Source organism: Colias eurytheme, chromosome 7 (assembly GCF_061535395.1).
Source record: "Colias eurytheme isolate Ceu_HAF_F1 chromosome 7, ilColEury1 Martin Lab GWU primary, whole genome shotgun sequence".
Taxonomy (NCBI): domain Eukaryota; kingdom Metazoa; phylum Arthropoda; class Insecta; order Lepidoptera; family Pieridae; genus Colias; species Colias eurytheme.
The window spans coordinates 2,533,472-2,600,802 of NC_142986.1; the positions used below are offsets into that span (position 1 = coordinate 2,533,472).

At 33.2% G+C, this 67,331-nt stretch overlaps 2 protein-coding genes across 2 annotated transcripts; one reads left to right on the forward strand and one right to left on the reverse strand.

Annotated features, from left to right (window-relative positions):
• Nucleotides 1–25,133: 25,133 nt before the first annotated feature.
• Nucleotides 25,134–47,720, forward strand: LOC149906912 (uncharacterized). The gene is made up of 3 exons (XM_090103810.1): nucleotides 25,134–25,229; nucleotides 44,577–45,653; nucleotides 46,636–47,720. The coding sequence occupies exons 2-3, from the start codon at nucleotides 44,600–44,602 to the stop codon at nucleotides 47,103–47,105; spliced, it is 1,524 nt and encodes a 507-aa protein (XP_089959936.1). The 5' UTR covers nucleotides 25,134–25,229; nucleotides 44,577–44,599; the 3' UTR covers nucleotides 47,106–47,720.
• Nucleotides 38,341–40,369, reverse strand: LOC149906913 (uncharacterized). Its single transcript, XM_090103955.1, has 2 exons — nucleotides 39,656–40,369; nucleotides 38,341–39,583 (listed from the first exon to the last, which is right to left on the reverse strand). Exons 1-2 carry the CDS (start codon nucleotides 40,250–40,252, stop codon nucleotides 39,422–39,424), a joined length of 759 nt encoding a protein of 252 aa, XP_089960081.1. The 5' UTR covers nucleotides 40,253–40,369; the 3' UTR covers nucleotides 38,341–39,421.
• Nucleotides 47,721–67,331: the final 19,611 nt, after the last annotated feature.

Below are 67,331 nucleotides of genomic sequence, written 5' to 3' on the forward strand. Positions count from 1 at the left end.
AAAAGGGGCTCGCGGGCTGCTTGCAGCCCGCGCACAACGCACCAGCTAGTTATAATATATAAAGCTACACTACCACTGACTGACTGATTGACATCGGGTTTCTCGGAAACTACGGGGAAAGTTGGGGGGATTTCGACGTGGACGTGTAGAGGTGCTCCCAGTGACCACCGGAAAAATATTGACATCTCCAACACCCTGGACAAGAGAGTGGACCCCTGGAGGTGCGCGAAAACGGTGGTACCTGGAGGGGGGGTGTCTGAACAAAAAATGCTCGGAACTGGTGGCGATTACCAGGGGTGGTGGAAAAATGGCGATTTTCGCGAAAACAAGATGGCCGCCGTACTTTGCCAAAATCGCCGTTTATGAATCCTTACGTCTCAAATTTGGCACACGTGCTCTGTTCGAGTCGGCAAATCGATCGGTGCCCCGTTCGAGTGGCTCCGGGCCCCAGTTTCCAACTTCCATACAACGTAAAATTCAACGGCCCGCGGAAACGGTGCGAGTTGGGTGGGGGGTCCCGGAACTAAAAATGATCACCACCCTGGGACGCTACCAGGGAGCCATATTGGGTCGCTCGATTTTGGAATTTTTCCATTTTTGGCGCAAACATAAAAACGTAAATTTAGACGAGGTGGCGCAACGGAGAAACACACCAATGATGCATTCATACTCGCCCAGCTCCCAGGATATCCAGAAAAATCCGAAATTTTGAACTTTCTCACAGCCCGCGGAGACGGTCAACGGCCCGCGCAAACGGTAGCAGCTACATCTGGGGTGCTCAAACTAAATGTGTAGTAGACCTTGAGCAATTACCACAGATAGTGAAAAAAATTCAAAATGGCGGAAAAAATGGCCGCCGCCATACAAATGCTAAAATGGCCATCGCTGGTCCGATCGCGCTGAAACTTGGCACAGGGGCTTTAATCGAGCCGCACATTAAGTTGGCATACTCATAATCGAGTTTCCATCGCTGGTCTCCGAGTTTCATACAACGCGAAATTCGACGGCTCTCCGAAACGGCGCCAGATAGGTGGGGGGTGTAGAACTAAAAAATGATCAGAAACATGGGGCGCTACCAGGGCAATCGAGAAATTTCAAATTGGACGCAATTTTTTTTTCAAAAATGGCCAATTTTTCAAAGCAAGATGGTGGCGCCGGTTACTTTACGATCGGTCTGAAAATTGATTTCTGTGCTCTAATCGGCCAGATTTACAAAACTGCATACTCAGAATTTCTCTCCGACCCTCGGTTTCCATTTTCCATACATCACGAAATTCAACGGCTCTCTGAACCGGTGGCAGATAGGTCGGGGTCGCCAAAGTAAAAAATGCTTCAAAACCTGGTCCGCTTCCAGGAATATAAAAATTTTTGGTAAAAAGCGAAATTTTTTTTTTCGAAAATTTTGTATGGAAATTTCCATAGTAGGAAGGGTAATTGAATAGCAACGGCAAAAGACGGCGCCGCGGGCTGCTTGCTGCCCGCGCACCGCGCAACCTCGAAGGTCGACAGCCTCCCGGAGTAGAAAATATTTATTAACTTTTGAACTACCGCACGAACCAAGCGAGCGAAGCGAGCGAATCACGGCAGCGGCTGGCGTAAATATTCAAATAGGTAGCGAGGAGCGAAGCGACGAGCGAGTTAAGTTAACTTTTGAACTACCGCACTAGCCAAGCGAGCGAAGCGAGAAAGTCACGTCAGCGGCCGGCGTAAATATTCAAAGAAGTAGCGAGGAGCGAAGCGACGAGCGAGTTAGGTTAACTTTTAAACTACTGCACTAGCCAAGCGAGCGAAGCGAGCAAGTCACGTCAGCGGCCTGCGTAAATATTCAAAGAAGTAGCGAGGAGCGAAGCGACGAGCAAGTTAGGTTAACTTTTGAACTACTGCACTAGCCAAGCGAGCGAAGCGAGCAAGTCACGTCAGCGGCCTGCGTAAATATTCAAAGAAGTAGCGAGGAGCGAAGCGACGAGCGAGTTAGGTTACTTTTGAACTAACGCACTAGCCAAGCGAGCGAAGCGAGCAAGTCACGTCAGCGGCCGGCGTAAATATTCAAATAGGTAGCGAGGAGCGAAGCGACGAGCGTGTTAAGTAAACTCTTTAACAGTTTATTATGAAAAATGAAATGTCACTGCCCGCTATCGATTAGATACCTCAAAATGATGAAATTCGGGGATCACGTTTCAAGGATTTAACCAATATTTGAATAAGTAATTTATAAACAGTTTCGACTGACTCTAGAATCGCTGTTAGCAGATGTAACAAATGGACAGGAAATTCAAATGCATTTTCAAATGACTGAAGATTTCTGCCCTGGGATGAGCCGCGAGCTGCTTGCAGCTCGCGCATCACGCACCCTCGAAGGTAGACAGCCCTCCGGAATAGAAAATATTTGAATGGGAAATTTATAAGCACTTCCGATTGACTGTGGAATCGCTGTTAGCAGATATTAACAAATTGACGGGGAATTTTTATGCATTTTCAACTGACTGAAGATTTCTGTCCTGGGATGCTTCGCGGGCTGCTTGCAGCCCGCGCACCACGCACCCTCGAAGGTGGGCAGCCTCTCGAAGTGGAAAATACTTGAATGGAGAATTTATAAGCATTACCGACTGACTGTAGAATCGCTGTTAGCAGATGTAACAAATGGACAGGAAATTCGAATGCATTTTCAAATGACTGCCCTATTGCTTCAACCCAGAGGCAAAAGAGGCTCGCGGGCTGCTTGCAGCCCGCGCACCACGCACCCTCGAAGGTCGACAGCATTTCAAAATAGAAAATATTTGAATTGGGAATTTATAAGCACTTCCGATCGACTGTGGAATCGCTGTTGGCAAATAATAACAAATTGACGGGGCATTTTGATGCATTTTCAAATGACTGCCCTATTGCTTCAACCCAGGGGCAAAAGGGGCTCGCGGGCTGCTTGCAGCCCGCGCACAACGCACCAGCTAGTTATAATATATAAAGCTACACTACCACTCACTCACTGACTGACTGACATCGCTTTTCTCGGAAACTACGCGGAAAGTGGGGGGGATAATTATGTGATTGTGTAGAGGTGCGCTGAGCGACCAGAGGAAAAATATAGCGATCTCGATCATCTTCGAAAACCGAGTGGACCCCTGGAGGTGCGCAAAAACGGTGGTACCTGGAGGGGGGGTGTCTGAACAAAAAATGCTCGGAACTGGTGGCGATTACCAGGGGTGGTGGAAAAATGGCGATTTTCGCGAAAACAAGATGGCCGCCGTACTTTGCCAAAATCGCCGTTTATGAATCCTTACGTCTCAAATTTGGCACACGTGCTCTGTTCGAGCCGGCGAATCGATCGGTGCCCCGTTCGAGTGGCTCCGGGCCCCAGTTTCCGACTTTCATACATTGGAAAATCCAACGGCCCGCGGAAACGGTGCGAGTTGGGTGGGGGGTGTCGGAACTAAAAATGATCACCACCCTGGGACGCTACCAGGGAGCTATAGTGGGTCGCTCGATTTTGGATTTTTTCCATTTTTGGCGCAAACATAAAAACGTAAATTTAGCCAAGGTGGCACGACGGAGAAACACACCAATAACGCATTCATACTCACCCAGCTCCCAGGATATCCAGAAAAATCCGAAATCCTGAACTTTCTCACAGCCCGCGGAGACGGTCAACGGCCCGCGCAAACGGTAGCAGCTACATCTGGGGTGCTCAAACTAAATGTGTAGTAGACCTCAAGCAATTACCACAGATAGTGAAAAAAATTCAAAATGGCGGAAAAAATGGCCGCCGCCATACAAATGCTAAAACGGCCATCGCTGGTCCGATCGCGCTGAAACTTGGCACAGGGGCTTTAATCGAGCCTCACATTACGTTGGCATACTCATCATCGAGTTTCCATCGCTGGTTTCCGAGTTTCATACAACGCGAAATTCGACGGCTCTCCGAAACGGCGCCAGATAGGTGGGGGGTGTAGAACTAAAAAATGATCAGGAAGATGGGGCGCTACCAGGGCAATGGAGAAATTTCAAATTGGACGTAATTTTTTTTTCAAAAATGGCCGATTTTTCGAGGCAAGATGGTGGCGCCGGTTACTTTACGATCGGTCTGAAAATTGACTTCTATGCTCTAATCGGCCAGATTTACAAAACTACATACTCAGAATTTCTTTCCGACCCCCGGTTTCCATTTTCCATACATCACAAAATTCAATGGTTCTCTGAATCGGTGACAGGTAGGTCGGGGTCACCGAAGTAAAAAATACTTCAAAACTTGGTCCGCTTCCAGGCATATAAATTTTTTTGTTAAAAAGCGAAATTTTTTTTTTCGAAAATTTTGTATGGAAATTTTCATAGTAGGAAGGGTAATTGAATAGCAACGGCAAAAGACGGCGCCGCGGGCTGCTTGCTGCCCGCGCACCGCGCAACCTCGAAGGTCGACAGCCTCCCGGAGTAGAAAATATTTATTAACTTTTGAACTACCGCACGAGCCAAGCGAGCGAAGCGAGCGAATCACGGCAGCGGCTGGCGTAAATATTCAAATTGGTAGCGAGGAGCGAAGCGACGAGCGAGTTAGGTTAACTTTCGAACTACCGCACTAGCCAAGCGAGCGAAGCGAGCCAGTCACGTCAGCGGCCGGCGTAAATATTCAAAGAAGTAGCGAGGAGCGAAGCGACGAGCGAGTTAGGTTAACTTTTAAACTACTGCACTAGCCAAGCGAGCAAGTCACGTCCGCGGCCGGCGTAAATATTCAAAGAAGTAGCGAGGAGCGAAGCGACGAGCGAGTTAGGTTAACTTTTGAACTACCGCACTAGCCAAGCGAGCGAAGCGAGCCAGTCACGTCAGCGGCCGGCGTAAATATTCAAAGAAGTAGCGAGGAGCGAAGCGACGAGCGAGTTAGGTTAACTTTTGAACTACCGCACTAGCCAAGCGAGCGAAGCGAGCAATTCACGTCAGCGGCCGGCGTAAATATTCAAATAGGTAGCGAGGAGCGAAGCGACGAGCGTGTTAAGTAAACTCTTGAACAGAAGCGACTTTAGAGCGATTCCCAGTCAAACAAAAAAACTACGAAGGTTAAAAACTATTAAGACTACATTAAAAAAACCGACTTCAAAAACGGAAAAGTAGGTTCTTATTTTTAGTGCCGAAAGCATACTGAATTTGATTTTAAACGAAGCTACTAATGAAGTTTTCAATACGTAATAATATACACATCTTCACACATTTATTGAGTGAATGAGATGATTTATAAGCGTAGGACTTACACCAAGAGTAGTGTAGTTTTTATATCGAAAATAGCCAATGTTGCGAATAATGTAATTGAATTGCAAGTAGGTAGTTCTTGTATCGAAATAATCGTAGTTCTTGTATCAAGAAATAGCGTAGTTTAATAAGTGCTTAGTGCTTGGCACCGACTTCAAACCTATATAGTGAATAACACAACTAAATAATATTATGTAGTAATTAATTATTTTTTACTTTTCCGTTTTTGAAGTCGGTTTTTCTAAAGTAGTTATTTTTATAGTGTAACGATATCTTATTCGATACACCCTTTGACTGTAGTCCTATGGCCTTGCATTTAGATATTTTTAGTGCCGAAAGCATAATGAATTTGATTTTGAACGACGCTACTAAAAAGACTTGAAGTTTTCAATATGTTTTATACATCTTCACACATTTATTGTCTTGAACAGTTTATTATGAAAAGTCACCGCTATTGATAAGACACCTCAAATAAATGAAATTCGGGATCACTTTTCAAAAATTTAACCAATATTTGAATAAGTAATTTATAAGCAGTTTCGACTGACTGTAGAATCGCTGTTAGCAGATGTAACAAATGGACAGGAAATTCAAATGCATTTTCAAATGACTGAAGATTTCTGCCCTGGGATGAGCCGCGAGCTGCTTGCAGCTCGCGCACCACGCACCCTCGAAGGTAGACAGCCCCCCGGAATAGAAAATATTTGAATGGGAAATTTATAAGCACTTCCGATTGACTGTGGAATCGCTGTTAGCAGATATTAACAAATTGAAGGGGAATTTTTATGCATTTTCAACTGACTGAAGATTTCTGCCCTGGGATGAGCCGCGAGCTGCTTGCAGCTCGCGCACCACGCACCCTCGAAGGTAGACAGCCCCCCGGAATAGAAAATATTTAAATGGGAAATTTATAAGCACTTCCGATTGACTGTGGAATTGCTGTTAGCCGATATTAACAAATTGATGGGGAATTTTTATGCATTTTCAACTGACTGAAGATTTCTGCCCTGGGAAGGCTGGGATGCTTCGCGGGCTGCGTGCAGCCCGCGCACCACGCACCCTCGAAGGTGGGCAGCCTCCCGAAGTGGAAAATACTTGAATGGAGAATTTATAAGCATTACCGACTGACTGTAGAATCGCTGTTAGCAGATGTAACAAATGGACAGGAAATTCGAATGCATTTTCAAATGACTGCCCTATTGCTTCAACCCAGAGGCAAAAGAGGCTCGCGGGCTGCTTGCAGCCCGCGCACCACGCACCCTCGAAGGTCGACAGCATTTCAAAATAGAAAATATTTGAATTGGGAATTTATAAGCACTTCCGGTTGACTGTGGAATCGCTGTTGGCAAATAATAACAAATTGACGGGGGATTTTGATGCATTTTCAAATGACTGCCCTATTGCTTCAACCCAGGGGCAAAAGGGGCTCGCGGGCTGCTTGCAGCCCGCGCACAACGCACCAGCTAGTCTCTTATATATAAAAATGAATCGCAAAATGTGTTGGTAAGCGCATAACTCGAGAACGGCTGAACCGATTTCGATAATTCTTTTTTTATTATATTCCTTGAAGTACGAGGATGGTTTTTATGTAGAGAAAAGATGTGTTTTTTGTACCACGGGCGAAGCCGGGGCGGACCGCTAGTAATATATAAAAATGAAACCCGTTTTTCTTGGTCACAGCATCACGCGTGAACGGGTGGACCGATTTCGATAATTCTTTTTTTATTATATTCCTTGAAGTACGAGGATGGTTCTTATGTAGAGAAAACGCAAATATATACCACGGGCGAAGCCGGGGCGGACCGCTAGTATTATAATAAATTGTATTCTAAAAACGAACTGGTTTATAAAATAATGTTAGATTAAATACGTAAATTAGCAAAACTATTTAATATGTTACAATGAACATGAATAATAAATGCTATATAGTAAATGGGATAAATTGTTCCCTCTTAACCAGGCTTTACCTAGAAATAACAAATTACTTAGAACCTAGAACACAGTACACTTAACACCACTCAAAGCCGTGGTCAACGTACTAAATAAAAAATTATGTAGAAAAAGATGTAGCTCAAAATCTGATTAAAAATGACAAAATCGATGTGCCCTTATATTACAGATAATATATAATACTATAATAATTATATTATTATTTTGTCTTCTATCCACTACATTAATTATTAATATATTTGCCTCAGATGCAGTAGCGTTAGTTAATATCCTTTGTAAAACAATCCTTAATTATGCGAGAATTCTCAATACCTAAACATAGCGTTTATAAATTTAACTATTATCATGCTATTAATATCACAGGATTATACTAATCCTAATCAATGTTTTATAAAAAGATATAAGGCTTTATAGACAGCAACCTGAATCTTAACCACAAACAGTACGTCCTTTAAAATGCTCATAATTCTCTTTGATCGTCGACGTTATATCATAGTTAGTGGTTTCATGAAGAATGAATTTTATTAGAACTCCGCTCCCACAAATTGCCTTAAGCCATAACTCTGGAGTGGCCTTAATGAAATTAATATATTTTTAAACTTACCCGGGTATCGTTTTTATATTCCCGTAAAATAATAACTTTTCCTAATTTAATTTGTTTGTTATCGCGTTTACAGAGCGGTCGGGTTAATAAATATCAAGTTGTTTTAATTTGAAACGTTGGAACAAGATTTTCTTTTTGTGAAAAATAATAAATTATTTTAATTATCCTTCCTATTTCTATGTAAATACTTATTTTGCAGATTATTTACGCAAAATATGATACCATTTAGATTGTAGAGGCCTTAGAATGAGGAGGTGTTTTGTAAATGTTATGACGCTTCTTTTGACATAGTTTAAATCGAGGTAGCATATTTCTTAATATAGAGGCTTCATACCAATAAAAATAAGATCTTAACTGCCTGGCTGGTCAAAGATTTAACTTTAAATGAAATCGATCAGCAAAACATGAGATGCATCTACCATACCCCATAGAACATCTTACTTATATAATTATAGGGCATGTTCTATATAATCGGCATAAAATATCAAGGCCCTCGTAAAATGGTCAGTGCGCTTGACGGAGCAAAATGTCCCAAGATCTTCAATCACATTCCGATTAGCGGCAGTTGATTGATCGCCTCAAACAGTTGACCGATCAGTTGTCATGGGAACTGCAACCTTTGCAACCAGTGTAACTTGAGACGTGGCATGTTAGAAGAGCTTTAAAGGAATGGAAATAAATTTATGGCTGATTTGAGTGAAAATTATTTGTATAAATAACGTCATTAATAAATTGTGTATTAAAGAACGTCATTTTAATGAAATGAAAAATGACTATGAATAAACGGTATGATAATAATAAAAGATATATTATCAGAATCCGAGTAACGTTTTATGATAAGTGTGTCATACGTTGACAAACATAAATACATGCAGAAATATAATAATTATTATAATATATTAGAGAGATCTATAAATAACATTAGGAATGGGTTTTTTTGCAAAGTAGAAATAAATTACATACCTACAGAAAAATTGTGTGAAGTCCAGTAATACATGATTGTTTTGCGAATTTAACACAGCACAATATGCGTTAAATTCTAGACGTATTTGATGCATTACTTATAAGCCTGTGAACTACCATATGACAATGCTAAATGGGTGCTTACCGAAATAGAAATAAGAGCTAATTTTAAATTACGCATTGATGTGCTTGTAAGAGACTGTTCCATGTGTTGATTGGCTCCTCTGACAGTTAAGAAGATAAACGATCACTGTCATTTGTCATTCGTGTCCCCTGAGCGTTGACTGCTATAGACACGAACACATCACTATCCATCAAATAGATACACACGATAATAGCACCTATTCCCTATGACATATTAGTGCTATTCGCACACTGGTTTGCACGTACGGAATCTGATAACCGCGCACTGTACTCGCCCTATTAAATAGAACTAATGAGAAATTTCGTTGATTGATTGATTATCTTGTCTTTTGTAGTTCTTTTGACGTGAATTTGTCAAATTCGTTCTGATTAGATTATGCGATTATCAAGCGATTATCCACACTTTTTATGGATTCATTATGGGTGGCTATTAATTTTCGGAACTAATTTCCCATTGTGTTCTTTAATTATGCTGGTAGTAACCAATACTCGTTAAAAATATTTTTTTCTGTATTTGGAAAGCATTGTTTGTAAATCACGTTACATTGATATTTATTTTTTTTGTTTTTCTGTTTTATCAATTATGGTATGTAATAGATTTAAATTGTTCTTAATATATCTAATAAGATTCTTTATAAATGTATTGATTTTTAATTTAGGTATATCTGAATTATAAAAAAATATGGCTTTATAATTCATTGAATGTTGGTGTTTAAAACGAGCAGCCTCTCTCTGAACAATAATAACGAGTTAATATTGTTTAAAGATCGTTTCTCAGCGAACATAAAAGTTAAATTCAGATGAATCTCCTGTCAAGAAGAACTTTATCAGCAATAAAGTGGAAAATCTAATAGATTATTTTGGGATAAAATCAATCACTTAAGATTCTATTTCGAGCACATGTTAACGGCTTTTATTGTAATACAAGTTTTTACCTACTCCCATTTCATATATTACATTGTAGAGAAATCGAATCTCATCAATCACGAACAAATGTGAAAAGCTAAGAACGGCCAGTCTGATAACATTGGCTGTTCAATTTTTATCGGCGAAGAAAGGTTTGGGACTTACGTTTTTTCTTTGTAAGTTTAAAAAAAATACAATATGCGTGGATTTATTCTACTTGTGTTGAATGTATTCGAATAAACAAGTTTGGAGATAAATTACCTCTTATCCGATGAAATTCATAGATAATATTATAGGTATGCTAGCAATCCGTGATGTCACCACTGTAGTAATTCGGTAAAGAGTAGCTCTATGGCGGGAAAGATTAACAAACACACATCCCACATCCACACATCCAAACTACGTTTATTATAAAGGATGTTTAAAATCATAATTATTATAAACTTTCAACAATATACTCATTCAAACCGAACAGCTACGATCCTTTTACAGCATTAAGAGCCCATCTAATTATCGTATTATAGGTCAAGCAGCCAATCAGTATGTGAAATGAGTTTTTCTAAAGTTCGACGAAGGGTGGCTTCCCCATAGTCCAGTGTCTGGGGTACAGAGCTTGTAAACAGTGCTTATTACCGCTGCGCTGCCGTCCGTAAAATTATGCTGTAGGCACTATAGTAAGCCCCTTGGTATCGGTGAAAGTATTACGATCAAGCGATAAAAGTAGGCCAAAAAATGAAAAATTTAACAGAATGAATAATTACAATTTGTAGATTTAAATTAGAATAATTTCATTTCAATAATATTATTAACTTAAAGTAGTCCCCACAAAATACATAATATGATTATACAGTACATTCACATTTGTGAAGTAACACTCAAATCGCGTTACCCAGTTATACCTACACAGCAATCCGAAGCAACACTTCGCAACACCCCACATCACGGTGCAACACACACCTTGTCATGCGGCTGCTGGTGACAGGCAACAAGCAGCGATACGCCGCAACATACATACTTTGAACTGTAAACCAGAATTTTAAAAACACCTTAAGGTCTACAGTATTTTATATCAACCAATATTCAGTCTTTAAGCTTATGTCTTGTACCATACAAAATGCATTATAGTTTCCATGGGGAGCAAGATGTGCACGTAATACCTGGTGTTTAGTTTATGTTAAGGGAGGTTAAGAACAATGAGAAAGAATTTCGTCACGGATTTTATGGTCAACGCCCCTTAATATGCGGGGAAATTCTGAGCATCCCATTACTGAGGGAATAGTGGTATTCATGTTATGTTGTAATGAACATAATCTTACAGTAAACATAATGAAGTGAGTAAGGAGTTTCGGCTGTTTTGTATGTTGTTTCCGTACTGATTGTATTTTTTTTTACTGTGTCATTACGGTGTGTTTTGGATTATGTGTGGCTTTGTGACCACATCAATAGATTCTTGTATTAAAAAGGTCAGGTCAGGTGCTTTTATTAATGAATTACTACTCTACTAGTTCTGGGTTCTTACCCAGAGCTAATTATTAACACACATTTTTAAACACAAGCTACATTAAAATAATACTAATTGAAAATAATAATTCAACACGCCTTGCACTCCGACTTATCGCGTGACAGAGGCTATTTTTCCTTCTTCTCGTCACTTATTAAGTTTTGTTTTCGAGACAAAATGTACCTTTTTTCAAACTTCAAGTTCGAAAATCACTACTAATATAAAACAAGGTCGCTTTCTCTGTCCCTATGTCCTTGCGTATGCTTAAATCTTTAAAACTGCGCATCCGATTTTTATACGGATTTTTTAAATAGAAGTGATTCAAGAGGAAGGTTTTAGTATATATTTTATCACGTTTTAGACAAAGCGGGCGAAACCGCGGACGGAAAGCTAGTATCTTAGGTATATATCAACAAATTTGGACAAATAAATTTGTTCAACAGTTAAAACGTGGAAATGCTACAAACCAACAGAGTAACTTACCAATTTCTAATATCGGTTTCTGCGTAAATCAATACAAGAAATTGCGGAATAAATAATAAAATTACAACCCTAAACAATCCGTAAACATTCGTCTATTTATTCTACATTACCATATTTATAAGGAGCCAGTATTTAACCAAGTGATTTCTGAGATATTATTATGTATATTTAAGATATCTTAACCAATGCACCCCTTAGTCAAACAGTTATTGTAAACACACCCTTGCACCCTAACGCATTGCTTAGAGTGGAATGGATAGCCCTAGCCCTTGCAATGAGCAATCAATGGGCAAATTAAACAACTGCCTTTCCGTAGCGTGAATGTTTTAAACGTTTTATGACTGGATGTGGCCATTTACGATTTATTATAATTACAAGCGTTATACAAGGTGTAGTAAAGGTTAGGCTTAAAATCTGTTGTATTTCTTACCTACATTTTTTTACATTTTATTATTTAAGATTGAAGTTATGGCACACCCCGGACACTCCATACAAAATGATCGTTTTGACAGTCACACTGTAGAGACTGCAAATGTGTGTGTTAACGCTTTATGGTTGGCACATTTGTGACTAGCGTAAAAAAAAATTCGCGTTTTTCTGATGAAATACATCCGTAAACAACACAATATCTAACCTTTTCTACGAAAAACGATAATCACAAATCCAAAATAATAAAATTACTGTCAATTTGATTAATGTTGTCAATCTTCGTTGCGTATCGTTCTTGCAGAAAAATATGGCCCATTTTATGTCTGATCGCGCGGGGGTGAGGTAAGTTTAATTTTGGCGGGAGGCGGAGAGTGTCCGTTCTGTAGTGTTTAGCTACTATTATGTATTCTGTGGTTATGGTAAGAAACTGCTTAAGCTCCATAAGCGATAAATACTTAACAATAATTTATGTAGATGCCTAGGTATGTCTAAATTAACATCTTTATATGAATTATCTCTTCTTTATACAAATAAACAATTCACATATTGGGTGAAATGATGCCCAGCCGCAGCAATCCGAGATTATCCTACTTGCGGAAAAATAGGTAGAGGTAGTTGACTTTTAATCGTGTTTCAGCTTTCATTACCTTGTTACCATCAAGACATTCAAAATATCGGCCAAAATTTTAACAGAGACATAGAGTAACTTATACGCTTTTGAAATATTATTTAAAGTGTTAAATTGTTCAATATTTATATGGTATATCTAGTAGAATATACATTGTAAAGTGGCCACCCTTTGTTTACTCAGCGTGAAGATCCTTCAGTGAGTGATCGGCTTATTTCGGCGTATAATTAAGTGAGGTGGAGGGCACGTACATAAACACACCTTTTTTATTTTAAAAACTCAGAAGTCAAGTAATTATCAATCGATAATGTAATGGTGCTTGTAAATAAACTTCGTAATCAACTAATGAAATAGGATGTTAACTAACTTTAGCCGATTAGTTTGCGCAATTTTTTAAGGTTCAAATAAAGTCAAAGTAAGCTGAATCGAAAGTATTTAGAATTAATATTGTGGGAAGATTTGGAAACAATGTGAAGATTCTACGCATTTGGATTCGACTTCGATTTATTGGCGGTTTGATATGTTGGCGACTTTACTTGTAGTTAAAATGCAGCAAGAGATCGACGAACAAAATTTTCCGAAGAAGATGCCGTTTTATGTACACATAGCATATTATATCTAGTATCATCATGAAGTCATAACAACAACGCCAGGTTACAACACATAGTATAATATACTTAGTTTACTATACTGTAGCCATTTATAGAGTCTTCCAAAATAATGATACAGGAAAAATATTAAAGCATATTCTATAACCAGAACTCAATAATGATACAAAATGCAAAAGCACCAAACAAAAACACAACAAACCCTTCCACTTTAATACAAAACTAATATGCATTGCCTTTGTATAGAGTTCGTAATGATAGAGAAAACAGCGTTTCCCACTTGGAATAAAAACTTATTAGAATGTAATCGTCGAAGCGAAGAGAAAATACTTATAAGATTATTGCCATTTATTACTGTTATAAGATTTAAATTGTTCTTATTTCTTTGCACGAATAAATGAACTAATATTAAATTAACACTCAGATAAAAGCCATTATAGTTTTTAATACAAATATATGGAATGGATTTACAATTATATTTTATCTATTAATCTATATTAAGACAGACAAATATATTACTTACTTTCTATCATCTAACTACTAATTATTGACATTGGAATATTTGGACATTGTTAAAATTCTAATACTAGAACTTTAATTTCGTACTTATAAAATTTAACGATTGAAAAATGTTCAAAATAAGGGTCAGTACTCAGTACTTTTGTAAAATGTAGGTACCTACAAAAACTAAGTTAATTGGAATGTAAAATACGTAAAAGAGAAAAGATAGCCAATAAATAAGTCCCTGATATAAACTATGGGTTTCCAATATGAAGATATTGGACGGTAAAATTCGAGTGGAATTTTACAATGTTACTTTTATAGGGTGCACTCGTAAACCGAATCCTCAAAGAAAACTAACATATTGGCATAGTTCGAACACAACGACTATGAAGTTGGGACAAATTTCAATAAAAATCTAAAAAACAATAACTGACTGACTGTAACTGTGACAGCGCGGGTTGCACCAGCGTATTTTTAAGCTCAGTAAAAGTTATCATAGTCGCAAATCAAATGACATTTCATTTTGTATTTGACGCTTCTGACAGGTATTTAACGTTAAAAATAGCTTTAATCACTAACTATAACAAGCGGTTATAGTTTGTGTTAAATTTTGACGTCCACTATAAAATTGTTAAAATATGTTAATTAACATCTTTGTTATTACCAAAGTAATCCAGCCTGAGAAAACCAAGGACATACGTTTCGATCGAGTCAGTTTTCTTTTTAATTGTGAGAAATGAATGCTATATTAACTTAGAAGTTAATGAATGTGCTTTGTTTATATTCAATGCTTTATGAAGCCCATTGTGAATAGAGAATAGTGAAGGTTTGTAGGACGCCATTTAATGGAGCTAATTACGTTCTAAATATTCATTCTTATAGGTAGAAGCTCTTATAAGAAATGTTTACTTTTTCCAATAAAAGTATTCTTGTTCATTTTTTTTTCAATATTGAATTAATAAAAACGAATTAAGTAAATTGTCAATGTAAAATAGGCCATTGACTATGAAGAGAATATATCAGTTATTTTTTCAGCTGAAGTTGAATCAATAAAAATAAATATAGCATTTCCCTATTATTTATACGCCATTCCGATATCGATAAAAGTATATATATAAAGCCTAATTTACAATATTTAATTAATACTTCTTTATTTCCAATCGATAAATAATTTTCTCTACCAAGTTCAAAGTCCCAGTGTTCATGTCAAAGTAAGCCGCAGCATAAGTCGCAAAGGCTGTTCGTTCGGAAACCAATTTACAATAAATGTTGTGTTGTATTAATTTAAACCCGTCGCTAATAAACGTGACTCGGATACAATGTGGTTTGTTACCTGATACTTTATTGTTTGTGTCGTTGTTTCTAACTATGAGATTAATTTTCTGAAATAGGATTTAAAACGAATGAAGACGTGATAGAGACAAATATTTTTTAGGCGAAAGTAACAATTTTCTGTCTGTATGTTTGTTCCTAAAACTATCTAGCTGAATGGAAATTTATAATGCACTATCTGTACCGCACAGTTTCATTCGCGGAGATTTAATAAACACATACCTACTTACATCAATACATACATCCATCCTCATAAACTTTCGCATTTATAACATTGGTAGGAAGTAGGATTGTTAGAAATACGACAGAAAAGAAGAGTAAGTCGATAAGAGAGATAATTTGAAACTACTAGTTGAATTTAGTCAACATCTAGTACGTCTATATTATATAGAAAAACTTTAACTTTTCATTTTAGTACCTATAAACCATTCATTGCTAAACAATATGGAGAAACAATAACAATAAACGCGAACAATCGAAACTTCTAGAAGTTGCGAAGTAAATTCGCGCGCAACACACATAGACTTTTTGTTTTTATTTTTGTACCATTTATCACGATCCAGTATCATGCTATGAGCAGCGATGAGTTATTATCCCGTAATACAGTTAAACGTTTATGTTGTTCACTCACGCACATCCAACATGAAGACGTTAAAATATTATTTATGATTTGTTTTGTGAGGGAAATATTAAGTAACTCTTTCAAGGGTTTAGTGTTTATAGTGCTGAAGTTGAGGGTGCTCAAAAATATTGAGAGAATTATCTATAGGTAACTAGATATATAATTGTAGAAATTGTAACGCAAAACGGGTTTCATTTTTATATATTTTATTTATTATTATATATAATAAATAAAATATATAAAAATGAATATATATATACGACCGGTTTCGTAATCTTCAGGTTATTTTATTCAGTAATACTTAATTATTATATTAATTGATTTAGATAATAATATTATGTCGATTTCATAGCTTTAAATAACGCTTTAAATATGTATTGCGTTCTAATTATGCATCTGCGTATCGTATATGTAAATTATATTCCTCTAATGTATTCCTCTATTGAATATCTGAATACCATTCTTAAGAGAGTTCTAAAGATGCAATTGCCCTCGGTGCGCGAGTCCGACTCAAAAGTTTTATTAAAATTTTATTACAACGATAAATTAAAATCAAATAACGGTTAATCATAGAGCATTAAACATACATTAAATATCGAGATTAATGTTACACACATTGAATAAAGCAACTTATTTCCCACTAACACAATATTTATTTAACAAAACATTAGACGAATAGTAACAATAGTGATAACAAAAAATAACCGTCGAAGTTATCTCGAAATCGTTTCAACAATGCAAGCAATTTTAAAAAGTTTTTCAAAACAAATTACAACGTTTGAGTGACTCTGAAAGGCACACTAACAAAAATAACGCAATTAATCCGGGGGTATCCCATTATTATTATAAGTTACCGGGACGCATGGGCGTCACAAAGGAGTCTTCCGAATGAATGCTTGTAGTGTTTAGTCTAAGTAAAATTTTAAAATCATGCGGGTATTTAGGGTCCGGTTTGTAGAGTTAGATACTATACTAATATAAATTAGCAAAAATATTAACTCAGGAAACATAAATATTGCCTAAAATTGAAATACAAAAATAACCTGTTAATTTATTTGTATCGCATATTTATCTCATATTTTTGCAAAAAAGCCCGCGTATTTAACCCCATAAAGATTTAATAATAAACCAAATACATTATCGAAAACACTATAAAAATAAAAGAAGTAAATTTCAGCATAGCCTCAATTCATTGATAATAATTTAATGTTCATTTCCTTCCCTTCCATAAAATATCACAGCCCCAAATGCCGTCTCAGCACATCCTCTATAAAAAATATACCGTTTCAAACACGCTGTATCTCATGATTTACTACTTTATAATAAGGGCTTGTAACAATACATCGCATTTCACACTTCGGTGGCTTCAGATCGATTGAGATGATTTATATCTAATATTGAACGCATAAACTTGCAGATTCAAATGGCTACTACAGTATAAAACAAAGTCGCTTTCTATGTTCTTATATTATCCCTTTATATATACCTGTCCGATTTCATAATAAGCATCGTACATAAGCTTGAATCTTTAAAACTACGCAACGGATTTTTATGTGTTTTTAATAGATAGAATGATTCAAGAGGAAGTTAGTATATAATGTACTAGCTGCTCCGCGCGGTTTCACCCCCGTGGCTCCTCTCCTGTTGGTCGTAGCGTGATGATATTATATAGCCTATAGCCTTCCTCGATAAATTAGCTATCTAACACCGAAAGAATTTTTCAAATCGGACCAGTAGTTCCCGAGATTAGCGCGTTCAAACAAACAAACAAACAAACTCTTGAGCTTTATAATATTAGCCGCGGGCGGAAAGCTAGCATTTTATAATTGTCACACATTATAGTGTTACCTAGGTCTTGGTATTACTGAAAGTTGGTTAAAGTGGCTGTTAGTTAAATAATTTCCCGCCTAAGAAATGTATTAATCTCTCTAACAAGTGAATGCCTCTTATACTCTATATCATGATCTAAATCTGTAGATTACAGTTCCTAATAATATCCCATTAATGGTAGGACTATATTCTATTTATTATAATATTATACTATTACTATTAGATGTATTTCTTAAGCTTTCGCTCAGCGAGTGCTTCAAAATTGACTGAGTTTCATGCTATTATTTTTATTATCCCGTTAAGGCGCAAATCCTACAATCATTCATGTTCTATAGGAAAATTCAAGTCAAGTGTAACATTTTTATGACATTTTTAATTAAACTTTGTAAGAGTGTAGAATACTACTGAAGTCTTCTATTATTTGCTCTTGCAGAAATTTCTTCTTTGAAATCATTCAAGGATTTACAAGAATGTTAGGTACCTGGAAAAGTGTTCTTGGTTATTCATAATAATCTATTTAACTGTATAACAACTTTTGAGACTGTCAGAAAACTTTGAAAATTTAATCGTTTTAATGATTAAATTTATAACAATTATCTCATTAATAATTAATAGCAACAATAACTAACTGTTACATACTTCTGAGTAACTAGACATTCAAAGAAATTGTTACACAATAGCTTTAAGATTGAGAAGATCCTTTTGTTATTGCAAATTGTGTCACTTACTTCAGGTACATTCAGAGCAAAGTTCTTTTGTTGTTTTTTTTTTGTCTTGTAGAACAACAGCAGATATTAACATAATGATTAATGAAGATATTTCTAAACTAAATAATTATAAACGACTAAAAACGATTTTTTTTCCATAAGAAAGCACATTTATCGAGCTGCATATTTCAACACAGGTTACCTTACATTTCTCACCTATTTAAAGTTAAAACTATCTCACCTTAAACAGAGAACCTGAAACCTATTCAAAAGTTCGCCAGTGAAAGATAAAATCAGGCTTCCAGGATTTAAATGTACCCGACTGTATATTAAAAATGAAATAATCTGGCCATCTGTGCTCTATACAACCACGAATTGTCGGCGTGAAGATTGATCATGAGAATCAGATTACAATTCTGATACCATTGTGTATTGTCAACAGCCATTTGGCGTGTGTGGAATAGTGATGTTATTGAATTATCGATAATACTGTTATCGATTATTAATATAAATAGAATTGGTGAGCGAAATAACCGCATTTCGTGGCTATAGATTACAGGGAATTTAAATGTCATGATATCATACTGTTGTTCTGTTATTGTGTAATTAAAAAGCCATTTGGATTTATAAAGCTTAAATAGTTTTATTATCTGTATTGCAGGTTCCCAGTGATCGACCGCATACAGCATTCCACAGCCTGTTATTGAAAAATAAACAAATTTTATGTTTTTAATATTTACCTACGAATATTTACCTTCGAATATTTCCTTTACTATATTACTTAAATCTTAATTGAAATATTTTTTTTTAGTTTGAAGATGTATCGTTAGACAAAATAAAGGACAAAATAAGGCTTTGAAATAATGTTTGTTTCTCTTGTGTTCAAAAATAAGCAGAAACAAAAAATGGATTCTTTTTTTTAGTCTTAAGATTTGGCAAAATATTTATCGACAAAAATCTTACAACACTATGCTCCGTTTCATTCAGTATTGTTGTTGGTGGCATTTTATTTATTCGTTTGGAAATATTACATTGGGACTCATTGTATTTCTTATTTTTCAATATAAGTTCTCCATCTTTGAAACTGTCTTTCATTTTGATTATTTAATGCCCTATTAAAATGTTCGTGAAGCAAAATAACATACATTTTATACGAATTTACGATTATTTCATGCTCAATAAATTTAAAATTGAGACTAGCTTTTTCATCGCGCGGTATTTACATAATTGAGAAATAAAATGCAATTGAATCCAACAAATAGACTACACTAATTAACACTACTTACTATTAAATTACTCATTTTCAATGGTGGTATATTTTATTCTAAAAAAACAAATTAAAACTTCATTTTTTAATATGATTCTTTACGAACGGTTCAGATTGAAGAAGAAGAGACAAAATTAAACATTTTTACTATTAAGTTACCCCTTTTTGTTGCAATTGTAATATTTGCCCTCTACGGAAACTGAAGTTTTACGCTCAAGCATGTAGACATTTTAATTTTACAAAAAATGGACTGCAAAGCCATCTGAAAAACTCATCACACCTCAATGGTCACGACACCACACATTCCAAACCAAATTATATTCGAAAATTGTCTCATCCATCATCAGCAAACTAAACAGAATTATCGCTCTGATACAACCCAATCTCCATGCGATTTATGATCCCCTGGTACATCAGTTGCGGATTATTTATGTTAGTTTAAGCGTGTCTGTCTGTGTGTGGGATATTCTGCTATTACGGATTTATGGCACGACTTTAGGCGGTTATTTTACTAGCTTTTCATTATATTATTAGGAAGATCCTTTTTTAGTTTCTGAGTACCTAGTCATTTTGAATTCGCCTACTTAGGAATCATGAATGCAATTTTCTGTCATATTTAAAAACATTTGGCATATTTTTTTAAAGTTTGAAATGAAATATTTCCCTGAAGCAGCCAGTTCTTTCGAAAAATACTTTTATGCTTTTAAACATTTTTTTTTATATGAAACAAAACACGTAGGCTGGTATATTAAAGAGCACAAAAGTAGGTGAGTGTTAAAATTTAACGTGTTTTTTTTATCAAAGCAATTTGAATTGTACTCACACATATGAAGTGCTTAAATTATACCACAAAAATATAATAAAGCACCTAGTTCAATAAATTCACGAAATTAAAGTATTTCTGCAACATAAAGCCACACTATGCTAAATTAATATTTGCCAAAAATGGGTCACCCAAGTATATTAAGTGGGTATTCAGAAAAAATTGTGTCCGCCCGAATAAATAAGAAAAATAACATACCATAATTCATTTCTTTAATAAAAATATGACCCAAACAGTCCTTCAATATAATACGCTTTTGACAATGAGTGTATGGGAGATTTTTTCATAATAATCTCTATATGTACGATGGGGCGAGCGCGTGACCGTGATTTTTGGGGTGCAAATTTGGACTTTACTACGCGGTAATAGGTAGTGAAAAATTCAGTGTTCTAAAGACACAATATTGCCGTATTATCATAATTTCATAACGAGGGGTGCAAGGATTCTAATAAAGCACGTATTTTGATTTTTTATAGCCCTTTCAATAACGTCTCGCGTTTCCCATTGACGTGGACACACGCTGTGGGAATGTATTTATATTTTTATACTATTATGTTGTTGGTCTGTTTGGATGTAATAATTATGTTATTTACAATCATCACATTTAATTGTCAATGTATTGTATTTCAAAATTATTTTTACAAGTATTTGTGGGAGCAGTAACCGATTTTTTAACAGGTACCTATTGTAAAGGTTTCTCTTAATAGGTACTTATATTATGCTATTGCTAATATTTTATTTATAGGTTATTAGTTATTACCTGAATTGTTAATTACGTCATTTCACACTTCCACCGGCAATAAAACATCCAGCTAAAGGCCTTTACCAAATATTTTTCTAAGATACTTTTTATGTCTTATCCTAGTTAAGACAAAATTTCTCATGCCAAACTTAATTACGCACATAAATAATTATTTCAATAGACGAATTAAAATATTCTCCCCGCCTTTTAATATTTTTAACAAAAAATAACAGAATTAGCAGAAGTTGGTATAAAAACTAATAAATAACATTGTGCTCATTTATAACATTGTTCCCAAATTCTTAATATCATACCCTTCAATTAGAAATAATAAAATAACAGTATATTTCATCTAAGTTACAGATGTAACCTATTTTACTCAACGGCACGCCCCGGCTTCGCACGAGTGGTTCTGGCTTAACTTTTCTTTTTAGATGTATACCGTTCGAGTTTGCTTCTATTTCACGTATAATATATGACAATTGTAGTGGAGTATATCTATAGAATGTTCTGGGAATTGGAGTACTTACTACAAAGCAGTAAGACGTATCAAAGATGTAATTTTGGAATAAATATGACGAGAAGATAAAAATAGAGTCTACGAGTAAGCTGTTAATCGTCCTTTCAACAACAGATAGATCTTGATTAAAGGTAGAAGATAAAAAAAAATTAAAATTTCTAAGTACTGATAAAATAAAATTCTTATACTAGTCTTTGTTCACATACGTATATTATTTTACTACCTATTGGTGTACCTTTTAACTGGCGTAGCTTAGTATTTATTCATCTCAAAAATTGTATCACTAGCTGTGAGGTACCTTATCATAAATAAATAAATAAATATTAGTTGCAAATAATTAATAGTTTTTAAACACGACAATATTGTATGCAAAAATATTAATTACTAAATTATGTATATACTGTTTAGTTGTTCACTTTATAAATTAAACACTTATTCCACTTAAATCTATTAAACTCCACAAACACTTACAATAGATACCAAGATACTCATACAAATTACAAGATAACAGATACTTTAAAATGACAATGAATCAAGTTTAAAGTTATAAAACACTCTAAAAGAGCTTTTCATAATAAAACACTTCAAAATGAATAAAACAAAGGAGAGTGCAACAAAAGTTTCGAGTAGCATTGTTATGATTCCTGTTCGCAGGTAATTTCTTAAATGTTTACATTTCAAGATAATAAACTGACGTTGTTTAAATTTGCGTCCGCACTCCTCAGTTTTCGGACGAAATTGTTAATCTGTGGAATTTTAATCTTGTTCCGTGAATACTTTGAAGTAGTAGTTAGCAGTAAAAACGCATTATGTATTATTCTATTTAGGCTATAGGCTTTGCTTCTAAAAATTAATTATTGAAAATCGTTCAATAGTCAATACTCCATAACTGCGAATATGCTATCTTATTACGATTATAAAAACATAAATTTTCTTCGCTTGTTTATCTGTATAAGTCCACAATATGTTAGCAATTATTATTGGCTAAATACACATTATACATATTATTATTGAATAGACAAGTAAATAGTTATCAATAGCCATTTGTATTATCCTATAGACTAGTAGGTACAACCTATAATATTATATTATCTATAGTACAACTAAAAACCTTAAGCAGTTAACTTGAAATTATAGTTTATCTGCATACCAAAATCTAGTTTATTTTAGTTCAGATTCAAATATGTATTACGCTTAGCATTAATGAGCAAGCTTGTTAGTTCTTTTATTGACTTTCCCATATTCCAAGACTGGTAGAATCGTGTTTAATTTAATCGCTAATGGCCGCTGTACACGGGTAGAGTAAACGGTAGAGTAGAGTGGTAGAGTACTAACTATCCTACTTACTATACTAATGTAGACCCCATTGGTAGAGTAGAGTACTAAAATTTGGTAGTGTAGAGTGGCTAGCACCGTAGTAATATGACAGTTACTCTACTAAACTGGTAGAGTACTGAGAACTGGTAGAGTAGTATGCTAATTGACTCTACCGTTTACTCTACTCGTGTACAGCACCCGTAAGTGCTACGATATAACTTGAAATCGATGTTATGCCTCTGTATTCAAATACGAGTTCTTTTGAATCGTTATTAAATACATTGAACCAGTTATCTGTATCCCACGGATTACCGTTAAGCAATAAAGATATAGAAATGAGATAAATTTATGTAATTGGTTATGCAATATGCTAGTTGAATGAATTAAAAACGGTAGATGTTTCAAGAGATTTCTTTCGGTTTCATATTTTCGTGGTTAAAGTAAAATTATTAGCATGTGTGAAATTGTTCATTGTATAAAAAAGTGTGTATGTGTGTATAATAAAGTCCATTTTCATAGAATATTAAAATTTTAAGACGTAATAAAAAATATTTACATTTTAGACTTCAGCTTATGAGCTTAGCTTATGAGGGAAAATATTTCCTCTCATTAGACTTATTCCCATAAAAAATGTCTGCTCACACATTAAAGTTATAGATTAGAGTACATTTCACATATTAAAGCCGTCTACATCCACTTTTTCTTTTCAATTTTGAAATACACTTTATATTACTTCAAATCACAGCGTCAAATCCATGATTCACTTAATCCACCATTTCAAAAAGTCATTATCCTTTTGATTTCTAATGGAAATTCAATCGAATCTAGTCCCTATAGTTTAATACCATTAAATCGTGCAGGTGATGACTCATATAATTATTGGGGTGTCTGGCCAAGGGAAGTTTTCCAAAACAATACACATTAGTATTTAGTGGGGCCCTTATCTGTGATATTTATCAGCCAAGGGAAGCAATAGAAATAATTATTTTTTGATAATTGTATTTTAAGACCTTAAACTAAAACCTTTATCGTACTTTGATGGAGTAATTAAAGCAACCTTTACTGATTTGTGGGTTATTAATTTATATAATACTAGCGGTCCGCCCCGGCTTCGCCCGTGGTACATGTTTACGTTTTCTCTACATAAGAACCATCCTCGTACTTCAAGGAATATAATAAAAAAAGAATTATCGAAATAGGTTCAGCCGTTCTCAAGTTATGCGCTTACCAACACATTTTGGGATTCATTTTTATATTTACAACTAGCGGTCCGCCCCGGCTTCGCCCATGGTACATATTTATGTTTTCTCTACATAAGAACCATCCTGGTACTTTAAGGAATATAATAAAAAAAGAATCATCGAAATTGGTCCACCCGTTCTCGAGTTATGCGCTTACCAACACATTTTGCGATTCATTTTTATATTATAAGATTTACCTATATGTATTCAAAAGATACTGCTAATTCCTTTTACGATTAAAATGTCAAATATATTTTATACAATTCATATTTGACAGTCCAATAAACAAACAAATAAGAACAGAAAATTAATTAAATGCATTTCTATTTCTAAAAAATATCATGTTAAAAGTACAGTTAGTTTTAAACAATTTAATAAAATAGATGTTTTAAAAGAGCAATTACTTATAGGGCTTGTTTGCTCTTCCCGGTAAAAGCTTTTCGAACCAAATTTGACTTTTATGAAAGGTAAGTAAACTTGCATTTATTTAATGTACACTCAACTATAATATAATTTAATAAAAATGAAAGCGGAAGGTTCACATGAAATAAATCGAATGATAAATCATACAACCCCGGCGTTATCTCCATAAAAAGATTATCACAAATCCTCGATCTAGCGGGCTCAGTCAAGAGCAAATATTGGGCCAGCGATTGATAAGGCCACCCAACTATCCTTAACACTGTCAAATTTAAACCACCCCTGTTAGGCTGTTAGTTACTCCCTCCAATTTCCGTGTTTCGATCCTCAGTGCAAAACCCGCGCGGTCCGGGACGAACGTGTGTCGAAATCGGCCGGTATTTGCCCGAAACTTTATCGTTACTAATTGTGATCTAAGTGCGTGCTCAAAGGAGTTTTGGAAGTTACAATATTTCGGTAAGTTCGTTATATCAGAGCTTGTTTTTCACAAAGTTTGCGCGTGCCGTGCGCGCGCTCTACGTGATATTTCTGTAATTCAGTTTCGCTTTTGAAGCAATTACAGTAATGCTCTAGTTTTTTTAATTGAGTTTGTTATTGTGTGCTTTAATTAAATAATGATTGGTTTTGAAATATTATTGATAATTATAGAATACGCTTTGTAAATAAAAATTTAATTAAAATAAAAGGAGGGTTGTAATACAAAAGATAATAAGAAATAAATTAAAGCTTTTTATGCTCTCGTTCCATGATTTAATTACAGAGATGTTCGAATTATTTTATTATTGTATAATTAATGTGCGTATTGTAAATTAATGTATTCACGTGAATAAATTTGTATTATTTATAAATGGATGGACGAGATTTATAAAGCATTTAAATATTGAGCCTGACTGACTAAGGGCCGATTTTTCAATGCTTGGATAAAACTTATCCGTCCAATAAAGTATTACACGATAATATTAAAATGTCACGTAAACTGTCAAATACGGGCAATTAGAATACGTTTTTAAAATGGTAGTTTTATACATTATTCGACGAATAAGTTTTACCCAAGCATTGAAAAATAGGCCCTAAGAATAATATTGTTTAAAGCTTTATCATCTCAGATATTTATTTATTGTATTTTTGTTTTTAAGTTTAATGGCAATGGGCATGGTAAAGACACTGAGCTCTTGTCATAAAGTTTATTATTATTTTTTATTTTATTGTAATTAATGATTTGATTATCTTTTAATTTATTTAACACGTTTTAATCTTATAAATAGGTACTGATAATGATGATTTTAGTATACCTATGTCCGCAGTTCATAATGTAATGATGTCTTCTGAATTTTTTATAATATTTACAGTGATTTGTTTTTAATTATGTGAATTTAAATCAAATCTATAATATTTTACCAACTATGACGTTTTATATGTAAATTCGTTCAAAATTAATAAGGAATTATATCAATCTCTATCAATTTCACAACACACTATAATTTCAGACGTAATAAATCCGACAATAGTTCTCGTGTTCTTAACCAACAATTCAATTAACCTTTCAAATATCTAATACAATTTTGTAACAAAGAGTTCTGCAAACAAAATTGGATTTGCTAATAAATAATTTTCATTTGTAACCGCATAATCGAATTTATCACGTACCAAATCTAATTACATTATTCCCCCGTTTCCCTGACCCACGCGTGTATTGCTTTTATTATGTTATCATAATTCACAAATTTCATATTCGTGGCTAATGAAAAAACTCATAAATGTGACAAAAGAAATCTTTCATCAGCCATTTAATTTTGTGACGTCATTTTTGTATTGTGACGTATCTAATTACGAAGACCGCGATACAAATAAATGTAAAAATACATTTCGTATTTATTTTTACTTTATCTTGTTTTCTTTGTATTTTCGTTCTAATGTAAGAGATGCGAAACTTTGTCTATTTTCACGCCTGAATAATAATTCAGTTGAACAGCGTCTTGAACGAATTTTGATTCGTAAAGTGGAATTTAAGGAAGGGCAGTTATTTTAGGCGCCAAATCGAAGTTTGAACGGGATTATAGTCTGTATATTTGTATGGATATTTATTTACTATATATTATTATTATCTTTATTTATATGTAGTTTATATGGGAAGTGATTATTGAGAATGCCGTATCACAAGAAGGGCTTGAGCTTTTGCGGTTGCGTATACATAATGAAACACTAATTATCTTGGTTTATAGTTCAAATCGTTAAATGCTTAAATGAGATACCTTTATCTAAAGAAAGTAGTCTTCTAACTTGTCAATGTTGTTAAAACAATATTTAAGAAAATACCATAGGTACTCAAAAAAAGCTTCAACATCTGGGTTTTGATAGTTTTATTTAGTGTATGTATTAATATTATAATATCAGAACATATTAATAATAGAAATAAAAAACTACAACTGATTAAAAACGATTTATTAATTGCACAATGTAACAACGTTTCGTACAGCCCACAGAGCGTCACAGGCTGATTGTAGTTAAGTAATTAATTGAATCAATAAACAAGTCTTTTAAATTCCACCAAATTCCTCTTACGGTGCATTAACATCAAACGAACATAGAGCTAGAGCAAGAGTATGCTTTCGTAATCTTTTAGTGTAAACAAAAACTAGTATTCAGTAGGTACTGGCGGTCCGCCCCGGTTTCGCCCGTGGTACATATTTAGGTTTTCTCTCCATAAAAACCATCCTCATACTTCAAGGAATATAATAAAACAAGAATTATCGAAATCGGTCCACCCGATCCCGTTCAAGGAAAACGGGTTTTATTTTTATATATTACTAGCGGTCCGCCCCGGCTTCGCCCGTGGTACATATGAAAAATAGATGTTGGCCGATTCTCAGACTTACCCGATATGCACAGAAAATATCATGAGAATCGGTCCACCCGTTTCGGAGGAGTATGCAGACTAACATTGTGACACGAGAATTTTATTAAGAGATATATAGATTGTTCAGTATTAGAACATTACATAGAATCTTTTCGAACGCACTAAGAACAACGAAAGACATATGTAAATGCACCGCTATATCATGTAAAGCATTAACACATTAATGATTACATAACCTCAAAAATGAGGAGATTATTAATTTGGTAAACAACTTCTGATAAGTCTTTTTTTATATGAAAGCCTTCACGGTGGTCCCATTAAAATTTTATCCATATCTTCCGAGTTTTTGAGGTAGATATGATTAATAATGATGAAAAATTAATTAAGGACTTAATTAATTTTTCATCATTGCTCGAAATCTGATTTTTATTAAATAAAGTTACTAGCTTTGAGGTTTTACGGTATAAATGAGTACACTTTTAATACAGTTTATTTGAGTTTTTTAAACGACGTACGCGCTGTAAAACCCACGACTTCGCTCGTAAAGCAGTCGCAAACAAAATGTATGCAGTCACATCTCACGGACGCGTTCATAAAACTGACCGATTTGTTGTTTTTTACAACTACCCACAACTTTATTGTTCTTCCGTTTGAATTGTAGACTAGAGTAGATAATTTTTGAAACAAAAAAAAATCGCAGTCGGATGAAACCCATTAGAAAAGGAGGGGAATATGATGAAAATTAAAGGAAAAATAAATTACGGTCAATCCGAGTTCGGGAAAAGGGAGGGGGGAGCTTTTAAGAGAAAAAAATGGTTTCTCTTGATTTCCGACAAAACTACAAGTCCTACGGAAAAAAGTTCAATGGCAAAGTTGTAGATAATAAAAAGATCTACAACTTTTGTATTGACAATTTTTTCACATAACCTCAAAATTTAGGTGAAAAATTCAAAAAACCAAGTTTTTGGTTTTTTATTTTTATCTACTTCAAAATTTATTTTTTTTCTACGAAATTTGGTGGAAACTTGCTTTATTATGTCCCAAATATACTGTAATTTATTTGACTGAAAATATTTATTTTTTCGCCTTATTTTGAATTAATACCAAAAAAACAACCTAATTTTCAATCGAAAAGTCACCCGTCAAAATATCAGCTTTTTTCAAAAACTTGGGGAGCCTTTTATTCATTGAAATCTCTACTTTCATATGGTGTAAAAAAAATAAACATTACCATAGTAAATGTTCTCAGAAAATGCATACAAACAGTGTGAAAATGAGCTTTTACTAAATCAGGCACACTTCTCAAACTACCTGAAATGTTTTTATCGACATCATTTTGCTTTTGAATATGCTGTAAAATATTATACTTAGAACAGATAATTTTTTTTCTTTTGAAATATTACCGAAAAGCCGATACAAGAGAAGATATAGAGTTCGAGAAGTGTGCCTGATTTAGTAAAAGCTAATTATGACACTGTTTGTAAGCATTTCCTGAGAACATTTACTATGGTAAGGTTTATTTTTATTACACCATATAAAAGTAGAGATTTTGATGAATAAAAGGCTCCTAAAGTTTTTGAAAAAAACTGATATTTTGACGGGTGACTTTTCGATTGAAAATTAGGTTGTTTTTTTGGTATTAATTCAAAATAAGGCGAAAAAATAAATATTTTCAATCAAATAAATTACAGTGTATTTGGGACATAATAAAGCAAGTTTCTACCAAATGTCGTAGAAAAAAAATAAATTTTGAAGTAGTTAAAAATAAAAAACCAAAAACTTGGTTTTTTTAATTTTTCACCTAAATTTTGAGGTTATGTGAAAAAATTGTCAATACAAAAGTTGTAGATTTTTTTATTACCTACAACTTTGCCATTGAACTTTGTTCCGTAGGACTTGTAGTTTTGTCGGAAATCGAGAGAAACCATTTTTTTCTCTTAAAAGCTCCCCCCTCCCACTTCCCGAACTCGGATTGACCGTAATTTATTTTTCCTTTAATTTTCATCATATTCCCCTCCTTTTCTAATGGGTTTCATCCGACTGCGATTTTTTTGCACTTTTTATTATTTTTAAAGGGATCTACCCCAGTGTATTGAAAGATTGCGCTCATATTTTGATGACCGTAGGTTAGTATAAAACGTTTAGAATAAACATATTATGTTGTGGTTGTTTTAATGTTGCATTGTATAATGTTATAAAACTAGTAGTGTCGCGCGGCTTTCTAATTAGAACTTCTCTATTTTGTATACAAACTATACAGTTTTCTTTTAAACTTAGAAACATAATTGATAAGTAACCAAACTATACACATAATCATATACAACTTAGGTATTTAAGACTCATTTTAGACTATTTGAAACTTTTGTATACCTACTTATTTTTTCCTTTGCGTAACAGATCACAGTTGTCCATTAATGTACTCAAAAATTCAATACAGGATATTTTATTTTATTTAAGCTTTCGAATGCAAAAAAATACATTCAAATCGTTTCATCCATTTGAAAGTTTCGATGCCACAGATAGACACTTTCTTTTGCACGCCTCATAAGCGAAGCGTTGAGGTGGGTACTACTGTCACTTCGCGCAAAACATCTGATTTTTCAAACTTAAAATGTCTTTATGTATCATACATTGCACTTGTAAGATAATACATACACACACATATTAAGAAAAAACACTATTTTTAACATTCATGTTATTTTTGATGTCATTTTTCTTATTTAAACTAGTTAAAAAATAGTTTAAAAAAGTTCTGTTTTGGACGTCCGTGTGTCTGTATGTGCGGAGGATTTTCTTGTTAACACGATAGCGACTGAAATACTTTACTAATCGAGTCTTTTTTTTTTCTCTTACGCTTGAGTATGCTCAGGAATAGAACCCTTTCATTTTTCAGGGTCTGATTCGATGTGGTTTAATTGTTATTAAATAAACAAAAATAATAATTTATAAATAATTATTAAAAAAAAATTATGAGGCGTGCACTTTTGGATTTTCCAAACTATTTCAAGTCAGTTATTAATATTAGACCCTAAAAGTCTTATTATCTAATTATGTAAATCTAACTCTGATCCTTATTTCCCCTCATTTCATTTGGTGTTCGATTCTTAAAGCCATTAAGGCCTTTATTGCAAGACCTTATTAAAACCACGCTCAGAATTCTTAATGAACGAAGTCGTATTTTTTTATATGGAGGGTCCCAGATTTTATTCGTTGTAGTTGAATACGTGTTGTTGACTGTTACACTGTTGTGTTTGTGATATTATAACAGGATTAAACTATTCGTATAGTATCCAGGGATTTGGTGGGAATATTAATTTTAAATAAAAAAGTAGAGTTGTTAAATAATATCTAATTATTATAAATGTTCATATTGCCTTCGTTAAACAATACAAGATACTATAGTCTAGTCTAGAATAGAAGTGTCATCATTATTATAATATCTGTGTATGAAACCATATTTATTTATTTCACTCTATACAGATTTCAGTAAAAATTTGCTACCTACAAATGTTTTTTGTATAATACTATAATTAGCGGCTAATACGGAGAATACGCTCATATTGATAAGAAACTTTTAATTATAAAACTTGCGTGGACAGAAATTAAAAATTGGCATAGACGTACATTACGTCATTTACGTCATAATAATTCTGGAAATGTTATGAATAGATCCACGCCGAAGCACTTATTAATTAGGTATCATGTTTAGGAACGCTGTAGCGTTGAAAGATTAAGGCTACGCGCAGACATACAGCGTTCTGCGTTCCGCGTTCTGCGTTCTGCGTTCGTCAGTTCTGCGTTCTGCGTTCTAGCGCACACAGGAGCCGTTCAAGACATTTGCGTTCTATTTCGTGACTCTCCGCACGAGAAACATGTCTCTCGAAAGTTCATCTTCCGAAGATGAAGCCTTGCTTTTGTGGAGTCTAGAGGAGTCAAAAAAAAGTAGAAAATGTTGGGTACACCCTATCAACACGAAACGAGATGATATGGGAGGATTTAGTATTCTTATCCCTGAGCTGCTTCAAGATGAAGAGAGATTTTATATTTATTTTCGAATGTCAATAAATAGCTTCAATGAGTTACATGACTATGTAAAATCTGAAATAGAAAAACAAGATACCAATTGGAGAAGACGGACCAGCCATAGCGAGAACGCGAGTTCTTTGTAATTCTGTACAGAGAACGCGAGAACGCAAGCGTTCCGAATGACCGCCGCGGTCTAATTGCGTTCTGTGTGCGCCGGCGCTATTATAGATCCTTCACATTACAAAGAACGCGGAACGCAGAACGCAGAACGCGGAACGCAGAACGCTCTCTGTCTGCGCGTACCCTTAATGTGCAACTCTAATAATATTATATCCATAATACTATTAAAATATTTGCATAGCGACGTTTAATTTTGTTTCACAACATAATATTTCGCTTCTTTACCTTTCTCCCCGTGGTTGCCTGGCAGAGATCACTGCATAGTGATAAGGCCGCCCTTTGTGCTTCTATTTAATGATAGAATATATATACACTTATTTAATACCTTTATGTATTAAATAAGTGTAAAATAAATAAATAATTCAAATTTTATGAGACGATCTCATTTGATCGACAGTTTATATTTTTGATTGAAATGCCCAATACAATTTTGTTAATAATATTTTTATTAAACCGCGTGCCTGTGACGCTATTTTTATTCCAATATATTCTGGTTGAAACCGGAAAAGCGTGATGCGAATTTCCTGCGGTGTCGGTATAAAAATAAAGCCATTCCACTTTATCTAAATGCTTCCATAAAATTGTAAAAATGCATTTATTCCACTCTCTTTACTTTATTTGCATACATCCCGAATATTTTCGTTCAAGTATTTTGGGAACGGAAATAAGCTGGCATTTTTATAATTACACTTTCGTCTGTTGTCATTTTGTTGAGAACAGTCGACTTTAGTAAAATGCAAATGGTATAAGTTTATTAAAACTGCTTGGAAATGAATAAATGAGGTACCTACGATTCCGAGAATTGTATCGTTTCAATTTTAGTATAAGTATTCAAAAGTTATATCAAACGAAAAACTGTCTATTTCTAAAATGTTATAACAGGTCGTTCAGTTAAAAATTAATCAAGTCACAGCGACGTCGATAAAAACATCATTAACGCAGGTGAAGACAAAAAGGGCCATTCTAAAATCACTTCAAAGAGGCTTTGTAATTTAAGTCTACCGCCCATTTATATTACCTTATGGCCGGCATATTTTCTCATTCCAACAAGACGCGCACACAAATTGTCTCCTTAATAAGAGGTTAGCGCCATTCTAAGGTTCCGTAGAGTTTTAAAAGTTTGTAATAAATTTTTAAGCTTCGTACATATTTATTAAATCATAGTGAGTTTCATTATTAAATGTAGATATATAATAAAATGGTCTCAAAACAATTAGAAGTATAGTTAGGAGATATATATAATTCCTTTGTTTTGTAATTAAACATACAAGGATCGCTGGACCGTGGTCGAAATTCGACCTTCCCTTACGTTTGTTGCCCGAGTTTTCAAGGCACGTAGTAGCGGTATGATAATGTAATATAACATGTATAAACAAACTAATAATACTTCTAGTTTGGATATAATTATATATTTATCACACTGCAATGGTAAAATACTTAAAGTTTTATATGTTAAATATAGTATTTTTTTCTGCATACCACTAGTTACTTTATAACCCAAGGTAAAGACCCATCACTTAATACGTAATGTATTAGGGTAAAACTCCTTTAACCTTTTTCGACACCTTATAAACCCATCTACCAATAGACTCAAATAACATTTCAGATTTGTAAAAGTACTTCCAATTTTTAAGAAATGTTCATAGAAATTTGTACCCAGAAGAAACGTTAGCTCACTTATCTAAAAAATTATTCAATTTATTCAATACACGTAACACACAAGACATTTCAAAACGCCCTTTCAAGGAATTATTTCAAAGACATCCAAACTCAAAAGAAATGTTAAAAAGGATATTTACCTGCATCTACCTGTGGATCTATTATAGTTTTTCTAAAAGGACAGTAAAATGTCAACGAGCAAAATATACCTGGTGAGGTATGTAGGATTGTTTTGGGGTATTTCTAAACCTCACAATTAGTCATTTCGATGGAGCTATTGAAGAATAATTTCTCGGATTAAAAGATTTCTATACAATTTATGTGACACTAGCTGGTTTCCGCAGTTTCGTCTGTGTTAAGAGGTATTTTAAAAACGACGCTCTTTTTGTTCTCCAAAAGAAGTATAGTCACTTCTTATAACAGCACTTTTATGTCTGAAATACAATGCGTTTAAGCATAGTCAAGCCCCTCGTTGAGAGGAATTATATCAATTTGCTACTGGCCAGTGTACTGAATATCGCCTTAACTAAACTGAGTTGCGTTACGCTGCTTTTGTTGTAATATAACATCGCATTATGACATTTAAAGTTTTATTTAAAATCAGTCTAGCCTGTCTGGTCTTTACATTCATAGATGAGCCCGGTACTCTGGATTTTTGGCTCAGACAGTTACATACCACAACTAACTTCTAAAGAGACAAGTTTTTCATTAGATGCTCCTCCCAAAGGGCACAAACCAACGTTCTAGAACATCCCGGAACAACAGCCATCAATCAAAACTAAAAATGCTTATTGGCTTAAGGGAAAGGCTTGGAATTGAAACTTTACACTCGCAGTCTAAAGCCGAGTTACGTTAATTTTGTCGAAGTTGTACTGAATACTCCAGCGGCTTCAAATGTGTCTCTTAACAACTTTAGAGTGGATTAGCTGACGTTAAAGATACGGGAGATGTAAATAAGTCAATGGAAGTCGTAAATATTTGAAAACATGAAAGCAATTCAATTAAAATAAGATATCATTTAAATCACCGATTTAGGAATGTTGGATGCGTTTTAATGATCATTTGGAAAATTTCAAATGCAATTTATGAATAAAAAATGTTAAGCAGGTACGGTATGTAAAGAGAAGAATTCTTAAGCCTATATTTAGTCTCAGCTTCGCTTATTTCCTGCGTCATCTTACATCTAACAATATTTATAAGTATTTTTTCTTATCAAACATCAATCGTAAAAAAAGTACATTTAAGTATTATCAGTTATTATCTCTAGATCGAAAAAAAATACTAAGATACAAAATAAATTTGTACAAGAAGGCTATTTGTATCGATAAACTTACCATCAATAGAGAACCTAAACAAACAATATTATTTACTTAAAATATCCTCCAAATTTATTTAACGAGCCAATACGATTTGATTATTTAGTAATATCAAGTTTAGGCCTCCCCCACATTGGGCGTAGGCCGAGCGTACGCGTTTCCTGAGCGTGCTGCCGGCGTCGGCGCGGCGCGGACGTCGCGTCAGCGCGCCGTCTGTGGGGCGCGGGCTACGCGTTGTCCAGCGCCGCGCGGGCGCTGCGTGAACGCCGCGCAGACGCCGCGCTTACGTCGCGTTCCATGGGCGTTCGGCCGCCCGTGCCCCCCGCACACATTCCATGAGTGAGAGGGGCACGACGCGGGCGGCCGAGTGCTTTAGACGCGACGTCGCGTCGGCGCGGCGCTTGCGCAGCGCTTGCATAGCGTTCGATGGCGCGACGCCCGCGCCCCACAGACGGCGCGCTGACGCGACGTCCGCGCCGCGCCGACGCCGGCAGCACGCTCAGGAAACGCGTACGCTCGGCCTACGCCCAATGTGGGGGAGGCCTTTGGAGAATAAATACATTCAAGAGGGAATTTGTTTCGGTATCTTTATTTAGGAGCTTTTTTAAGATAACTTCGGCCTGCGTCTTTGCTTGCGTAAACGGTTAGTGCTATTTCAAAAGACAATCTATCATTTTGCCAATTATTATTCAAATCTATTCATCTGTTTTCATGCAATTGATTAAAAATAACTATACAAACTTTTAGGATAATAATATGTATTTGATTAGAAGAATAATATGCTATTTACGAATGTTTAATATTATATTCTTACAAATAAGGATATATTTATAAAAACACGATTAATAGAAATATACTTATTTCTGCAAACAATTCAGGCATTAAAAACTATTGCGCAATTAAAATATGGTTTCAGCGACAAAGTAAAAAGCTCGCTTAAAGTATTTGAAATATATTATATAATATATAATATATAAGTATAATAGAAAAATTTATGTTAAATAGAGAATGTTTGATTATTATTAATACGGGAGAAAAATATAATACATATCAACTATATAACCAACGTTGAGATAATACATATTACCAAACAACTGAGTATTATAATGAAACTAATACCACTATATGTAACATTTTAATAACAATTAGTCAATTAGTTTATACTAATAATTTATGTTTGTATATTTGACTAACTATGCCCCGCGGTTTTACAGAGCTCCGCTCCTGTTGGTGTAATGATAAAATATAGCCTATAATAAGCATTCCTCGATAAAGGGGCTATTTAAGACCGAAAGAATGTTTAAAATCAGACCAGTAGATCTGAGATTAGCGCGTTCAAACAAACAAACAACCTCTTCAGCTTTTCAATATTAGTATTGATACCAAATTACCAATGTGTTTCCAATTTAATTGACATTTAAATATGTCACAAAAAATATATTTCCGATAGTTATGCATTTTAATTAATACAATTACTTTCTTACGTACAAAGCTTATTCAGACGAGCTTTTAAAGTAGAGTGAATACTAAATATATATTTCAGTAATACATCTAGACTGTTAAAAATCTAGTACACCAGTTTTAAGTATTTATATACGTCTAGCTTGCAGGATAATGTAACAGGATTGTAATTAAACTATGAAGGCTACCGTTACATAACTTTAGGAACGAGTTTTTAATTGAAAAAAATAGACGGCCAATAAAGAACGTAACGTTTTCACAAGCTAGATGTTTAATCGCGGTAACAAGTAGCCTATGTCACTCTCCTAAATAGTCTTCTAACTAACAAGAAGCAAAAATCATATCATAAAAAATATGGTCCGTTGCTAACATAACATACAACCGACAATCGGCAAACGACATTATTTCACGTATATTCTAAAATATATTAATGTATAAAGTGAATAAACTACTATTATATTATGTATCTTGTTTATTGTATTCAAGAACAAAATGTATTTCTGGAATAACTTAAATACTTTAGGATCTCATAATGTGTGTGGTCTTTGTTATCTTATCCATATTATTACGTTCACAGAATGCCCGTCTCCACTATCATTTATAGATCACAAAATGGTCAGATTAATGCATGTTTTACGGTATTCTTGTGTGATATTAGTTACTTCCTGACCCAGACATTTATAAGTAAAAAAAATTGGGTCGGAACAATGTTGAAACTATAATTAAAGTGAAGTTAAACACAGTCTGTAGAAAAAGATATACTGTAATTTGACATAACAATCTCTAATTTTTAAAGGTACAATCGCGCAAAAACAAAATCAAGAAAAAAAATATAGCCTTTTTTAAATACATGGATCGTATTATAGATGTACTATAAACTACTGATAGAAATATACTATAATATCATATTATATTGGAATGTCAAAAGGTTGCAATATTAATAAGATAAGAACAGTATCAGAAAAGAGTATATTACCATTGGCTGCGAACAATAGGTATCTAAAAGTTTTTCTCTATTGTTGTTCGCATAAAAAAGACTGTAGAATTTTCTTTCCGCGTTCTTTTATTTTAGGCCATTTGTATAATATAAATTTAAAACAAAAACGCTTAGAATTTTCCGCATCCATCACAAGCCGATTATTACAAACAGCACCGCATTCTACATTATAAACCAGTACTTCTATATTTCAAAAGCTAATTACAATTTGCCGTCTAAAATAAAAACCCATTTTCAAAGTACTTTTAAAGACAGCGATCCAAACAGTTCATCAGAGAACTCTCTATGATAGATGCGTACAATACGCATAAGTATGCGACTTCTCTACGCAGCAATAGAGAATAAGGCCGAGAACGAGTCGCACAGCACATAATGACCCATTGTTCTAAAATATATTCTTCATGGGTAGATAGATATTATGTTGTTGGACCCATTAGTGTAATTTTAACAAAAAATGTCAATGTCCATTATAGGAACCAAAGCAAATCCAGTCATGGACAATTGTTGTACAATATTGGAACCCTTTGTTTGAAATGGTCGTGATAGGTATATTATTAATCAGAATGAAAAGACAATACAGAAAAGGGCATGTAATTAATACCTTTAAAAAAAGTTTATTTTCGACATATGTCCATAAATGGATATATCCATAGAATTAAATCCAGTTATGGACACTGAAGAATTTTATTTAAACAACATAACCTATCATGATACTAAATCGTGTAATATTTCGTACAATTAACTACTATAAATAAAAGTAATGTCAAATTTTGCTAACATTTATACAAAAATTCTTATAACCAAAATTGTGTCCTCACTTCCTTAAGGATTTTCTTAGTAAAAACGGATTTCTTCGAAACGAGTCGCAGCAACTAAACATAACGTTCTGCCATCTTCAAATGTTTTGGCCGAATAAGATGAAATGTCGTATTTTGATAGCTTATGAACCAAACTTTTATTTTAAGTATTGCCAAATTATATAACGTTAATTTTGGTCTTAATATTTAAATTTAATATTTATTTTGTCCATTACTGGATGCTTGTCCACCACTGGTGCCGTTACCTTATGGACAAAATTTTTAATAAATTTAATACATATTTTTGAAAGATTGTATCATTAACCTTTAATCATTTTATCACGTCAATATATTTGGTTAAGTACCTACCAATAAAAGATTAAAATACCGTACTTGAAAAGAGAATCGTATACTTAACACTCTTTTTTTAGTTAAATCATAATATCATATTACGCTGCTTAAATAATTAATACAATTTTACAATTATTATGTATACCCACCCTTTTCAAACTACAAATTTTGTTTGATCAAAATTATGACATACCTACCTATTTATATAAATTTACAAGCATTTCACACTTAGTATTGGATAGATACATTATACACAAAAATATTGTGTTATATTGATAAAACTTACATCTTTACATTAACATAAATTCTTAATGTTTAGTCGGTGAGAATATTGTTTGTTGAAACCCTATATAGTAATGACTGTTAATTTAATGTCTAGGTTGTTTCCATTATAAATATACATATTACATAATTAAAACAAAGTTAACAAAAAGTCTTTTATCGGTGGCATATAATAAGCAAGTACAAACTTCGTTTTTATATTTGCTATAAGTATTACGTAAAATAATTTCATCACAGGTTTTGTAGTTATGTAAGGAACTCCTAGATCAAAAAATACACCTAACTGATCTAAGAAGGAACTATTTTGTTATCGCGCTAATATTATAATTAATGTCTGAGGTTTAATTATAAAATGTGGTTAATGCATAAAACAACATTTTATGTCAAAAAATAAATACACAGCATGGAATAAATATGTACAACACTGTATTATATCCAATCATTGGATGTAACAACAATATTATATCCAATTGGGAAGACGTTTTGAACTTTTTATTGTTTCACTGTTCCAGCAATTCTGATCTTTTATTATAACATTGATAGAATGTTCAAATATTCATTTTTCAATTTACAGTATGATCTATTTTATTAGTTAACAGAGCATTCAAACAGGGCTAATATGAAAAGTATGGAATGTATGATGGAACCCACTCTGGATTTAAAAAATATTTACTTCACTTTCAATTGATCAAATTTTGTAAGTTACTTTTATGAGGAACTAACTAAACCTTAACCTTCTTTGCTGGCCGAAGAGCATAGTTTAATGTTACTTGTCGTTTTGTAGCTGCACGCCGAGGCTGACGTCTCCCGTTCCACTCCGCATCCATTTTGCACGCTAACTCATAATCTCGCTTCTCTTGTTGTATTAGTTTTTCGATTCTAAGCTGCTCTTGTAAAATATGTTTAACATCACAATCCTCCAAAGGACTAGATAAATTCTTTACAGCTAGACTTACCTTATTGTTATTTATTGATTCAGCACGAATGGGAGGGCTATTTGTGTCTTTCTTTGAATACTTCTTGCTTCCGCTTCTTAGTCTCGCTTTTCTCTCTGAAGACACTTTACGTTCATTCGTTTTTTTCTTCGGTGTTGTTTCATTATCAACTTTAGAAATACTACCCATGGACCGAGTACGTCTAAGAAATGTCTCAGTATTATCAGTGAGCTTGTTAATATCACCATGATTGTTTCTTGTAGAAGCATTCCTTTCTATTTTAAATGATAATGACTGAACTGCAGTCAGACTTACAGGTTCTGAGCGTTTTAACTTTGACCTCATTGTACAAGAATTTTTCTCTGAAACCTTTTTTGCCTGCAATATACTGAGAGCAATTACAAATGCAGAAGGCAATTTATTTTCCAACGAAATTTTTCTCAGGTGACAAAGACTTTCTATGTACTGAGCCCTGCTTGGTGGGCTTTGTTTTGTGGGTATTTTTATATCTTTATCTACTCGTAGGGTGGGAACGCGTAGAGGCAGGCCTCGATTGGTCATGAAGCTAGTTGGTGTTGTGCCTTCAATAGGTTTAAAATAACATAGTTCTTGTTGCATGGAGTCAACACTACCAGTTTCTAAATTCCTATTTTCTACAATATTGGACTTGTGCTGGAGAATTCCTGTAGCAGGTAGGGGTAGTGATACAAGTAGGGACTGTAAGCCATTTTTAGTTTTGACTGGATGCTTTTCATTTAAGCGGCTTACACCGTCATTACAGCCAGGTAATAAATATTTTTAGTTTAAAAGGCAGCTCCATTGTTCTCGATTTCACGGAGCTCCCTTAATAGAAAAGTGTATTACGAAAATAAGACTCTACGACAAACCTTTCCTTTAGAAAATTGTTTAAATTTTCTAAGAAATGAGGATGTACGGTAGTTCATTTGCGACGAACTCAGGTATTTTTAAAAGTGTCATCTGAAATGAAGAAAGACAGACGGTCGGAATTAACTTAAAAGTTTTTCTTATGAAATGACTGAATATACCCAGTTCGATGTTTGCTATTTTAAGATGGTTTTGTTTTTAAATTAATTTAAAACGGACAAAAGACGTGGAGACGCTTTGTGCTTTAAAAATTTAATTATCGCGTCTTCTTCTTAGACTTTCAATAGACGACAGCTTATGAATGGCAGCTGTTAGTATTCTAGTATCAACATATAGACTGAATACCTAATAAAGCCGCCGGCAATACTATATTTCCTCTGTATGAATTTTCAATCTCGTCTATTTTAAGACTGCAAAGTTTCATTCAAGATTTAAAGTGTCGTAAGCCTGATATATAAGTAGTAGATGGTTACTTTATTATGTGTTTTAGACGGTATCTAAAATGAAATATTGGAATATCTTAATACTATTATAAAGGCGAAAGTTTGTATGGATGTATGGATGTTTGTTACTCTTTCACGTAAAAACTACTGAACCGATTACAATGAAATTTAGCACACATATAGAGGGTAACTTGGATTAACACATAGGATAGGTTTTATCCCGGAAATCAAACGGGAACGGGAACTATGCGGGTTTTTCTTTGAAAACGCGGGCGAAGCCGCGGGCGGAAATCTAGTTATAAAATATATTTCAAATTATAGCGATATAGCAGCAACTATGGAGTTCTTGCCGCCGCCGCACGGAGCGTTTTGTGTGAAAAAAGAGGATCGTCCGGCCGCCGTACGTAACGTACCGCTTCTGCACCGTAGCCGTCCGATACGAAATGCATAAGTTGAAAGCGCCCTTATATAAATGTTTGAGTTTATAAGTAAGGCATTAGGCACACACAGCTGTTGCGTCAGGTTACTGAAAGCAAAAAATTAAACCTTTATCAATCAAGGTGTAATTGAATTTATAAAAATTCCACTTCAATAATACACTTTTCACTTAGTTTAGCTATGACATAAACCTCTTTATAATCATTCATATTTACCACCAATATAATATACACTACGAAAGTATTACTCAAGGCTCCAAAGACGAAGTTATTGAAAAAAATATACCTGTATTATATGAAAAATAGCATGGATTTCTTACCATTTTCCTTGACACTTATGAGCAACGGGGAAATATTACGTATTATGTATATGAAATACTCGCCGATAAGACTCACGAATAATATACATCTTGTAATATTTTGTTGAAATCTTACTCGACTTCAAACAAGGACAAAATATTTTTTGTATGTAATTCTATTTCTATAGAAATAAAACTTTAAGCTTTGAGTTAAACTAAAGAAGGTGAAGAATAATTGGGTTTCGATATATAGTAATTAATTATGTATTTAATATCATGGGCTATTCATAAAATAAACCTTCAAGAAATCTGTGTTGATTTTGATCAGTTTTTTATGTATTGGGTTTGGCTTTGCTTCGCCCGCGTGGTGTTTTGATAAAAGGTAGCCTATGTTCTTTCACAGGGTCTAAAGATTGTCTGTGCCAAATTTAATCAAAATGGATTTAGAGGTTTAAGCAGGAAAGCGTAACAGACAGACAGACAGATTTACTTTCGCATTTATATTAGTAGGGATTTAACTATTGTTATTTTCAGAATTCACTTTATAAATATAGTATCACATTTTATATGAAGCTCACGATGTTTGTGGAATTTGTATGAAAATTATATTTAATCTATTCATATTTCAGGTGAAGTTATAACAAGTTAACTTTTTCTATAATTATTATGCTCGAAGCTGGTAATAAACTAACTTTTATGAATTTTTTATCGAACAATAAAGGACTTTACAAACTACAAACATTTAATTCATTTTTAAATAGAGTTACAAAGTTTTGTGAACGTTACAAAATACATTTTACGCCATATTATAATAAATTAATTTATTTACGTTGTATTGTTATCATTTAAGTACGATTATACAGAAAGTACTTGAAATTGAGATTAATAATTTTCTTTTCTTGCTCAGCTTGGAAGAGTTGGAAATATAGAAATTTGTAATTTAGAAACACATTATTTTATGATCAATTTGGACACATTTGTTTTCACTTAATATTTATTTATCATAAACTAGCTTGACCACAGGATAATATATTAAATGATAACATAGTACATGGTAAAACAGTACTTTGTATTCCATTGTCATCACATCCACAAATCAACAGATTATTTATTTAAAATATATCATATTTCTTAACCTACAGTTTCATAAGACTAAGATATTTCTTGGTATAAATTAAGATTTCATATAAAACATCCCTAACATGAGTCCACACACTTTAGAACCTATTTGGTTCCATATTTCTGTCAAAGAAACAATTTCACCTTTTACCGTTAAATATCTGAGTCTTTCCGTATCAAATCGAAAGGAAGTAACTTTATTTACTCGCTTGATTTCCAACTTTGTTTTACAATCGAAAATCTCTTGTTCGTTCAAAGAATCGAACTTTAACATCCAAAGAGCATCGATACAAAGCCTTTTCAATATTTAAATGTATACAGTTCTTTGACAAAACAAATGTAAGAAACAAAGAAATATTCCTTGTCAGAATTTTGTTCTCTCTTTACAGTATGAAATTTGAGACATAAATTTAATTACGAGTTTATAAATTCTGGGCTGGATTGTTTTTTAGGGAGCTGTTTTTGTAACGATTTCGAAGAAGTCGATTTGAATATGTAATTATTTTTATTTTTCATTTTCGTGATAGAAATAGGGTTTCGTTTCTTGAAATTATTATTTTAAATTGTATTAATTTACATTTTAGGAAACATTATTATTGTAAGCGTATCTTCCAGTTGCGCCTTACCTGTTACCTACCTACAGATTAACAAAACAATATTAAGCGTCGTACCTTTGATAGTAAGATATTTTGTATGCATATTGCTAAGAAAGCGGGCAACTTAATTAAGGCATAGTCAAAATGCGTGAAGGGTTCAAAAATCCAATACGTAATAATCATTTGATGAAACAAAAGGGCAATCTTGTGTTGCCTTTTTTGTCTCTTATTAAGCCGTCGGGAATGAAAGGAACCAATTAAAAATGTCCTTAATTAAACGCTTACCTTTGGCTATAGTAGCGTAAAGAATGACAATAATTGTCCTAATTATTGTTAGATCTGGACAAATAATTAAAAGAAAACTGTATTATATTTACTTATTGGAAAAGCTATATTGAAACGTTCACAAAGAAATTAATTATTCTTTTTTTCTTATTGGTATTTATATGTAAAATGTATAAGTTTTTATTATAATATAGATACATACGACGCATCCATTGACGTGAATTCATCAACGTTTAAACGTCTGAAACTTAATTTTTTTAATGTAACATAGCTTAACAAATATAAAAATAATGTACGTTTACCTTTTCATAATACTAATGTAGTAAAGTAAAGCAACCAACGCTTTTCCTATGAATAAAATGATGAAAATAAAGAACAATATCCCATTGTGACGTCAAAAGAAACTGTCTTACTATTCGTGAATTTCATAATTAAAGAACGGCTAAAAGTTGCCGAAATTACTATGGCTCTGTCTGGAACCACAATAGTTCACAATGTTCACAATCAGGATATTTCAAAGGATACAATGACAGAGTTAAACAAAGGAAGTGTATGAGTCATCCGACCCCTGCAAATTAGTCGGAGTGCAACTTGTCAGGGAACCGCTGATAATAAAACACCCTGAATAGTTACACGGTCGCTGTCCACGTTTTATGATACCAATTAATTATTCCACGTTACTTTTCCATACAACCATTATAACCATTACGACTCATTATAAAAACCCATCGAGTCATTTAATATATTGTACCATGCTCTCCTTTTGTTTCATTTAAACGTATACTTCAACAATAAAATAAAACTACGTTCCCGCACAAAGCTAAGTTGCAAATTAAAAAATAAAGTCCACGTTTTAATATATGTTTTGCTTGTTTCAGGCCGAGTGAAAAGGCTGAGAACCATGGAGACCCTCATTCAATATTTACTTCTAGCTCTCGCACTGACTTCAGTTCAAATATCCTACACAGAGAGCCGTTTAAATGAAAAACGCAGGGATAAAACTGAAAGGAGATACCACGGGGCGCAAGCTAAAGACAATATGTGTGAAATTGCCAACCGAGAATCAAAAGTACATTGCTACTGTGAAAATACAGAAATTAAAACAGCCACTCGCGCCGACTGTTGGGTGTTTAACGGTGGCATTGATGAAACCGATCCAATTTGGGCAAGTTTCAATTCCCAGCCGCTCCTTGAAAAGCTAACGTTCAACGTTCGATCGGACGGCGCACTCAAATTTGTGCCACTTAACGTGATTCACAAGTTAAAACGCTTGCAGAAACTACAAATACATTATGCTACGCTGAGCAAGATCGAAAAAAAGACCTTCACGAACATGTCGACAGTGAGAGAAATAACGTTAATGAACAACAAAATAATGGAGTTGGACTTTTCCGCGTTCGCAAACCTCCCTTCGCTCGTAAACTTGACTATAAAAGGAAATAAAGTGACCGAGATCCAGAGGGATGTTTTCGTCGATTTACCGAGTCTCAGATATCTCGATTTATCGTTTAACAGTATTAATCTAGCTCACGACGGATGTTTCGAGCATCTAAACGTCCTCAACGATCTGGTATTGGAAGCGAATTTAATTTCGGTTCTAACCAGGGACACTTTTAGGGGCCTCGCTAATTTGACGAGATTGGATCTGAGGTCCAACAAGTTATCGATGATTGGAGATTTGACGTTTATCGAATTGTGGAATTTGAATGAGCTTCTTTTGGATAATAATGAATTGAAATATCTATCCGAAAGAGCCTTTGACGGATTGGCGATGCTTCAGAAATTGTCTATGACCGGCAACAAATTACAAAGCATTAACGAAGTGCTATTGGAAGGCGTTCGAGGGCTCGAATTATTGGATTTGAGGAATAATGAAATTGAATTATTTTCCTATGAAACTGTTAAACCCATTTTGGAAAATTTAAAGCTGAAAACGTCGGTACTGTACTTAAGTGGTAAGTTTTTTAAACAAAATCACATATTAATTGACTCTTAAATAGAAATTGTTTATGTTTTTGTATGTTTATACGAAGTATGTAATACTATAAATAAAATATTAACTATTAATTATAAGTATACATAATATGTCAAATATAGAATTATGTTTAATATTTTGTACCAATATTAGGTAAACTTAAAGTACCTTTGCTAATTATTTTCTAGAACAAAGGTTAAAGTCTCATTTTTCATAAAGATAGTTAAATTGCATTTCAAAAGTATTGTTAAATAAATTTCATATTGCATAAAATATATCTTTGTTTATAAAAATCTCTTTATAATTGAAAAAAATAAAAATGTTCCAAATAATACTCTATAAATAAAAAGACCATACCATTAAAGTATTAACAGCATACAATTAAATAGTGTTCTCTGAAAGCAGCCATTTTTCGTTGAAGTGAATTCAAAATACATTATTGAACAGTTGAACACCATTCCGTATCCGGATTAAGTAAATTACAATGTTCAAATATATTATCCTTAACATGTAGACACTAGACATGTCATTTAGCAGTAAATAACACAGCAGACACATTTCAAGTACGTTCATGAGAAGATAAATAACTATATTTTAAACAAACAATGGCACGCTCCCTATAGGGCTCTAATCCCCTATAGAGACACCCCTCTCGCGTTAAGCACAATTAATGATTGTAACAGTTCCCCATACGAAGTCAACAATGGCGTAATAACACGATTTAGGCACAATGAAATATGAATTATTAAAAATCAACAAACATTACGGGTCTGTTCTCATGATAATTTCATTACGCACTTTTGTTAAACGTCGATACGCGTCGGGCTGAATGAGCCGGAGTTTTATTAGATTACGTAGGCGGATTCCATGTGGATTCCCCCGAAATTTACGATCTCATTTCGCTTTCAAATATTCCTTAACGCTGCATAAATTCATTTGTAACCATAAATATTTATTCGCAGGTAACAAATTAAGATGCGATTGTCGTCTATCCTGGATTCAAGTTCTGCGTAATGAAACAAAAAGCGAACCCCTCAGACAGGCTCTCGACGAAGTCACTTGTATTCCCAATGTAGCAGACAACGTCGATAATGCATTGAGCCCCAAAAGCAGTGATGTTAAAGATCTTAAAACCGATTTAGATGCTGATGCCGATGATGATTCCTTCCAACAAGATGGCAATGAAGATGAAACGTACAGTGAAGCAAATAGTGCATACAAATTGGAAGATGAGAAATCACTCAATCAAGTTGTATTGGTGGATATGCCACCTGAATCTCTACCTTGCCCCGGCCAATTGGGACAAAACGGAGAAGATTCACTCATGCTTTCATCAAAAGATGAAAATTATTGGCAATCGAGTTCGAGCGTCAAGTTACTATCGAGTGCTGTCGTAATACTTACTACGCTTTTATTAAATCTTTCTCATTGAATTTTTATAAACTCTCCAACCATGGCTCAATACAACCAGAATTTCCCTGTGTATTGTAACATAATTGGGTATTCTGTATAATTTCCCTTGTTTTTATAAGGAAAAAAGACTGGTTAAGAATATTTAATTAAATTATTCCGTAGCGAATAGTCTGATTGCGACAGCGAAATTATACTGTTAGGGTACAGAAATATGATTGTAGGTTGCGAATGTTTTAACGCAATACTTTCGTGTTTTATAAAAGGAAAATAAGACATTAATTAATTTTATATGACGTCTAGTTCGCTTCGAATGTTTGGGAAAGAGATTTCACTTAAAAATTATTACAATATCATCTAAATTATATGAAACATTTTGATTTAAACATAGTGATAAGTTATCTAGTATTCATAAATAGTACCTGCCAAGTGTATTGATATTGGCAATGTATTTTGCTCTGAATATATTTGTAACTTACGTTTGGCTGGGTTTCAACTTATTGAAAATTTCATACTTGGAAATATGTTTACGGTCTACATGAAAAATATGGTGAGAGTACGACCTAAATATTGTAAACGATATTTAAACTGCATCCTTTATGGTTTCAATTTTCAGCACTTTATATAATTGACTCCACTCCGCCATTCAGTCTCTCCGTCATTTGGGAATTGAAATTGTGTACGTTAAATATTGAAATTACAAGTACAAAATAATGTATAAATTAGATTACTGAATTTCAACCAGTGTTGTTTATTTTTCAACACTATTCATATAAATCGTGCTTGTATAAGATTTAATCAAAATTTTACTTATAATTATAATAACAGTTTTTAAATCATACAATGAAGTCGATTACATATTTTTAAATAATAAATAATAATCGATATTAAAAAAGCTCAAACATTCAGTAGTTTAAAAATCCTATTTTTCGGAATTGCATATCATATAAGTAATTTATTTTGTAATCAATTGAAATATGTATTAGTGTTACCAACTTATGTATAATTTCTTGGACAGCATGTATATATAACGCTTTATAACTTATAGTACTTATTTTCTTATTGTATAGGTCATGACTGAAAAACATATTTTTAGATAAATAGCATAGTAATGTTATGTATCCATTTGTGATTGTAATTTGAAAATGTGGAACGAATTAGATTTAATTAAGAATAAAAGATAATTTGAGAGAACAATATTATTAATGGGTAATTAAAAATGTATATAATTAATTATTATGTTTAAGGGAATGCTTATCTTTGTTGGGAAAGTCTTTTCGTGTTTAGTTTTTAATGGAATTTATAGCAAATTTTCATTCAAATATTACACCAAACTCTGAATAAAAAATAAACATTTGAGACTCAATTAAATGAAGTTATTTTCATAAGCTCATTTTTGAAAGAAGTTTTTTCTTGTTTTGTTAATGTACACAATAAATATTTTCCTACCTGGCTTCACTTTTATAATTAGTTTTCGTATAAAGTACAACGTTTTGTGTATTTAAAACATGTCAATAAATCATAGGTTTTATTTAATTATACACATAAGTATGTAAACTGTAAAGTAATCTTGAAAATTACGGAGCATTTCGATTTGGGTATGATTTTTCTCGACTTTAAAAATCTTAAGTTGATCGACCAAATCATTATTTATATTCTTTTAAATAATTAAGATAATTACCATATTTTAATGTATTTATATAATAATATAGTCTTGTTAAAATGTGATTATATTACTTAGACATTCCTTGAAGCTACTTATATTTACTTACTACTATTTTGCAATCAACTTAACTAACTGACTAAAATTGCCTTCAGAGCAACATTTTCAGAAATAGTGATGGTAGATTTCCATGCTGCCGCTTTTCTGAAATCTGATTGGCTAACTAACGCACTTTTCATCTTCCACGAAGCAGTACCTACGTCTGGAACTGATGCTATACCACGCTATACTTTACTTATATTGGCTAAAATGTATCTAATACATACATACATAACAACAAACGTACGTCGCACAATGTACCTACATACATAAATTTACTTCTCTTATAAAGAAAAAGAAATCAGTTGACAATGCAGTACCAATATCACTACCTATATTATATTTTATAAATTCATAGTATATTTTGTAACATCGCCATAATATAATAAGCTATGCGTTTTATTTAATGTAAACCCTAGGATTGATTCCGCCTTGTAAAAAGTTGTGTAATGCTATAGTTACGTAAAAATTTTATTGTAATTGCAGAAACCTGGAATACAATGTGTAAATAATTGTGATTTTGTTGAATAAAGAGATTTGATGGAACCTTTGTTTTGTTTCTTTTACCTTGCTTAGATTTTATTATCTTTCATATGGTTTGACAAACTGTTGTTAAATTCGATCAATTTTTTTTATTACCTATGTAATTAGTTAAAATTTTAAATAACCAGTTTGTTAGGCACCACGAAAAACACAAATGAAATTACATATAATCTGAAATATCATCGAACATTAATTATACTTATAAATCAGTAATAACCTCATATCATGAATGAATTTAATGAGTTCCAAATTATAAGCAAACTATAACAATTCTAGCAAATAAATATTTTCCTTCCAATAGACTAACCTAGTCTTAATTTACTTAGTTCGTAGATTGTTTACTGACAGTAACCTGAAACTATGAGGATCCTTGAATGAGCGGTTATAAGAGAAATGGCTTCGATGCTCAAGATCGTTTGGGAACACGTAATTTACTAAGTAGTTCCTACAAAACTTGCACGAAATTCATTTATTGTAATAGATGACTAAACTATCTATCTATGTAACTTGGTAAATGAGGATTTTCATTGTAAACTATAAAAAGTGGTAGGACTATATTAGCTCTACATCTATTAAAAACAATAAGTCACATTCGTGCTGATATAAAGCCAACCATAAAATTGATAAAAGGTAAGTTAAACGAGATATCCATTTAAAACACGAAAAACATAAACAAAATTTGATTGCTGATATACAAAGACATACGAAACCTAGGCTTAACAACACGTCACCTTCGTCTGCTTTCAAAAGAATTAAGAAATGTTAGTGCCATATCACACTAGCGGATTGCGAGCGGTTTCAAAGCGGAGCGGGTGCGCAACGAATACGTTGCGGGCGCGCAACGAACACGCCGCGGTTGCGCAGCGAATTCGTTGCGGACGCGTCATTTTGTATACTCTCGCACAAAAGCCAGCCCTTCCGCCTTGCCTAACTTCCATTCAATATTTCCATCGTTTCTGTAGCACTCAATTTTTTAACCGTACTGTGGAAATGCACTTACTTAACAGTTAACTAAAGATGTAATAACAACTGGAGTTGTTAAAAAAAGGTGCTATAAAATTGAATTACTAGGACTTTTAGAATGTACCATACATTCCAAAAGTATGTAACGACTGACCAGTATAATCTCTCCCATAGCAACGTATGTTATAAAGAGATTTTGTGAACCTAATTATGAGCAAAGTGATAGTGAGTTGCTGGTTGCTTGATAAAATTTTCTATTCACTGCTATTTATCTAATAATAAGATAGCCCTGTTTTAGTTAAGGAGCTTTAACATTTATTTCACTAATGAACTTTCTTAATGAGCAATTAAGTTATCTGATTGCATTTCGACCAAGATTTAATAGATAAAACAATACCCTAAACATTAACATGTTATGAAACTCGTAAAAAATAATGATCTCATAATTATTATACTATCACAAGTTATAAGTAACAACCAGCACGGATTCCATTTTGTTAATGAGTGTACATGACTGCGACGTAAACGTTGCGCATCTGCCACGCGTCCGCAACGAATTCGCTGCGCAACCGCAACGTATTCGTTGCGCACCCGCTCCGCTTTGAAACCGCTCGCAATCCGCTAGTGTGATATGTCACTTAGACATATTTCTGCAACTTTTTTTTAATTGATGCTCTGCTACTAATAAAATTGAAGCAAGATATTAAGTATACCTATCAAGCCTTCCGTGATAATTGAACCATCCAATAAACAAAACTCTTCAGTCTTATTATTAGTATCCCCGACGCAACACATAAACAGTACGACTGACCATGGAATCTTCTGGAACAATAATTAGAATCACTACTCCATCCCCCCCTAGTCAAGTGGCTTTCTGTTAGCGTAGCGTTCAATAGAATAGACTACGATTGTATGAGATTGACGTAAGCTGTAGATAAACGTTATCTACAGCTTACGTCAATCTTTATCTACAGCTTACGTCAATCTCATACAATCGTAGTCTATTCTATTGAACGCTACGCTAACAGAAAGCCACTTGACTAGGGGGGCAGGTCAAATTAACAATTGACATTATAACATACATATTAAAACAGGAAAGTTGAAATTAATCTTCGTGTAATCAAATGTAATTCCGCGATAATAAGCAAACGATCTCATTAATAAGTAAATAGAGAAGATGCTGAGTATACTTTAATTAATGGAGATGATATGACGTTATAAATTATAATATACCTGCATAGTTCGCTTCTGTTTATCATTATAATATTATTTGGGTCATAGTTATAGTTAACAATATGATATATTTTATTTATAGTTTGTGTAAACATTGAACGTGATTAGTTTGATAGTAGTCTTACCTATACTCAATAGTGATGAAGATCTTTAAGCTTGGAAATGTAAGAGAGAATAAGTTCTTATTGAGGAGAAACAGATGTATAATCTAACTACCAGAAATGTCTTTACTGACTAAAAAGTTAGTAAAGACTTCAAATATTTTATTTAATTAACATTTTCACATGTAAAAATCTATGGAAACAGACACATTTACAATTTGTTTTCCAGTTTATAATTAAATGATCAAATCTTAGATCAAACCCTATCTAAGATATGTTACAATAATCTTAAGCTTAGTTGTTATTATCTTTTAATTGAATAAATGTAATCAATTTATTTGTGAAAATGTTAATATTTTAATAGTAATTAAAATTAGAATTGTACACATATTATACAATACCTACAATTCTAAATATTATATTATTTGTTATACTATACCTAAACTTAAACTATAATTTGCACACATACAGAAACAAAATTCATGCAGCATTCCCGCATTTCCCGCATAAATATTAAAATTTTCCACATAATTTCACACTCAAAAATATAACACGGCTCTCGCCACAGATTTTCCCAAATACTGAAAACGTTCAGCGTCTTTCATTTATTTCAATAAACAGCATATGAATAGTAATGTTACCGGTGAACAGCGGGTTATATAACGCAGTATCTTGTTATAAAGAACCAAATAGTGTCGGGAAGGAAAAAACTGGCGAGCGTAGCCTCGCATCGTATGCAAATAGGACCCTCAAAGCGTTCCTTATTAAAATCTCTCTAGTGCCAAAAATACTTCGCGAAAAAATGAAAAATTCCTATCTCAATTTCTTTTAAAATGACCGTCTCGTATAGTCTCGTGAAATCCTCAAAAGGTGTACAAAGTGTCATTCAGAGCCAAAGATTTTTAAAATGATACTAAGCTGAGGCGAAACTTCATACCTTAAAAATTCAGGTGCGGTATTTCACTCGACGCAGCCCCTACTTGTGGTGTGGAATTTTAATGAAAATGTTATTTATTGTTGTCAACTCACCGAATTTTATATACGAGAAAGAATAAGAAGTAGAGATATTAAAATTAAATCAGAAGAACATTCAGCTCTCTACAGAAACAGCAACCATTCAAATATAAACTAACAAATTTCACAACTACCCAGTAAAAGACTCACTGAAACTAACTGACTTGGTAAATTTTATAGAGTATGGATGATGTTTCAGTAACTTGAAAAGGCAGGGTCTGAATTTTTTAAGGAATGAAGAAAAAAAATTTTTTTTAATAGATACACAATAAAAGAAAATTATTAATATGTGGTGCAGATATGACTAAGTAAATTGAATGCAGTGAATAATGCAAATATTATCGACATTTGTTTATACCCAATTGTTGCAAAGCCTAAGTTCCATAGTAGGGGCTCTCTCGATTCCTACCTCACCAATGTTAATACTTTCACCTTGATAGCCACCATTTACTGTTAGTACTTTCTTAAAATCTCTATAGCCACGAAAATGAGATTCGAGCATAACTCATTTCGTCACCACGGACGTATTTCCTTTGAATTTTCCCTCATTCACCGTTTATTACATTACTTACAGGTCTATAAGAGTTATTTACTCTTTTGATGTCGCTAACTTTGTAAGGAAAACGTTTAACGATACAATTTTCATGTTAATACGTTTTTGGCGAAATGTGATTGAACAGGATAATATTACCATATTATTTATTTGAACAAAATAGATCGCGATTGGATATTTTCATTTAGATGTTTCGTGGAAAGTAATACTAAATAAATCTTTTTCACCGAATCACAGAAATATCATGGAAATAAAATTATACTCGTCAGCTTATAATGTACTTCAACGGTATATTTTATTTCATAACGAACACCTCTGCAGTATCCACAAAAGCATGTTTTTAACTAATACAATATGGGATATCATTTCTTAAACACTAAAAATTAAATTAAGCGGCAAACACACATATACCTTCTCTACTTAAAAAAATAAAACAGAGAGACTGAGTTAAAAAAACTTAAATTGATTTAAAAAGAAAATTGTTTGATATAACAATTGCGAATAATTGCTCAGTAATTAGAGCCAGTATACGTCGCTGCAAATCAATGAATATTGAATTACATTCAAGGAATTCTCGTCGAACACCTCAATTACCCGTTCAGCTAAGTACTGTACGTTTATTTTGTGGGTTAAGTCATAGAAAATTGCTTTTATTGGAAAGGGGATTTGGGAACTAACTTTTCTTATTTAATTATTATTAGTTCTTGTCCTTTAAAAAGTCAGGAATGGGTTTAAAATAACGTAGTCTTTGATTTTATTTATTGAAGCAACAATATTAACTGCATTTACTAAATTTAAGTAATTACAAAGTCTTTTTATAAAATACAAGCTTTAAAAAGTCTCAATAACCAAAAAGGAAGAATTAATATGTATGTTTCAATGTATTTAAGTGTTATGAATGTGTTGCTTATAAGCTTGGAGAGCTTAAATATCACGCCTTTTAAAAACCTCCTTTTAAACAACGGACCCTTCGCACTTTTTTCCATATTCCCACAAAATTTTCAGCTAATGACCAGTGTCCACATAAGTTGTCAAATCACACCTTTACCGATACCCCAAAAGCCAACAAACAAATATTTTCATAGGATCAGTAATTTTGTTCCCACGAGAGTTAGTTCGGTAAACATTTTACGGGAATTAGCTTGAAAAGCAATTTAGTTATAGTTTTAAATTATTAATACTGGTTCGGAATTATAGTGGGTACACGCGGGCGTTTTGCATGAATAAATGAATCGAATCAAACTTATAGATTCATGATTTTTTATTAATTTCTAAAAATTTAATAAAAAGGATGCTTACTTGGACAAACTATTATGTGGTTTGACTGATGAAAAGCGATAATTGCTTTTAATCAAAATTTGCTATTTTAATGTCTGCAATTATATTTTATACTAGCTGCGCTCCGCGGTTTCACCTGCGTGGCTCTGCCTCTGTTTGTCTCAGCGTGATGATGTTATATATATAGCCTTCCACGATAAATGGGCTATCTAACAAACAAAAAAAACAAACTCTTCAGTTTTATAATATTAGTATAGACTAGTTTTCTCACAGCTTCGCCCACGTAGTCAAAGAAAAACCCGCATAGTTCCCGTTCCCGTGGGATTTCAGCGACAAAACCTATCCCATGTCCTTCCTCAGGTCGCAAGCTAAGTATATATATTGAAAAAAAAGATTAATATAATATTATCAAGTGTGTCATGCCTTAAATCGTATGGACCGATTCTAATATGATCGATTAATATTATTAAGCTCTAAAAACAAATTGATTAGAAATAATATGGTTTGTTATAATGGCTTTCTATTAGCAAGTTTACTTATTTTGTTATGATAGGTTCATGAAGGGTTCGGTTGTGTACAAACATAAATTTAATATTTTATCCGACATCAAACTAGGAGTCGTACAGAAAATTAACTATATAAATATTTCCCTACTCTTATATGATATATCACATGAGTTATTGGCACTTACCCAAATATGCATTAAATAATAACAATGCAAAACTCTACGTTAATCGATTGTGCATTATACAAAATTTAAACATTTTTATGTTAGATTTATAACGCTCTACGTATATTATTTTCAACGCTTACGCAAGAAGGACAGTCTTTAAAATATAGATAAATAGTCGAAATTCGCGGACAAAGTCGCGTATTCTAAGTTAGTACATATTAATATATTCGTAATACGGGCTATATTATATTACTTTTTCATATTCATACTAATCTACGAGTAGTCTTTTTATTAACAGAATAGGTATTTTACTCTTACTCTAGTATCTAGTATTACAGTCTTGTAAAGTCTTGTTCAATGTTTACATAGGAATAGTAACAGATCCTCAGATAAGTATACGTTTTCCGCAATTCTCGATTCGAAATAAATTGCTAGAAACTCAACGAACAACAAACTCAACGAAAGGAATATTGATATTGTTTTGATACCTCATGTGGAAAGAAGAGCACGATGTGATTATGTTAAATCATGTTCGGATAAGTCACAATGTAATTTAAATTACGAAACTCTTTAGTATCTTGTTTCGTTTTACGTGGTATAATATACTAGCTTTCCGCCTGCGGCTTCGCCCGCGTTTTCAGAGAAAACCCCGAATAGTTCCGGGATAAAACCTATCCTATCTCTCAAGTTGGATCGAACTGCACATGGTGTGCGAATTTTATTATAATCGGTTAAGTGGTTTAGGAGTCCATTGAGGACAAACATTGTGACACGAGATTTATATATAGAAGATTATGAAATACAAGATGGTATACAATTACATTTTAATACGATTTTATAATTTCAGTTCCTAGTACACTGCTTGTTGCAACTTATATTTCTTAAACGTTAGAAAATAATAAACTGAATTTTCATTGACCTTAAAACTGTGAAAATACATAGGTACAAACGCGCAAACTATTTAACTAAAAGGTTAAGGTTATAGTTTAAAATTCGTGGAGAAAATCAGCAGAAATCTGAATCAGTAACCTTAAAAGTTAAAACGTGTCGAAAAAATATAGACAGAGATGTCCTGCAAAATAAGCATCGAAATACATATTATCAAACTAGATTTCCGCCCGCGGCTGCGCCCCCGTTTTCAAAAAAAACCCGCATAGTTCCCGTTCCTGTGGGATTTCCGGGATAAAAATTAGCCTTTATCTTATTCTAGGGCTTCAGTTACCTACATACTAAACCTTTTATTGTAATCGGTTCAATTGTATTTGCGTGAAAGAGTAACAAACATCCATCCTAATAATATTAGTAGGATTATGGCTTATTTTCCTTTACTTATAATATTAGTATTCATAGAACACGTTTATAACATGTTATTCAAAACAATAAACCGCTGTAAACTTGCACCAGTATTCATATGCAGTCTAGTACCTACCTATTAGGATTTATAAATACATAAAGCAGAAAATTGTCAACCGCGGTGAACGTAACTCAAATTACAAGCAATTACAAGGCGTACTTAGTAATTATTATAACTGGTTGGGAGTCGTAAATGCACTTTATATTAATGCGTGGTATATGCATGCTTTTTTTTTATAGATGCAATGAATAATAAAAATGAATGGAAATAGCGTTTATGAGTACCTAAATGGTAGTTTTAAAGCTACATGAATTAGGGGTTTTTACTAAAGCGCTAATAAATAATTTAAGGCATTGTATATGACGTCGTCATCTAGTTGAATCTGCTATGTTCATTTTTTACTCCAAAGGGCTATGTTACAATCCGCTAACTAGTTGGACGTTGAGTGACGCTTGTTAAATCAACGTTCGGCCTAGTCATTCAATAAAATGTTGCCATTCTATGAACGCTCTCGTCATCAAATAGCAGATTCAACCAGATGACTGCGACATATATAATATCACCTACTCGTCGGAAACTAAGCAAAACTTTTCCTATCGGGCCTAAATGATTAATAAAGTCGGTTCAGTTTATTTATAGATGTATATTTATGTCTCACATTATATATTCTAGTAACTAATAAGTAATAACTACCCACTTCTGAGAAAATTACTATCCGGACTATTACTATCTAAAAAGCAATTGATTTCGTATTTGAGAAGCAATAGGATACTTACACCTTCGCTAATATAGGTATCTAATAATTTAGTACGAGTATTAAATCATCCATATTAATGTAATAGTCAATTAAGTAGCTTTGAAAAATACTTTTATTTAAGTTTTTTATGCAAGTAGTTAGGTTCATATCTATCTAAAACTATACCAAAACACCCCCGTTCTTTTCATGAAACTATACACGTATATTCAACCCATGGTCTATAAGAAACCTTGTCGAGTTTATTACCAAAATGACGAGCTTTACAAAAATCGTTGAATTAAAGCGAAGTGACCATTATTCAGAAACTTTATCGTCTGTGTACTTGTTGCGTGCTACGGGACCATGTGGGGCTAAACAAACGATCGTGCTTGGCCATAAATATCGCACTTGTATATCTCCATTGTGTGGTGTAGCGCTGGTTGAGAAATCGCCTTAAACGTCACTTTGTGTTTTGAATGTAGCTTTTTTAATTGGCCGTATTATACGCGATTTATTTGGTCTTGTAGGCGTGATACAGTTTTTGTCTTTAACTCAGTTACTATAATATAGTTTGTTTATTCGTAGCAATAAAATGCGTAACTTGAAACTCACGCATGTAGGATTAATTTGCAAAAGCGTTATGAACTATATTATACAAATAGATACAAAAATATTTAACTGACTATTCTATAGTAGGTACGCTCAATGGGTAGAAATATGTTGAAAATGGAATGAAACAAATTGTATCTAGGTACAAATATCTTACTTTATTTGAAAGCCCCTTGCATGCCATTAAGACGGCATACATTTCTTCGTGCAAATGCACACCCCAGCTACTTTATTTAACTTAGTTGTCGAATTTTTAATTACTGTTCCTCCTATGAGGATAGGTCCGAATAAAATATTCCTTTTGTCCATCAGCGGATTGCGGTTTATTCGTAGGGACCTGCGAACAAGATATTAATTTATTAATTTATTGCTCTATACAAGAAAATCGTGTTCGTAATAACACGATTAGCTTTTAATATATATTATAAAGCTTCAAAATCTCGATATTCTCTGTACAATCAATAAAAACAATTCGTGGTAATGTATAAGGTTATGTTGCGCTCTCTTGTCACGTCAAAACTTGCAAAAATCCAGTACTGTTTTTCAGTTTGGAAATATTTATATCTATTTGAAAACTATTGTGATATATTCTAGTATTGATTGTGCACAATCTAGGTTGATAGGTTGATATGTTATAAAAAATATAGAGGTAGTTTCAAACTTAGTTTTTTATATGTCTATCTTTAAACTACTTCATCGAGTGATGTAGCGCTTTCTTATCAATCGATAGCTTTGAGAATGCGTACTTCAAGTTCTTAGAACTAATAGATGTAATTTAAAACAATACATCAAGAATTAGCTACATTATTGAACTTCAGACAAGTCCTCGATATTAACGACTATACGAACTTACTAAAGCAGTAACCAATAGTAATATTTCAAGAAGCTCATCACATTCGAGGATTATTCTTGTATTGTTGGGAATATCGAGATAATTCTCGGACAATGAATCCCGAACGCAACAAAGGCAGCTTTGAGCGATGGAAAATTGTTATTTCTACGTGATTTTTTTGTTGTGGTCAGTTCTGAAATAGTTTTTTTGTGTGACAGGTGCGAAGGGGAGATAAGCTTAAAACAAAATGTATTTTGTATTCGATTTATGGCGGTTTATTTGGGGGAAGATTCGCAATCTCAATTTGAATGCAGAGATAATAAATTGTATTTTTTGTACATGATAATCTTTCTTGTATATAAAAATGAATCGCAAAATGTGTTGGTAAGCGCATAACTCGAGAACGGCTGAACCGATTTCGATAATTCTTTTTTTATTATATTCCTTGAAGTACGAGGATGGTTCTTATGTAGAGAAAATGTAAATATTATGTACCACGGGCGAAGCCGGGGCGGACCGCTAGTTATGCATAAATTTTAATTAAGGAATAGCCTTCCCGCGGCGACATTTCTAAATGACTACAACTTGAGTGTCTTCAAGAAGAGAGTGTACCCCCACCTCAAAAAGTAGGCAACGCACCTGCTGAATGGGCGGTGGACTCGCTTATGATCAAGCGCTCCACAAGTCCGTTTGCCCACTCTACTATAAAAAAAGATGTTATCCTGAATTAAGGTATCTGTGATGCTCTTTCGGGAGTATTCCAAGATAGTAATAAAAAACCATCCTTGTATTTAAATACCATTTAATATATTCTTATCTCAATGTTAACAAAACACCAATAATTGTTAACTTTTCCGATAACTGAATTCCATAAAGGTAATAATAATGTTCACAAGGAAAGGTTATCTCCCATATTACGTAAGAAATTTTTATATTTACTCGCGTAGAATATTAATAATTAAACACCTTGGTAAGTATTCAAAAATATGTTCACTATCAATAAGAAACCTTCATGCTTCTTTATAAACTATTATACCTATCTATTTACCTGCATACGATTATTAAGTGTTTAATTATCTTCATTTTAATACAAAGTGGATACTTCTGTGGAAAATTCCTAGTATTTTCTCCCTGTATCGCGATGATAATGTTTATATTACAGGGAACATCTAATGTGTTTTCTTTTTTCACGGCACGTGCAACAGAGATACGGGTATAAAAAGGTCATATTTATTTATTCTAAACGACTGTATAGGAATCCTACTAATTACTAGAATTAAGAAAAACTCAGACTTAGCATGTTTAAGTCGATTGTATTGTAGTGTTATTGTATTGTAAGTAGTTGATCCCGGCTTTTTTCATCTGGTAATTTGGTAATTACGCAGTTTCCGAATAGGTAGTTAAATTCTATCAACAATAAATAAACTAATATTATAAATGCGAAAGTTTGTGAGGATGTGTGTGTGTTTGTTACTCTTTCACGCAAATACTACTGAACTGATTAGAATGAAATTTAACACACATATAGAGGGTAACTTGGATTAACACATAGGATAGGTTTTATCTGGGAAATCCCATGGCAACGGGAACTATGCGAGTTTTCCTTTGAAAACGGGGGCGAAGCCACGAGCGGAAATCTAGTCAATAATAAATCAGTAATAAAACGTCTAAAATTGCTACTCACGTACCTGCTGCAGGGGCAATATTGGAACAAACTCGGTTTGTCGACGGGTAGAGCAATTTCAGTGTTCTCTGTTGCCCCTGCTTGTCTATACACATCACAATAATTAAGGAGCCAATTAAGGATGCAATTCCAATATTGCCCCTGCGGCAGGTACGTGAGTAGCCGGCTTTATAATATGAACAAAGTGAAGCGTATAACTGACAATTCCCAGAACTACTGACCCATACAATATCTTGGCGAAATTTTACTTTTATCTCATCATTATATCGAGGTAAATTGTACACATGAAAGATCATATATAACATTAAATATATATCTGCTTATCATGCGATTTAATACCCTATTCCTTTGTGAATAAGCTCAGAGTCCAAAAGCCAATGTTAAGCCAAGATCAAAGTACATCTTTGTGGATTAATTAACGTCCGGAATCTTATTAGACGACAGATTATTTCAAGAAATAACGACTAACGATCATGGGATAAAAATATATATTCGTAAGTATATCATTTTCATGTTTAACAAAAAGAACCTTTTGTAAGAGAGTCTTTTATTCTAAGATTATTTCTTAACGATGAACGAAAAAGTTGTTTCTAGGACGCTTTTTTGTGTAAATGGACCTGAGATTTTCATCAATTGTAATTTGACTGAGCATATTTTTATTTAAGTCCAAGATCTCTATTATTTTTCTAATTCACGAATTCTTAACGAACGTGATTCTTTTCTATTAGTTTTGTGTATAAAGTTGCCATAAGAAATGAGCCATTTTATACTCTTATGTGAAAATGAAGTTAGCATTTCCCTGGAAATAAAATGAGAAGAAAAACATTTTTATAAAACGTGTTTACATTTTGACTCGGCTTGTAGCATAAAAATCGACCAACCGTAGCAAGCAACTAAAATAATTTTATTTCCCAAACAATAAACCAAAATGTATAAAAACATTCATATCCAAAATAAAATAGTATACGTGAGGTAAGTTTTTATAACAGCTTCATAGTTTTCATCGAGTTGAAATAAAAACAAAATATGATTTGTTTTATTAAAATCTACCCTATTATTCTTCTATAATAAAAATATTAAGTTGTAGAGTTCATTTGTGATTAGAACGCGCTAATCTCAGGAACTGCGGGACCGATTTCAAAAATTCTTTCACCGTTAGATATTATGTACGTGGTCTCTGAGTGTCGCGGAAGAATTCGACACAGTATCCGCGGCCCCATTATTAATTAATAAACACAGGGTTTTAGTCGATAAGAATCCGACATAACCCACGGCTCCTTCCCCGGAGGCCGTGGACATCTTATGCAAGATTTCCCCACTTAAAAAAAAGCTCTACATAATGAGTATCACAGGCGAAGCCGTGGTGGACCGCTAGATTTTTATATAAATCTTTTCGAACGACTTCAAAAGAGGAGGAATTTGAATGCATTTTTTTGCCTCTACTTTCGACTGGGTGAACCGATTTTAATGATTGTTTTTTATGTGTCTTCCATTTGCTCTCATTTAAATCTTCTATTAATTGTGTGTTATTGCGTGTGGAGAAGAATAGCAAAGGCAATCGTGGAAGAATTTGGAGGAGGATTTTGTCGAAAGGCAAGCAAGATGCCCAGAAGAAACCTAGTTAAGCTATTAAATTATTTTTACTTGTAAATTTTCTTGCAAATTTTCTTGCAATAAAGGCTTTCATTCATTCATTCATTCATATTGCATGTTAATTTAAAAAAATTTGTACCTACAGAAAATTCTCGAAAATTCCAACCTGTAGAGTATAATGTTATACAGTGATTAAAATTGCATGCGAACAATCCCATCGATTCTCTGTATTAATGTCCTATTTATATGCATACGATTTTTGCACAATTCACAGAAATGCAATACAATAGGCTTTAGGCTTACACGAGGTATTTATTGCTGTTAAAAGAAATATTTTTACAAATGTTCTATTTCAATGGATGAATGCAATTATGGGGTAGCAATAAAATTATATTTTACTGTAGGAATCAGATATGTAATTTATGAAAATTAAGATTTTACTTCAAATAATTTTTAACGAAATCTTTCCAATATCACAATCCATTCTAATATTATAAATGCGAAAGTAACTCTGTCTGTCTGTCTGTTACTCAATCACGCCTTAACTACTGAACCAATTGCATGAAATTTGGTATAGAGATATTTTGATACCCGAGAAAGGACATAGGCTACTTTTTACCCCGGGAAATAGGTTTTATCCCGAAAATCCCACGGGAACGGGAACTATGCGGGTTTTTCTTTGACTGCGCGGGCGAAGCTGCGGGTGGAAAGCTAGTGTACAATAAAATGAACATATCTGTTACATATAAAAAAGCATTGCTATTTTAGTAAAGCCTAAATAATCACATCGTAAAGTCATCATTACACCAGAAGATGTACCAAAAGCGCAGAAAATTCAATAAAAACTGTAACACTACAAATGACCATTGTTTGCAGTAAAACAAAACAGAACAAATCATGAACAGTATCACTTCATAGCTAACGAAAAATCAATACAGCAGTGGAGTTTTCCGCGTCTCATAAAATGAAACTGCAATTTGGAAATTTAACACCTTGCTTTGTAGTTTCGAGTAGTGTGTACTCCCTTCAATAATTTTACTCTCGACAAAATCTCAACGAAATGATACTTTTGTCATAGTCTATTCTCTATTACCACAAAAGACTTTGACAAAGTATCATTTAGTAGATGTTGCATTTTAATTGAGTTGTGTTTTATTACAATAATGTATTTATGTCTAGCGGAATGGTTTTTGAAGTGAAACTTCTTTATCGGGGTTGGAAAAAAAATGAGTGTAACATTTTTTCGTTACGCGTGACATTTTCCCGTTACGTTACGTTATTGATTCGACGTATTTCTGTAAAGTTGCATATAGTAAATTATTTTTTGAAAAATAAGGTCATAAAGAAGTTTCACTTCTTACGTGTGTACACTAGTACACGCACACATTTTTTGTTCTTGTTAATTGAAAATTAATTTTGCTTTTTAACTCGGTGTTTCCCGCAACTTCGCCCGTGGTGGTAGGTAAAGTAGAATTCTATGGGAATAAGCCTTTATCAGTTTCTAGCTCTAGGCTCTAGACACAAATATCATACCAATAAACCGTTTGGTTTTAGCTCGTGACTTTGTCAACAAGGAAATGTAGGCTATCCGGTATTTTAAACTATAATATATGTGCATACAGAATTTCAGTCAGATCGGTTGTGTATATTTTGTTGAATGGCCAAATATTTTACACTAAAAATAACGTACATTTTTTGTACTATCTTGTATGACAATGTAACAAATAAAATACAAAATTCTGTACATTATCCAAATAATATAAATAAAGATTTAAATTCTCGCATTTGTTTCTTTTATTTATCTAAAAACCTACAAATCTCCAAGGATTATCTTCTTGCAGGCTGATTTAAATGAGATCGGATTTGGAATTATAAGCGGTCGAAAAAAATAGAAGATAAGATAAATGAAAATAATTTTGTTTATGGTTTTAAAGTCTGATTTAGGTTAAAAATAAAGTTTTTCGTTATTTAAATATTACAGCTATGTTATATTTACCAGGTTGAATACATTTTTATGGGAAATTTATATTCAACTGTAACTTATGATAAGATTGTCTCAAGAGTGGCGATCAATCTTTTCTTTTTTAACATGGCGTGATATAAAACTTCATAATTTAACGCAAGTATATTTTTTATCATTATTACATTTAAATGTAACTAACCGAGCCAATAATAACTGGCAAGAGACCGCTCAGGACCGGGGAAGATGGAGAGTTCTCGTCTCAGAGGCCAAGACCCACTTTGGGGTTTCAGCGCCAGAGGAGTGAGTAAGTAAGTAAGTAAGTAAGTATTACATTTAATGTCCAATATTATTTTCATTAAAAATAACAAAATCAATGAACTTATTATGGACAAATACTATCCCTATCTATCGCTATATTGTGCTTAATCGTGTACATCTCTTAAATAACACAATAATCTATATTAATATTGAAGAGTTTGTTTGTTTGAATGCGCTAATCTCGGGAACTACTGGTCCGATTTGAAAAATTATTTCGGTGTTAGATAGCTCATTTATCGAGGAAGGCTATAGGGGCTATATATCATCACGCTACGACAAACAGGAGTGGAGCCACGGGGGTGAAACCGCGCGGAGCAGCTATAGTGTATGTATATGTTAGTGTCCATTAATACGTTTTAAGCCGCATTTTGTAATGCAATCCCCGTAAAACGTGTGGTTACACTTACGCTTTTATGTTTCGTAAAGGGGTTTAATGCGTTTCGTTACATATTACGGGTTTGTAGAAAATTTTCCATTTTGTATACAATACATTCGCTATAATATTTTATAAATTTTATTGCAAGAGGCAATTTTGCCAACTTTAGCTAATTTTTGTAACACGATCTAATCTTTATTATACATACTAACAATTCAGAGGGATATTCAAGTATTTTGCGTGTATGTGCATGTGTGGTTGTTCTTTGGCTAAAATTACTAACCTGTTTTATACAAATTATTTTTATAAGAAGGTACCACGGGCCTGAAGCTGCGAAGCCAGCCTATATGTATAGCCTAATATACAGTTTTAGAATAAGACCAATAGAGACCCATCTCTACTTAATTAGTTACTTAATTAGTTCAAATAAAGGAAATTTTGTTCAGAAATCTAACAAGAAAGAATGTAAAGATATTATTTCAATACGAAGAGACATTAAGAATCGCAAACGTATAAATTAGGATGATTTAGTATTTAATCTTAATTTCAAAAATAAGTAAGAGCAAATTATTATAAAGCTTTGTAAATTTCTAGTAAGATCTTTACGTCTAAAAGACAAGAATTATATAAATGAGTACCTGAAATTGTATCTTTTATTTTAAGTTCATATAAATAATAGATTACAATTTACAATCCATACTAATATTATAAATGCGAAAGTAACTCTGTCTGTCTGTCTGTTACTCAATCACGTCTAAACTACTCAACCAATTTTCATGAAATTTGGCATAGAGATATTTTGATACCCGAGAAAGGACATAGGCTACTTTTAAATCCCACGGGAACGGGAGCAATGCTGGTTTTTCTTTGAATGCGCGGGCGAAGCCGCGGGCGGAAACCTAGTATTACATATAAATATACTAAAGACGTTTTTAATGAGGTTTTATTATTATAATTTTACTTCTAATATTTTACTTCACAAACCTACTAAAAGCTTTATAATACACACACACACACTCACAATATCGTTATTTAACAGTTCGTCAGTTAAAAAAAAACGTTTTTAACTGTTGTGTGTGTTTGTGCTTGTGTGTTGGCTGTTAAAATAAAATACCTTGATTATTTAAAAAAGAAATGAATAAATAAAATTTCATTCAAACATAGGAATTACCTCTAAATAATTAATATCTCACCTATGCAATATGTATCTCAGAAACTACGTTTTTAATAACTTCAATAGAAAGCTATTTATAAATGTTTCATTAAAGCTTTGAAAATATTATTCATTCTATAATTAGAATTTAATTAAAGATAGACTTATATTTGCTACAAAAAGGAAATGTCTTATTTGTATACGAGCTACGTATTGAAAAAAAATCCGTAGTACATACGTAGTATATTATTATTAGTCTGTGGTAGTACGTATGTAGTATATAAAATTCTTGTGTCACAGTTTTTTCAACCACACCCCTCGAAACGGCTTGACCGATTGTTATGTTTTTGTGTATTTTCGGTGCGTTTTGGAATATTTTATATCTATGTTATGTGCACCGACAGAACCATGCACCGGGTCAGCTAGTATTTTATAATATTTGTCTATAAAATGTTATCGAAATAAAATATGTCGAAATAGAAATATTCTCTTAAGACTGAGACTTAATTATAAATTAAAAATTGCTATTAATAAAAGACTATTGTTACAGTGCAAATGCAAGCGAAAGCTATTGTTACAGTTTCAATTACACAGTTTCTTGAACTAATAAAATATAGGTAGAAGCAAAACAAAATCATTATACTAACAACGTTTTATTTCAACTAATTCTTATTAATTTTGAAGTGAAACTTATTTATCGGGGTTGGATAAAAATTAAGTGTAACATTTTTTCGTTACGCGTGACATTTTTCCGTTACGCGCCATCTTTTTCTTATCCCTACCACGCGTGATTCGACATATTATATCTGTAAAGTTGCATATTATAGTAAATTATCTTTTGAAAAATAAGGCCATAAAGAAGTTTCACTTCTTACGTGTGTACACTAGTACACGCACACATTTTTTTTTATCTTTGTTCATCGAATCAATAAAAGCACTGAGAGAATATTTTTTATACTATAACACAAAATAAAAATATTCTAAATTTTATACGAAAACATTAATTGTTTCCATACATTGTCGATCGGGATGGAATAAAGTGGTCAAAGAACGCACGATCGCATAAACCTATAATTTCCAAGAATGAAACATTTGGCATTTGGAATGTATGTACGATAAATAATAGTAGATTCTAGACGGGATATTAGTTCGTTATTAATGTTTAGCGGAGTGTGTAATGCAATAATTGCTAGCTGTAGAACGTCAGTCATTGATTAATTGGAAGCTTACGTCGGTTTTCAGTTATATTTTAGTTGCTTTTTGTATAATTTTGGTGACGATTTGGTTAAAAAGATGGTATGAATTTAATTATATGACTTTATGAATGTATAAAATATATGATAAACTAATGAAATGCAGATGAAAGGTTTGTTTGAAAGCACTAATCTCGGGAACTTCTGAACCGTTTTCGAAAATGCTGTTTTTCACCATTTCTTTACGTGATTTTTGACTATTGAGTATAGGCTGTATACTATATAGGTATGTACCATAAGTAACTTAGTTAGGTTTG

Excerpts from the sequence above, each read along its gene's own strand:
- LOC149906913 (XM_090103955.1), bottom strand. The coding sequence starts at position 40,252 with ATGCAACAAGAACTATGTTATTTTAAACCTATTGAAGGCACAACACCA. Across the intron at positions 39,584-39,655 it reads AATCAATAAATAACAATAAG|CTTAGAATCGAAAAACTAAT; the intron begins GTAAGTCTAGCT and ends TTACAAGAGCAG.
- LOC149906912 (XM_090103810.1), top strand. The coding sequence starts at position 44,600 with ATGGAGACCCTCATTCAATATTTACTTCTAGCTCTCGCACTGACTTCA. Across the intron at positions 45,654-46,635 it reads GTCGGTACTGTACTTAAGTG|GTAACAAATTAAGATGCGAT; the intron begins GTAAGTTTTTTA and ends ATTTATTCGCAG.